This window comes from Polyodon spathula, chromosome 60 (genome assembly GCF_017654505.1).
Source record: "Polyodon spathula isolate WHYD16114869_AA chromosome 60, ASM1765450v1, whole genome shotgun sequence".
Taxonomy (NCBI): domain Eukaryota; kingdom Metazoa; phylum Chordata; class Actinopteri; order Acipenseriformes; family Polyodontidae; genus Polyodon; species Polyodon spathula.
The window spans coordinates 700,463-772,551 of NC_054593.1; the positions used below are offsets into that span (position 1 = coordinate 700,463).

At 42.0% G+C, this 72,089-nt stretch overlaps 1 protein-coding gene, 2 long non-coding RNA genes and 1 other non-coding gene across 4 annotated transcripts in view; 2 read left to right on the top strand and 2 right to left on the bottom strand.

The window, feature by feature from the left end:
• Positions 1–2,822: 2,822 nt before the first annotated feature.
• LOC121307895 (E3 ubiquitin-protein ligase TRIM39-like) lies at positions 2,823–30,900 on the top strand. Its single transcript, XM_041240223.1, has 10 exons — positions 2,823–2,934; positions 6,002–6,037; positions 6,340–6,444; positions 10,323–10,427; positions 11,802–12,017; positions 12,475–12,612; positions 14,861–14,912; positions 15,419–15,445; positions 15,530–15,556; positions 29,688–30,900. Exons 3-10 carry the CDS (start codon positions 6,439–6,441, stop codon positions 30,245–30,247), a joined length of 1,131 nt encoding a protein of 376 aa, XP_041096157.1. The 5' UTR covers positions 2,823–2,934; positions 6,002–6,037; positions 6,340–6,438; the 3' UTR covers positions 30,248–30,900.
• trnak-cuu lies at positions 21,811–21,883 on the bottom strand. The gene has a single exon. It is a non-coding gene; the product is annotated as a tRNA-Lys (tRNA).
• Positions 30,901–42,092: 11,192 nt separating the features above from the next.
• On the bottom strand, positions 42,093–48,681 carry LOC121307903. Its single transcript, XR_005948400.1, has 3 exons — positions 48,407–48,681; positions 43,832–43,897; positions 42,093–43,340 (listed from the first exon to the last, which is right to left on the bottom strand). It is a non-coding gene; the product is annotated as an uncharacterized LOC121307903 (long non-coding RNA).
• A 20,475-nt stretch (positions 48,682–69,156) lies between these two features.
• LOC121307904 overlaps positions 69,157–72,089 on the top strand; it is an 11,578-nt gene continuing 8,645 nt past the window's right edge. Inside the window, exons 1-2 of the long non-coding RNA XR_005948401.1 lie at positions 69,157–69,260; positions 70,104–70,235. This is a non-coding gene — a long non-coding RNA (uncharacterized LOC121307904). The remainder of the gene's footprint in view (positions 69,261–70,103; positions 70,236–72,089) is intronic.

Sequence of the window (72,089 nt, forward strand, 5' to 3'; positions counted from 1 at the left end):
TAGATGCTAGGAACCCACCCAGCTCAGAAGGACCGAATGACCTTGTCTCGTTTGTAAATTTCAAACAGTTGTCTAAACAAATGTTCATACCACTCATTAGCAAAACAACTTTCTTGCAAGTCCTATTCTTGTAGGTTGTTTGGCTTTGTTTTTGACTGTGACTGAAGCTCATTAACTGCCTCCACAAGGTATTAGGACATCAACTGCCATCACCAACATATTACAGTGCTGTGAAAAAGTATTTGCCCCCTGTCTTATTTTCTGCATTTTTGCACATTTTTCACATTGAATTTGGTCAGATCTTTTTGTAGGTTGTAGTAATATATAGAGGGATTCTGAGAGAAAAATGACACAAAAGTTTGGTGCTTCTTTCATTTGTTTGGTGTGCAAGGTAATCAGACGTGCAATCTTCAGGTGTGAAAAAGTTATTGCCCCACTAGTTAACTCAACCCAATTAAAGGGATAATTAGGGTAAGCTGTTTAAATACTTTGGTTAACAATTAGGCCTGATTTGGGCCAGCCCTGCACAATATAAGTCTGTCTAAGTTTGGCCCTTACCATCAGAGTGAAGTTGTCAGCACACAGGTTCTAGAGGCACATCATGCCACGATCAAAAGAAATTCCTGAAGACCTCCAGAAAAAACGTTGTTGATGCCGATCAGTCTGGAAAGGGTGACAAAGCCATTTCTAATGCTCTGGGGCTCCATGAAACTACAATCAGAGCCATACTGTCCAAATGGAGAAAGTTTGGGGCAGTAGTGAATCTTCCCAGGAGTGGCTGTCCTGCCAAAATCTCTCCAAGAGCAAGGTGTAAAATCGTCCAGGAAGTCACAAAGAACCCTAGAACAACATCCAGGGATCTACAGGCCTCTCTTGCCTCGGCAAGGTCAGTGCTCATGACTCCACCATCGGAAAGACACTGGGCAAAAGTGGGATTCATGGCAGAGTAGCAAGGCAGAAACCACTGCTCACTAAGAACAACATGAATGCTTGTCTCAAGTTTGCCAGAAAGCACCTGGATGATCCTCAAGAGTTCTGGAACAATGTTCTATGGACAGATGAGTCAAAAGTGGAAGTTTTTGGCCAACATGGGCCCATTATGTCTGGCGAAAACCAAACCCTGCATTCCACAGTAAGAACCTCCTACCAACGGTCAAGCATGGTGGTGGTAGTGTCATGATTTGGGGATGCTTTGCTGCATCAGGACCTGGATGACTTGCCATCATTGAAGGAACCATGAATTCTGCTCTGCATTAGAGAATTCTACAGGAGAATGTCAGGCCATCCGTCCGTGAGCTGAAGCTGAAACACAGCTGGGTCATGCAGCAAGACAATGATCCGAAACACACAAGTAAGTCTACATCAGAATGGTTTAAGAACAAGAAATTTAAAGTTTTGGAATGGCCTAGTCAAAGTCCAGACCTAAACCCCATTGAGATGATGTGGAAGGACCTAAAATGAGCAGTTTATGCTCAAAAACCCATGTCATTGAGTTGAAGCAGTTCTGCATCAAGGAGTGGACCAAAATTCCTCCACAGCACTGTGAGAGACTGATCAATACAGGAAGTGCTTGGTTGCAGTTATTGCTGCTAAAGGTGGCATAACCAGTCATTGAGTCTAAGGGGGCGATTATTTTTTGCATTTTTTTATGCATACCTTTCTTTAACATATAAATGAAAAGTATCAAGATTTTATGTTATTTGTTCACTCAGGGTCTACTATTAGATTTTGATTGAAGTTCTGATAAGATCCAGTGTCAAAAATATGCAAAATTGCAGATAATCAGACAGGGGGCAAATACTTTTTCACAGAACTGTAACCACTGCCTCTCACTTCACTGCAGTAAAACCTTCACACTGTAGATTCACTCTCCCTGTGCAGCAGGTATTAGGACCCCAGCTGAAAGTTTACACTCAATTCACCTACAGTAACACCTGCTGCACAGGAAGGGATTCTGCAGTGTGGAATTTGTATTGAAAACAAGCAAAACAGAAATGAATCCTTTTATCTGTAATGACAGTGTGTGTGCTGAGAGGAAGTCTTCAGGGTTTATCTGTAATGACAGTGTGTGTGCTGAGAGGAAATCTTCAGGGTTTATCTGTAATGACAGTGTGTGCACTGAGAGGAAGTCTTCAGGGTTTATCTGTAATGACAGTGTGTGCACTGAGAGGAAGTCTTCAGGGTTTATCTGTAATGACAGTGTGTGTGCTGAGAGGAAATCTTCAGGGTTTATCTGTAATGACAGTGTGTGCACTGAGAGGAAGTCTTCAGGGTTTATCTGTAATGACAGTGTGTGTGCACTGAGAGGAAGTCTTCAGGGTTTATCTGTAATGACAGTGTGTGCACTAAGAGGAAGTCTTCAGGGTTTATCTGTAATGACAGTGTGTGTGCTGAGAGGAAGTCTTCAGGGTTTATCTGTAATGACAGTGTGTGTGCTGAGAGGAAATCTTCAGGGTTTATCTGTAATGACAGTGTGTGCACTGAGAGGAAGTCTTCAGGGTTTATCTGTAATGACAGCGTGTGCACTGAGAGGAAGTCTTCAGGGTTTATCTGTAATGACAGTGTGTGCACTAAGAGGAAGTCTTCAGGGTTTATCTGTAATGACAGTGTGTGTGCACTGAGAGGAAGTCTTCAGGGTTTATCTGTTTTGATATTTATTCTGTGTTAAAAGTGAAGTGCTTCTTTACACTGTCTCCACTACCGTCACTCTCTCCCTTTCTCTATTCACTCTCTGACAGTCCCTCACTCTCTCCCTTTCTCTCTTCTCTGACAGTCCCTCACTCCCTCTCTTTATCTTTTCTCTATAAAACAAATATAAGAACAAACAGTGTTTCTCAGAGTTTTAGCAGTTTCGGCTGTGACTACGAGGGTACAACCCCTGCACGTGATGCCAAGTCCCTCAGTTGGGGTAGACCTGAGTTCAGCAACCCTAAGGTATGGTGAAACGGATCATTAGAAAATATTCTAGTTTTCTTCCGATTTCAGAAAATATATTTAAAAGTTCAGTTTAAATAAGAATGTAATCAATCAAATTCTGGTTGACTGTGACCAGATATAATTTGTATTTATTTTTATTACAAATTATATGTGGGCAGACTGCTGTTTCACAGTTGTTGTAATTGACTGACCATTATGAACGAGTCACAGTGTGTTTGTAACTGACAGACCATTATGAACGAGTCATAGTGTGTTTGTAATTGACAGACTATTATGAACGAGACACAGTGTGTTTGTAATTGACAGACCATTATGAACGAGACACAGTGTGTTTGTAATTGACAGACCATTATGAACGAGACACAGTGTGTTTGTAATTGACAGACCATTATGAACGAGACACAGTGTGTTTGGATTGACAGACCATTATGAACGAGTCACAGTGTGTTTGTAATTGACAGACCATTATGAACGAGTCACAGTGTGTTTGTAATTGACAGACCATTATGAACGAGTCACAGTGTGTTTGTAATTGACTGACCAGAGCGAGACACTGTGTGGTTGTAATTGACAGACCATTATGAACGAGTCATAGTGTGTTTGTAATTGACAGACCATTATGAACGAGACACAGTGTGTTTGTAATTGACAGACCATTATGAACGAGACAGTGTGTTTGTAATTGACAGACCATTATGAACGAGTCACAGTGTGTTTGTAATTGACAGACCATTATGAACGAGTCACAGTGTGTTTGTAATTGACAGACCATTATGAACGAGTCACAGTGTGTTTGTAATTGATTGACCAGAGCGAGACACTGTGGTTGTAATTGACAGACCATTATGAACGAGTCATAGTGTGTTTGTAATTGACAGACCATTATGAACGAGACACAGTGTGTTTGTAATTGACAGACCATTATGAACGAGACAGTGTGTTTGTAATTGACAGACCATTATGAACGAGACAGTGTGTTTGTAATTGACAGACCATTATGAACGAGTCACAGTGTGTTTGTAATTGACAGACCATTATGAACGAGTCACAGTGTGTTTGTAATTGACTGACCAGAGCGAGACACTGTGGTTGTAATTGACAGACCATTATGAACGAGTCATAGTGTGTTTGTAATTGACAGACCATTATGAACGAGACACAGTGTGTTTGTAATTGACTGACCATTATGAACGAGACACAGTGTGTTGCTACTGAATCAGTGCTCAACGATCCCGTTACTCAATTCCAAGGCAATCCGGAGTCTAATAAGGAGACAAGATCGATCCAGCTGCACTTCCACTGGTCCCAGATTCCCTGGCAAACTAAGAAAAGCCCTGCCTCCCGTGTTGCTTTTGTTGATCCTAGGAATAACCAGCAGCCCCGCATTCTGTGATCTCAAGGTGCAGTTTGGAAGATACAGGGTCAGAAACCCTTGCAAATAACTAGGTGTTAATCCATTCAGGGCTGTAAGTTAACAGCAAAATCTTAAAATCAATTCTATACTGCACAGGGAGCCAGTGTAAAGAGGCCAAAACAGGGGTAATATGTTCACTTTTCCTGGGTTTACTCAGAATTCTAGGTGATATTCTGAACAAACTGCAAGCAGGATACCTCACACCTTAAAAGGTGCATTACAAAAATCAATTGGAGATCAGTTATAGGCATGCATTAGTCTCTCGGCATCAGATACGGAAATAATTGTTCTGTTTGACTATATTTCTTAAATGGTAAAAAGATACTTTAGTAACTTCCCTAATATGAGACTTAAATGATAGATCAGGATCAAAGATGACCCCCAAACTCTTAATTTCTAGTTTTGATGAGAGACTACAAGGGTCGGGCTCATGTAATCCCACATTTCCTTCTAGTTGGTTCTGTGTTCCCACTAGCATAACCTCTGTTTTATCTGAATTCAACATTAGAACATTGTGACATCCAATGCTTGCTGTTTGTAAGGCAAGTAGCTAACACCCAGGCAGAAGAAATTCCTGGCTTTAGGGACAAATATAGCTGGGTAGCATCAGCATAGCAATGGAAGTTCACTCCGTGTTTGTGGATAACGTCACCTAACGGTAGCATATATAATGAAAACATCAAGGGACCCAGAATGGAGCCCTGTGGAACACCACAGACAACTTCCGATAATGCTGATTCTACCTCTCCAATAGAGATGTGCTGAAACCTATCAGAAAGATAAGATTTGAACCAGGATAGGACAAGGCCAGACAGTTCCACTGTGCTTTCAAGATGATTGGATGGAATGGTCTACAGTATCATAGGCAGCACTTAGATCTAGATTAATTAAAACTGATGGAAAGCCAGAGTCAGAGCTTATCAGCAGATTCTGATAAGGGCCGTCTTGGTGCTGTGTGCAGCATGATAACCAGACTGAAATTTCTTGAATATACCATTAAGAATTAGAAATATTTGTAATTTGAATTGCAACAAGTCTCTCTAGAACCTTATCTAAGAATGGTATGTTGGAGATTGGCCTATAGTTATTGAGGACTTCAGGATCCAAATTGGGTTTTTTTTAAGCATAGGCTTTACCACAGCTATCTTAAGTGCTATACTGGAGAAAATTGAACCATTTTTCATGTTTAAAATGTAGGTATCAAAGATGCCAAGAACATCTGGTAACAGTTTTGTAGGAATAGAATTAAAAGAGCATGTAGTAGCTATCATGTGTTGAACTAGCACTGTCCTCTCCTGTAAGGTAATCAAAGAAAAAGCCCTCCTAAGCCTTAATATGTCAAGAAGGTGTCTGTGGAATCGCAATGTGAAGGGTGGGACTGTTAGGGGAAGGATTATTTCATTTATCTAGGGTAAAAAAAGGAATCTAGGATTATTTTATTTGTTTCAATTACATTAGAATAATATAATGATCTGGCCAACACCAGAGCCTTCCTATATATAACCAGGTGCCCCTTCCATATGATGTAATGAAAACACAGTTTAGATTCCCGCCATCTCCGTTCTAGTTTACAGCCCTCATATTTCATCTTACGAGTTGTATCATTAAACCACGGTGAACTGTTTTAAAAAATGAACTTCTCTTTTGCAGATTCCTGGTTTGACAGAGATCAGGAGAGTTTTCAAGGTATAGAATGAGGGGGGAATTGTTAAATGACAGGTGGATGAGACAGGGGGAAAGAAAAGGGGAGTTTGTGAGTGAAAGAGAATTGGGAAAGAGAGAGAGATGAGAAGGCTGGATGTAGTTAAGTGTCATGATGTATATCATCAATTTAAGAGTTTCTTATTCAAAGGATATTAATGGTATTATTAATCCACAGTAGTTTTGTATATGAATCATTTTTAGAAAGGTGTATGTGAGCAACTACAGTAGAATAATGAAGATCTGAACCCATCCTGAAGGTTTGTAATTATTCGCTCATCCCACAGAGGTCTGATAGAAAGTCCAGACATCAAGAGGTTGGTGAATGGAGCCTGGAACAGTGTCGACACTCCATCGTGGAGCTGGCAAAGGAGCTGAACAGAGTCATGAAGGTACAGAGAGAGAGCGCAGGGGAGAATGGAGAGATGGGGGAGTGAGCGTTATTGGTTCTGGTTATTAGAGAGAGGAGATTGGAGAGAGAGGGGAGGAGGGATGGGGGAGTGAGCATTATTGGTTCTGGTTATTAGAGAGAGATGTGCAGTGGAGAGGGGATTGAAAGGAGAGTCCTGAGGTTACAGGAGAGGAGAGAGGCAGATGGGGAAGAAAGGGGCTAAAGTAGGGAGTCAGTATTTCATCTTGTCAGATATTGCAAAGAAGCTTGCAGGTACAGAGAGGGGTGAGGTGTGTGTGTGTGTGTGTGTGTGTGGGGGGGGGGGGGGGGGGGGGGGGGGGGTGGAGGATCAAAAAAGAAGTTAAGGTACAAAGTATGGAACAGAATAGAAACAGCATTGAGAGCAACAGTTGTGCATTACATGTGACTTGAGGGTTGTGAAAAGGGTTGTTGGAAGAGGCCATAGGCTATTCAATCATTTGAACCCCAGCAACACAAAAACACACAAAAACAAAGCTCCTCTTCCCACCTCAACTGAGAGAGCCTGGCATCCAATCCAAACCCACAGAGGCAATGATTCTAAATAAACAAATCTAGTGTCAATTGCATGGCAGCATAAATTAGTGTCAAGTTTTATTTAGGACAAAACTGGGTCAAAAACAGAATGTTGTGTTTTAAAGAGAGTTGTGGGGATGTTGCTGGGTTAACTTTGAAATAAGAACATCAGAACATAAGAAAGTTTACAAACGAGAGGAGGCCATTCGGTCCATCTTGCTCGTTTGGTTGTTAGTAGCTTATTGATCCCAAAATCTCATCAAGCAGCTTCTTTAGGTCGCCACATAGTCTTCTTTGTTCAAGACTGAACAGATTCAATTCTTTTAGCCTGTCTGCATATGACATGCCTTTTAACCCCAGAATAATTCTGGTCGCTCTTCTTTGCACTCATTCTAGAGCAGCAATATCTTTTTTATAGCGAGGTGACCAGAACTGAACACAATATTCAAGATGAGGTCTTACTAGTGCATTGTACAGTTTTAACATTACTTCCCTTGATTTAAATTCAACACTTTTCACAATGTATCCGAGCATCTTGTTAGCCTTTTTTATAGCTTCCCCACATTGTCTAGATGAAGACATTTCTGAGTCAACAAAAACTCCTAGGTCTTTTTCATAGATTCCTTCTCCAATTTCAGTATCTCCCATATGATATTTATAATGTACATTTTTATTTCCTGCGTGCAGTACCTTACACTTTTCTCTATTAAATGTCATTTGCCATGTGTCTGCCCAGTTCTGAATCTTGTCTAGATCATTTTGAATGACCTTTGCTACTGCAACAGTGTTTGCCACTCCTCCTACTTTTGTGTCGTCTGCAAATTTAACAAGTTTGCTTACTATACCAGAATCTAAATCATTAATGTAGATTAGGAATAGCAGAGGACCTAATACTGATCCCTGTGGTACACCGCTGGTTACCACACTCCATTCTGAGGTTTTTCCTCTAATCAGTACTTTCTGTTTTCTACATGTTAACCACTCCCTAATCCATGTACATGTGTTTCCTTGAATCCCAACTGCGTTCAGTTTGAGAATTAATCTTTTGTGCGGGACTTTGTCAAAAGCTTTCTGGAAATCTAAATAAACCATGTCATATGCTTTGCAATTATCCATTATCGATGTTGCATCCTCAAAAAAATCAAGCAAGTTAGTTAGACACGATCTCCCTTTCCTAAAACCATGTTGACTGTCTCCCAGGACCCTGTTACCATATAGGTAATTTTCCATTTTGGATCTTATTATAGTTTCCATAAGTTTGCATATAATAGAAGTCAGGCTTACTGGTCTGTAGTTACCTGGTTCAGTTTTGTTTCCCTTTTTGTGGATCGGTATTACGTTTGCAATTTTCCAGTCTGTCGGTACCACCCCTGTGTCAAGAGACTGCTGCATGATCTTGGTTAGCGGTTTGTAAATTACTTCTTTCATTTCTTTGAGTACTACTGGGAGGATCTCATCCGGCCCAGGGGATTTGTTTATTTTAAGAGCTCCTAGTCCCTTTAACACTTCTGCCTCAGTTATGCTAAAGTTATTTAAAACTGGATAGGAACTGGATGACATGTGGGGCATGTTGTCAGTATCTTCCTTTGTAAAAACTTGTGAAAAGTAATCATTTAATATATTTGCTATTTTTTTTTCTTCATCTACGATTTTGCCATTTGTATCTCTTAAGCATTTAATCTCCTCTTTGAATGTTCGCTTGCTGTTGTAATATTGGAAAAACATTTTGGAATTGGTTTTAGCTCCCTTAGCAATGTTCATTTCTATTTCTCTCTTGGCCTTTCTAACTTCCTTTTTGACTTGCGTTTGCAGTTCTGTGTACTCTTTCTGCGTACTTTCTTTTTGGTCCTTTTTTAATGCTCTGTAAAGTGCCTTTTTTCACTGAATATTTTTTTAATTGATCTATTAAACCATTTTGGCAATTTAGTTTTACATTTAGATTTGTCTACTTTAGGGATATAATTGTTTTGCGCCTCTAGTACTACATTTTTGAAGAACAACCATCCTTCTTCTGTGGGTGTTTTCTCTATTTTACTCCAATCTACTTCTGTTAGTCTCTGTTTCATACCTTCATAGTTTGCTTTTCTAAAATTGTAAACCTTAGCTTTAGTCATTACTTTTGGGGATTTAAAAAACACTTCAAATGAGACCATGTTGTGGTCTGAGTTTGCCAGTGGTTCTTTGACCTCTGTTTTAGTTATTCTGTCTTTGTTATTTGAAAAGATTAAATCAAGGCATGTCTCCCCTCTAGTCGGTGCCGTGACAAATTGTGTTAGGAAGCAGTCATTTGTCATTTCCACCATTTCTATTTCATCCTTCGTGCTCCCCACCGGGTTTTCCCATTTTATTTGGGGGAAGTTGAAATCCCCCATTAGTATGTCTTCTCCTTTGCTACACGCATTTCTAATGTCATTGTATAACAGATTATTGTGCTCACCGTCTGAATCTGGCTGTCTATAGCATGCTCCTGTTATTATGCCCTTTGAATTTTTGTCCGTTATTCTGACCCATATTGATTCGGTTTTATTTTCTTTGTCCAGGTTTAACACCTGGGCTTCAAGACTGTTTCTTATGTATAGCGCTACCCCTCCTCCTCTTCTGTCCTGCCTGTCTTTCCTATACAGTGTATACCCACAAATATTATATTCGTCCCCATAACTCTCAGACAACCACGTTTCTGTAACACCTATCACATCATAGTTACCTGTTAGTGCAGTAGCTTCAAGTTCTAGAATTTTGTTTCTGATACTTCTAGCATTTAGATAAATACATTTAATGGTTGTCTTACCTGAGTTGTTGTTCTTGTTTTGATGCGGTCTCCCTTCTGTTTTTTTGTTGATTTCTCCCCCCTTCCTTTCTAGTTTAAATGCTTCTGAAATTGGTAAAGAAGGATTGACTTGAACCACAGAACAGGTGATTTGTTTTCTTAGGCTGCTTTTCAGAAATCACTTCAATCATTATTGAGGGGGCCCTTCATGGAGTGAGCAGCTGAGGGATAATAACAATATATAATAACAGAATACAGCGTGGACTGTATTCAGAAAGCAGTCAGAGCTTCCTTCATGGAGTGGCATCTCAATACTTGAAGCCATTAGGTTTTGTTAGGTTTGTGGAGTGACAGGACTCTACTGTAGCAGGTGAGCAAGTCACTGACATATGAGATATGCTCAGCTTGTAGTATGTGATTCGAATTTACCATCTGTACCATCTCAGCCAATTAGAGAGCAGGATATCTCTCTATTGTGGCTGAATTGAGTATACTGGTTTCTGCAGTGTTTGTGGTTAAATTCCCTGTTTGAATGATATGTTACTGATTGATTTCAGAACTCTGCTATACCTGCCACTGTGTCCAGTGAGGATACGTGCAGCCTGGAAGAGTGTCGCTGCTTCATCATGAAATGGGCTGATGAGCTGGACAAGCTGATCCAGGTAAAGAGGGTGCAGTGAGAGCTGAGAATCAGGGTCACAGGCAGGGTGAAGTGAGAGCTGAGAATCAGGGTCACAGGCAGGGTGCAGTGAGAGCTGAGAATCAGGTTCACAGGCAGGGTGCAGTGAGAGCTGAGAATCAGGGTCACAGGCAGGGTGCAGTGAGAGCTGAGAATCAGGGTCACAGGCAGGGTGCAGTGAGAGCTGAGAATCAGGTTCACAGGCAGGGTGCAGTGAGAGCTGAGAATCAGGGTCACAGGCAGGGAGAGCTGAGAATCAGGGTCACAGGCAGGGTGCAGTGAGAGCTGAGAATCAGGTTCACAGACAGGGTGCAGTGAGAGCTGAAAATCAGGGTCACAGGCAGGGAGAGCTGAGAATCAGGTTCACAGGCAGTGAGAGCTGAAAATCAGGGTCACAGGCAGGGAGAGCTGAGAATCAGGGTCACAAGCAGGGTGCAGTGAGAGCTGATAATCAGGTTCACAGGCAGGGTGCAGGGAGATCTGAGAATCAGGGTCACAGGCAGGGAGAGCTAAGAATCAGGTTCACAGGCAGGGTGCAGTGAGCGCTGAGAATCAGGGTCACAGGCAGGGTGCAGTGAGAGATGAGAATCTGGTTCACAGGCAGGGAGAGCTGAGAATCAGGTTCACAGACAGGGAGAGCAGAGAATCAGGTTCACAGGCAGGGAGAGCTGAGAATCAGGTTCACAGGCAGGGTGCAGTGAGAGCTGAGAATCAGGGTCACAGGCAGGGTGCAGTGAGAGCTGAGAATCAGGTTCACAGGCAGGGTGCAGTGAGAGCTGAGAATCAGGGTCACAGGCAGGGTGCAGTGAGAGCTGAGAATCAGGTTCACAGGCAGGGTGCAGTGAGAGCCGAGAATCAGGGTCACAGGCAGGGTGCAGTGAGAGCTGAGAATCAGGGTCAGGCAGGAAGAGCTGAGAATCAGGGTCACAGGCAGGGAGAGCTGAGAATCAGGGTCACAGGCAGGGTGCAGTGATAGCTAAGAATCGGGTTCACAGGCAGTGAGAGTTGGGTGTCAGGAAGATGTGATTTTGTTTAATATATTACAGAATGCCCTTAAAATTTTACCATAGTAAATGTGCACAGTAACGTTGCAATTCCTTATGCTAATACTACTCTTATATCATTGGTAGTGTTTGCCTGTGCCTTGCCCATCTTAAATAAAGTTTGCCTACCAAATGAATCAGCTAGTGATCTACATATTGCAAGTGCAGTCTATTGTTAACGTGTAACTTCACTGTGTTTCAGTGAGAGAATGAATTGTGATCTCTCTGGGAGTCAAAACAAGAGAGCTGGACTGGCTGAGAGAAGGGGAGCTGCTGCCCTGAGAACACTGATATTCTGATTGCTCTGTTCATAGACACCAAAGCAAAGCCAGAGTGCTGGGCAGGTTGAGAGAGGAAAAGAGGCAGAGCTGAGAAACAGAGAGGATCTCCCAGGACCAGTGGGGGAGGAGCTAAGTGAGTGGGTGGGGCAAAACCAGGGGGAGGAGCTGAGCCAAGAGGAGGAGCAAAGACTGAAGGATGTTCATGACATCATCATGGAGTGGGCAAGGGAGCTGAAGACAGTGCTACAGGTAATATTTCAACAGCTGGGTCTGAACTGTCCATCGGTGCATCCCAAAAGAGGTTCCTGTATCTCCCTCATTCCTACACAGCCACACTGCTAGTGATCTGTTCTGAACAGGATATCTTTTTATTCTTTCATTCATGAGTTAATCACTGTTATAAAGTGCTTGTTTTCATTTGCTGCTACAATGTAGATAGGTTCATTTAGTAAATATAGTCTCTGATATCAGGTAGTTTTTTTTCACAACGAGGCTCCATTTAGATTGGTATGCAATGACGACAGGGAGATAGCAGAATGATGTTCTGTTTTGATTGCACATCCATGGCAGGAATGTGTGAAACTGACATGTTTGTGTGATTCATTTAAAAAGATTGCCCAAATGAAACCCTTCTCTAGAGTTCCTGACACACTGTGGTCTAGAGTGAACACCCCTTATCCCCTAATTTATATGGTCTTTAAACCAGAACTCTGTCTCAGCGGGGGAGGCTGTAGAGCAGGATCTTGCAGAGCTGGTGAAGGAGTGGAAACAAGGCAAGCTGAGAAACATCTTGCCCATCATGGAGTTCATCATGTGGGTCCTGATCAAGGAGGAAGCAGACAAGGTGAGAGCAGCAAGATAAACCCACAGCAGAACTCGGCTCTATACTTGTACATGTGCTTTGTGTCCCAGTGGAGCACACAGGGGTAGGGAGATAATCATTTCTATGCATTAGCAGACAAGCAATCATTTTATTAAAGTGCACTTAATAATACTTTGCCTGATGTTAATATCTGTGCCATTTGACACATACTGTAATACAAATATATTCTCTCTATGGAGAGAGGGTCAATAACCACCCAGCCCAGCTACTGGCTGTATTACTACTGGACACAAATATCATTCTCAAAGCCAGCGCTGCAAACACTGTTGACATCATTGTTACTGTGCCGCCCCATTAATAAAAAGGGGTTGACTTCCTAAAGTTTGGGTTCAATTAGTGCAGACCTTGCAGTTGCAGAAAACTGTAGTGATTGACAGCAGTATGGACCGCCCCTCTGGTTTGTGATGCTGGGGGGTATTTGTTCCCTGTGTTTCCTCCCTACTGGAGTTACTAAATATCTTGAATTTCTGAATTGATAATCGCCCACGCCTGCTCTTCAGATAGATGTAGATTATTTTTTTGTGCAAGTCTTCTCACAAGAGAAGTTCCCTAAATTGTATTATTTTCTTAGGATTACTAAAGACTAGTATTGGTGAATTCTCTTTGTATATACACTGCTATATAAACACACTCACTAGGGATGATGACTAGACTAGGATTGGTGAATCCTCTTTGTATATTCACTGCTATATAAAGACACTCACTAGGGATGATGACTAGACTAGGAGTGGTGAATCCTCTTTGTATATTCACTGCTATATAAACACACTCACTAGGGATGATGACTAGACTAGGATTGGTGAATCCTCTTTGTATATTCACTGCTATATAAACACACTCACTAGGGATGATGACTAGACTAGGAGTGGTGAATCCTCTTTGTATATTCACTGCTATATAAACACACTCACTAGGGATGATGACTAGACTAGGATTGGTGAATCCTCTTTGTATATTCACTGCTATATAAACACACTCACTAGGGATGATGACTAGACTAGGAGTGGTGAATCCTCTTTGTATATTCACTGCTATATAAACACACTCACTAGGGATGATGACTAGACTAGGATTGGTGAATCCTCTTTGTATATTCACTGCTATATAAACACACTCACTAGGGATGATGACTAGACTAGGATTGGTGAATCCTCTTTGTATATTCACTGCTATATAAACACACTCACTAGGGATGATGACTAGACTAGGATTGGTGAATCCTCTTTGTATATTCACTGCTATATAAACACACTCACTAGGGATGATGACTAGACTAGGATTGGTGAATCCTCTTTGTATATTCACTGCTATATAAAGACACTCACTAGGGATGATGACTAGACTAGGATTGGTGAATCCTCTTTGTATATTCACTGCTATATAAACACACTCACTAGGGATGATGACTAGACTAGGATTGGTGAATCCTCTTTGCATATTCACTGCTATATAAACACACTCACTAGGGATGATGACTAGACTAGGATTGGTGAATCCTCTTTGCATATTCACTGCTATATAAAGACACTCACTAGGGATGATGACTAGACTAGGAGTGGTGAATCCTCTTTGTATATTCACTGCTATATAAACACACTCACTAGGGATGATGACTAGACTAGGAGTGGTGAATCCTCTTTGTATATACACTGCTATATAAACACACTCACTAGGGATGATGACTAGACTAGGATTGGTGAATCCTCTTTGTATATTCACTGCTATATAAACACACTCACTAGGGATGATGACTAGACTAGGATTGGTGAATCCTCTTTGTATATTCACTGCTATATAAACACACTCACTAGGGATGATGACTAGACTAGGATTGGTGAATCCTCTTTGCATATTCACTGCTATATAAAGACACTCACTAGGGATGATGACTAGACTAGGATTGGTGAATCCTCTTTGCATATTCACTGCTATATAAAGACACTCACTAGGGATGATGACTAGACTAGGAGTGGTGAATCCTCTTTGTATATTCACTGCTATATAAACACACTCACTAGGGATGATGACTAGACTAGGAGTGGTGAATCCTCTTTGTATATACACTGCTATATAAACACACTCACTAGGGATGATGACTAGACTAGGAGTGGTGAATCCTCTGTACATGCACTGCTATATAAACACGCTCACAGACAGCTGTCAAGCATTATTTGTATTTCTCCCTTGACTCTGGATTACTGTTTCTTAGGGAATTATTACTGAGATGTGGTTTTCTAGAACGCTAAAAACATTCAATACTGGTGAGTATCACAAACCTGAACACTTCTAAAATGGATCTATGGTCATCCCAGCACAAGAACTCAGAACTATGACATTCCTGTTTGTGCAACAAAAAAGAAAATAACTGTTTTGATTTGCTTACTAAAAAATAATGAAGAAAAAAGAGTCAGTATCACATTCATAAGTTATAACAACACCTGTAAGGGGTGCTGTTTCCTATCTTCCTGTATCACTTGAAATAACTTTCAGCACTTTTTTGGCAGTATTTCTATCAGTGTGTTTATCAGTATTTCTATCAGTGTATCTATCAGTATTACTATCATTATTACTGTCCTGCAGCTTGGTGGTATTGTTTCGTTTTTGTCTTCAATCCCTGAATTAGCTCCTTAATTCTTTCCAGTCAGGCAGCACCATGATAAACTTCAATAGGAAGTATTATACTGGATCTTTAAAGAGATCCAGCTATATTTCAGACTGGAATGTCAATTCAATTCTTTGCCAACTCTGTCTTTATCTCGTCACACAGGTGCTGGGAGATGCATCACAGATTCAGGTATTTCTCATCATTGAAGTTTTGTTGATTTTCAAGTGTTACCTTCTACCGTTTATATTTTATGTATTTTTCATTTTTTTCTAGTCTGGCAGTGGATTCACAAGGCATCAGGTACTCTTTCATTTTACCATGTATTGCTAAAGTCTGATATTTCAGATTGATTTTTGGTATTACTAGTACTGACAGACAGCTCTATATTAGAACATAACAAAGTTTCAAACGAGAGGAGGCCATTCGGCCATCTTGCTCGTTTGGTTGTTAGTAGCTTATTGATCCCAGAATCTCAACCTGGAGCTTTTTGAAGGATCCCAGGGTGTCAGCTTCTACAACATTACAGGGGGTTTGGTTCCAGACTCCCACAATTCTCTGTGTAAAAAAAGTGCCTCCTATTTTCTGTTCTGAATGTCCCTTTATCTAATCTCTATATGTGACCCCTGGTCCTTGTTTCCTTTTTCAGGTCTAAAAAGTCCCTTGGGTCAGCATTGTCAGTACTTTTTAGAATTTTGATTGCTTGAATCAGGTCACCACGTAGTCTTCTTTGTTCAAGATTAAATTATTTTAGTCTGTCTGCATATGACATGCCTTTTAAACCCGGAATAATTCTGGTAGCGAGGTGACCAGAACTAAACACAATATTCAAGATGAGGTCTTACTAATGCATTGTACAGCTTTAACATTACTTCCCTTGATTTAAATTCAACACTTTTCACAATGTATCTGAGCATCTTGTTGGCCTTTTTTATAGCTTCCCCACATTGTCTAGATGAAGACATTTCTGAGTCAACAAAAACTCCTAGGTCTTTTTCATAGATTCCTTCTTCAATTTCAGTATCTCCCTTATGATATTTATAATGTACATTTGTATTTCCTTCGTGCAGTACCTTACACTTTTCTCTATTAAATGTCATTTGCCATGTGTCTGCCCAGTTCTGAATCTCGTCCAGGTCATTTTGAATGACTTTTCTGTTGCAACAGTGTTTGCCACTCCTCCTATTTTTGTGTTGCCTGCGAATTTAACAAGTTTACTTACTATACCAGAATCTAAATCATTAATGTAGATTAGGAATAGCAGAGGACCTAATACTGATCCCTATGGTACTCCACTGGTTACCTCGCTCAATTTTGAGGTTTTTCCTCTAATCAGTACTTTCTGTTTTCTACATGTTAACCACTTCATATGCATGCATTTCCTTGAATTCCTACTGCATTCAGTTTGAGAATTAATCTTTTATGCAGGATTTTGTCAAACGCTTTCTGGAAATCTAAATAAACCATGTCATATATATGCTTTGCAATTATCCACTGTCAATGTTGCATCCTCGAAAAAATCAAGCAGATTAGTTAGACACGATCTACCTTTCATAAAGCCATGCTGGCTGTCTCCCAGGATACTGTTACCATATAGGTAATTTTCCATTTTGGATCTTATTATAGTTTCCATAAGTTTGCATATAATAGAAGTCAGGTTTATTGGTCTGTAGTTACCTGGTTCGGTTTTGTCTCCCTTTTTGTGGATCGGTATTACGTTTGCAATTCTCCAGTCTGTCAGTACAACCACTGTGTCAAGAGACTGTTGCATGATCTTGGTTAGCGGTTTGTAAATAACATCTTTCATTTCTTTGAGTACTACTTGGAGGATCTCATCCAGCCCAGGGGATTTGTTTATTTTAAGAGCTCCTAGTCCCTTTAACACTTCTGCCTCTGTTATGCTAAAGTTATTTAAAACTGGATAGGAACAGGTCGACATGTGGGGCATGTCCGTATCCTCCTTTGTGAAAAGTAATCATTTAATATATTTTTTTCTCTTCATCTATGATGTTGCTATTTATATGGCTTAGACATTTTACCTACTCCTTGAATCTTCTTTTGCTGTTATAATATTGGGAAAACTTTTTGGAATTGGTTTTAGCCCCCTTAGCAATGCACATTTCTAATATTATTAGGCTTCCATTATTATTATTATTATTATTATTATTATTATTATTATTATTTTTCCGCCAACAGTTCGTCGCAGAGTCATGAAAACGCATACGTAAGTAAATGCCTATGTGTGGACAACCAGACTGGCGTCCCCGAGTGGAAAAAGTTCACAGTTTGGCCACTAGGCTAGATCTCATGAAAATATTGGACAATTTTCAAAACTCATGTCGACAAAAATGACTTAAGATGGAGATCTGACAGTGTCAGCATATAAAAAAGAAAAAAACATTGAAACAAAATCAGTTGGATGGTTGGTTTGCCTGCCGCGTTGGAGTTGCACAAAATATTCAAAGATCTTTTTGTCTGAAACCGCACTGTTGATCGGCACCAAAATTGTCATGTTTGCTCATGAGATGGTCCTTTCTAAGTTTTGTAAAATCCCCGCTTTTTCGTTAAAAAACATGGATGCACTGAGCAAAAGAACAGTTTCACGAGTGCTATATTTACATATATTAAAGTATAAATCCATACTGCAATACACTAGAGACACGAGACCGAGTAAGTTGGTAGAGGGTAATGTCAACTACTGTCGATTTCAAAATGGCATGTTTGGCGGCCATATTGATAATTGAAAAATGACTTTTATGACCCATAACAAGAAAAGTGTTGCACATATGCTCTTCAGTATTGGTACAGTTGTGCGGCCCATAATAAAGTAATAACCACTAAAATCGAATGCAGATTGGTCACATAGTTTGGTGGCCATATTGGAATTTACATTTAAATTTTATGTTTACATTTTTTCGAGAGTGGAGATCAGGTGAGAGAGAGGAGAGTTAATTTAATAATATAGCAGTTGATAGAGCATGCTAGCTGAAAACCATCCCGGTACTTGTTTGTGGGGTTCGTCCAAGTCCATTTTGCGTTTTGTCTGTCTGTGTTTGCCCAACGCGCCCTTTTATTTTCAGTGGTTTGTTTTGTTTGTTTTATCATTTAATAAATATACTGAGCGCCACGGCTCAGTTTTCACCAGCCAGTCCTTATTTTTGGAGTCTGTGTTCTTCCGGGTCTGACGCCACCATTGCAAGCCATCCTGGTTGCAGTGCTCTATGAAAAAATGTCATCACCCGCGACCTTTGACCTCTCCAAAAGGTCAAACTAAAACTGTCAGTTTTAAAATGCCGTGTTTTGGTCACATGGTTTGGCGGCTGTATTGATAATTGAAAAACGACTTTTATGACCCATAACAAGAAGAATGTTGCACGTATGCTCTTCAATGTTGGTACAGTTGTGTGGCCCATAATAAAGTAATAACCACTAAAATCTAAAGTAGATTGGTCATATGATTTGGCGGCTATATTGGAATTAACGTTTAAATTTTATCTCCTAGGGCATGCCGATGGGGTCATAGTTATAATGGAACGCGTATAGGAAGACATATGTGCTCTTTGAAAAATGTCATCACCTACGACCTTTGACCTCTCCAAAAGGTCACACTAAAAACTGGCTCCTTGCGCCTCAGGGATCACAGATAGTCATAGTTCATATGGAACACATGTAGGAAGTCATGCGTGTCATTAAAAAAATGTCATTACCCATGACCTTTGACCTCTGCTAAGGTTCAAAACCCACAAATTGGTCTGTAGCTCTTCAGCTGTAGCTAACACAGATCAGTGGACTTACACTTCAGCGTAAGATTGTGCTCTGTACACGATACAACGTAAGTAGCCCATTAACTAATTATAGGAAAGCGATTATTTGTGATGTTTGAACCATGTTTAATTGGAAGCCTTTATAGTTGCCGGCAACTCGAGTTCTTCTTCTTCTTATTATTATTTTTCTTCCAAAAGTTGCTCAAACTCATGAAATTCGTTACGCTGGTAGATATCTTTAGGCAATCGTCTGATATTCGGCAAATTTGCGTAAGTCAGGTAGTTCGGCAGCCATATTGGTTTTTGCTGAATTTCTTAATGCTTATGCATTGAAAACTACTTAATGCAGAGTTCTGAAAATTGTTATACATGTTGAGGGATGGGCCCTGATTAACTGTAATATGAAGCTGATTGGTACTGTGGTTTGGCAACCACGTTGATTAATCTTGGGTATACGTTACCTTTGTAGTGTCCTCTAAAAAGTTATTCAGGAAAAGTTCCTACATGAACAAACATGGCCGCCATGAGCCAATCAATATGGGTAACATGCCAGTTTTGCCCATTTTTCACCCAGAAATGACACATTCCTACCACTGGGGACAGCTGTTACCATGGAAAACAGCAGTCTAGGAAAAAATATTTCAAGAAGCAGCCATTGTTCGCTGGTGTCTAGAAAGAATAGTTTCACTAACTCATGCAACTTAAAACACGGTAATTACACTGGAAAGGCTGATATTATTTTACACAGTACAGTATACAAAGACACATACTGTAAACTAAGAAAACATTTTTTGAAGCCCTGTTGCAGCTGTACAGCATCCATATGGAGAAAAAAACTGCACCGTGCTTTTTAAACCAGAAGACAGTCGAAACAATAACAAGTATAATATATGAGCTTTACAAGTCACACCAGTACAGTTTGTTTACAAATCGTAATAAAATTGTTTAGAAAAAAAAAGTGATCTCGGGTTGTACAGAAATGTACTGTAAAGTGAGAAGTGTTTGTGTGTGTGTGAAACGCTATTGTATTGAAAGCTGAACCGAAGCCAGTAGAAAGAAAATGCACCATTTAAACCAAAGACAATCACAACACTTTAGTGTATAATATATGTGCTGTACAAGTCACAATCTGTACAATTCGTTTAAAAATCTGAATAAAATGATTTTATGACTGAACTGTGGTAAAACAACAATCACAAATCCAGAATATGATGCGCGTGTAACACACTTAAAAGACGCATGACGGTGGGGGTGAGGGGGGCAACTTTGCGATCGAATCTTTCATTGAACTAATTATTTTAGGTAATGAAAAGTATAGACAGAACTCTTCAGAATCGCTTGCTCTATGACATACAATTATAGCGGCGAAGTTATTCACAGCGAATATCCCCAGAAAGCGGACATTTTAGTATAATTAAAGCTGAGCAGCTTTTCTGCCGTAATCGTTATTTACTTAAAATAACCTCGTGATCATGAAGTCCTGTACAGAACGGTACACATACTGACAGTCAGCCTAGCTATCGAAACTGCAGCTGTAACACAGTTTAACACCACTACATCTCGGTGCAAATCAGTAATCATGCACTATACACAGTAGCAATTGAACAATTTCTAGCAATTGAACTTGGAAGCCAGAAAAATACTAGCTATATCATGGTAGATTAGAGGCTAATCTTGAAGGCAATCTGATTTGTTTCCGTCAATATTATTAAGCACAATTTTTATTTATTTATTTATTTATTCTTTCAAAACGTTTACCTCAATATTCCACGGGGTTTACTGTGAATCCCATGCGTGGTTAGACCCTGTTCACGTTTCGGTTCAGTATCCCAGCGGCCCAGTAAACAGCAAGTAAGAAAAAATATTCTTAATAATTTACACGCAGTGTATGTACCTTAAAAACTGTCCTGGCTTGTCAGCTGTTTATTTTTAACTAGCCTACATGTTAAACCATCAAACTATCGTTTGTTGTTGTTGTTTTGGTTAATGCATATTTCAGTGGGTGGTTGTTGTGTACACGTCAGTAGACACTAACTTACTGTATCTAGTACTACCTCTTAAAATGTATTAGCGAAAATAATATAATTTGACATCTGGTAGCCAACGTGTTGTTGCTAATCGTGCAGTCTGTTAAGTTTTCATTGTGTTCATAAAGTTCAGTGTCACCATCCATTTGTTTCATTTGTAGCACTTGTCATTAAAACCACAATAGCTCCCACTGCTGTTGATTGCAAACACTTCTAGAATTTTGTCTTGTTTCAGCACATTGACAGCGTTCATAGGATGTGTACAAAAACGGACATTTACTTTCTAAAGTTCACCACAAGGGGGCTACCTATGACCATGAAAACTGGTAGTCCCTGATAAAAATGATATTGCCTTACCCTGCCACATATACTGCTTAATACTAATAATACATCTAATAGTAAATCATATAATGGTTATATATAGTGTGCCCACTTTCTTTTTTTAAGAGTGTAACATTGATTTTTTTTCATAACATTACTGTGAACCATCACGGGTGACATAAGAACATAAGAAAGTTTACAAACGAGAGGAGGCCATTCGGCCCATCTTGCTCGTTTGGTTGTTAGTAGCTTATTGATCCCAAAATCTCATCAAGCAGCTTCTTGAAGGATCCCAGGGTGTCAGCTTCAACAACATTACTGGGGAGTTGATTCCAGACCAAAATATATTCTTGGCAGGGGTGGGATTCGAACCCACGCCTGGAAATATTTAATCTGGACTAATACAGTGCTCTGTTGCCTCTAAGAAACAGTACTCAAAAATGAACGCCCAACATGGGGCTCGAACCCACGACCCTGAGATTAAGAGTCTCATTCTCTACCGACTGAGCTGGCTGGGCTGACCTGACCTGCTCATCGTAATGCAAATAATCACTAAAACTGCTGCTGCCACCTTGTTAGCGGAGGTGAACAATATGTTATCATTGTACAATGAAGCTGTGAACAGCCTTGTCAACGCTATATTAAATAATACATCAATTATTTGTGATGTATAATTTTACAATAAAGTTAATGTTAATCAATTACATTAAACTGTTGATAATCCAGACAAATGTAAATATAACACGTTGAAAATGTGTGCTCTGCTGCAAGGTTTGGAGAAGGCATTTCTCTAAAAGCTGCGTGTGACGTCAGAAAGACAGCAGCCAAGAGCAGCCGGCGCAGCAAGCTCTGAGTACACAGTGATGTTTTGTCCAAATGTTTGCGCTGTCTGTAACACAAACACAGCTGCATATAAATTCTTCAAACTTCATAGTTTGCAGGCCTCAGGGAACTAATGCCATCAATTGAATGAAACTGATTGCTTAAATGCATTTAACTATAAAAATTAGTTAGATTATGTTTGCATCCAAATAACATTTTAATTTGCTGCTAACCAGTGCTTCCAATATATTTGCCAAAATTGACAGTCAGCTGTGTCCAAAATGATTTGTGATGATAAAGTTTGATCTATAACAACTAATGCGCTTAAATTTCACAGTAACTACTTGCAAGCCTTTATAGTTGCTAGCAACTCTAGTTATTATTATTATTATTATTATTATTATTATTATTATTATTATTTCTTATCAGATATCCTTACCCAGGGCGAATCCAAAACACAGTGTGATTTGATATCAGGACAGTTCAAGAGCAGATAACAGTGTTGATAGTTACATCAGGGTTAGACACAAGTGCAGGTGAAATACAAGGTAGTACAGATTGGTTTCAGTACAGGATTAAATACAGTGAAATAGGGAGCAGATCAAGTGCATTAAAGGCAGAGTGCTGTATTGTCGAGAAGGGGAGAGTTGAGTTGTAAAGGTGTTGTCTTAAGAGGTGTGTCTTGAGGAGGCGCCAGAAGGTGGTCAGGGACTGCATTTACGAGGCAACTCCTTTTGAGCTGCACATTTCAAACAAACATTTCTTACACACTCTAAAACAGGAATTTATGTTCTATTCCTAGAACAGTTTCCAGTTAACTTGATAGCATTTGCTTCAGTTACTTTCTCTAGTCATGAAGTATTTAATATTAGACATGCTGAATACTTATCGATTTCCATGTACAGAAGTCAATCTGTGTCGATGAATACTGCAGCTCTCCGGACCCGCAGTTCCAGTGTAGACGGCACTTTGCTGTACGCATTGTTGCATAGGCTCGAGTTCTTTTCAAATGGAGATCAGCTTGTTGATCTCCAAAGCTTGCAGCATTAGTTGTTGTTGGCAGTTTTCCCACTGGGAATAGTTCCGTTGATGAAATGTAACTCAGTTCAGCTAATGTGCTGCAATTGAAAAGTTACTTAGTTTGTTTAAGTGATCTTATGGCAATTCTCTCGGAATCTTCCAAAAACTTAACTGACGGCTTCGCTTCAGTTCGTTTCGTGCAGATACATGGAAACAAAGACCCGCTTTCTGATTACTGCAGTATTCAGTTTACTGATCCAGTCTCTCGTAGGACAGGGCCCTTCCTCAGAAGATGATTTTAGCCATTATTCAGAACATTGGTTCTTCCTTGCCTTCTGTGATTTCAAGCATGTGTGCTCCCATGACTCTACAACTTACTCCAGAGCAGCACACTGGAAACTTCAGCTTGCAGCAGAAGCTTGCAGCTCACAGCAGAAGCTCGCTCACACTTTGAAAGTCATCGGATATCGTGATTCTCTCTTTAACCCTGTGATTGGTTAGTCTGGTTATTTTGGGCAGTGCCTGAGTCCACGTCAAGTGTCTTTCATTGGTTGTTCTCGTACCGACGTGGCCCCTTCTTCTCCATTTGTCTGCTATTTCGCCCCCTGTCGGCTGGATTTACGACAAGGACTGGTTCTCGTCTTAGTGTCAAGGTACTCAGAATTGTCTGGAAGTTGCCCTCAGCAAAATACTACTGGTGCCGATATGGCTCATTCAATGATAGGTAAAGATAAAACACTTGTCTTTCTAAAAATATTCTTTTTCAGTGGGGGAGTTTGTAACCAGACCAAGAAGACACAGAGAATGGTTTAAGATCCTCTTTAGATCCGAGGAGTTGTGTGGAGTAGTTGGTGAGTAAGGGTCGGATTCTTTGTATGTTGCTCACGAAGAAATAGAGGTTAGTGCTAGAGTGGAGATGTGCTGGGATTAGGAGAGGCAGGGGTCCAGGGTTACTTGGTTGAGGAGGAGGGAGAGAGCATGGTAGATTCCAGAGGAATGGAGATAAAGAGATCAGAGGAGTGGGGAGATGAGGAGATGAAGAAAGGGAGGTCAGATTGAGAGAGGTTTGAGGTGATGCGAGTGTATCCAGGAGGAGATAGCAGACAGATGGGTAGAGATACGGGAGGGGATGGTGGGATCAGAGGGGGGAAGGAGAGGAAGATCTGAGCATCATCAGCATAGAAATAGTATGAGAAACCATAGGATGAGATGAGGGGGCCCAGGGAGCGGACGTAGAGAGAGAACAGGAGAGGACTCAAGACTGATCCTTGGGGGACTCCTGTTGAGAGAGGATGAGGTATGGAGTTCAAAACGTGCCAGGTTACCTTGTACGCAACGGTCGGAGAGGTAGGAGGAGATCCAGGCCAGAACAGTGGCGGAGAGTCCCAGGTCAGCGAGAGAGGATAGGGTAGGAGGGGATGGAGAGAGAGAGGTTGAAGGAGTGAAGGAGAGGAAGGAATGGGTGGGTGGGGTTGGAGAGATATTGAAATTACCTAACAGGACATTTGGGGTAGACAGAGAGGGGTTGGAGGAGATGAGATAGTCCAGTTCGCCGAGAAAGTGAGTGAAAGTTCCAGGGAGACAGTACAGTACAATTAGCAGGAGTTGACAGGGAGAGGGTAGTTGGACAGCATGAAATTCAAAGGTGTTAACAGAGAGGTGTTAAGAGTAAGGAGGAAGAGAGAAGACCAGTCCCACCTCCCCGTCCAGTGAGACACGGAGTATGGGACAGGATGTAAAGAGAGGACAGGGCAGCAGGAGTTAAGGTTATCAGGAGAGAGCCAGGTTTCAGTGAGATCACTGAAATCGGTGGAATGCAAAGGCAGAGATGAAATCAGCTGTGTTAGCAGAGGAGTGACAGTTCCAGGGAGCACCAGAGAGAGAGTGCAGGAGGGGAGAGAGTGGGAGGGGGGGCAGAGGGATGAGGTTGGAGGGGTTAGGGGAGCAGTGGCGGACAGAGAAGAGAGGATGGGAGGGAGGCTGTCTTGCCTGCGTTGTTGCCTTTGTTTTTATGTAGTCTCCCTTCTGTTTTTTTATTGTTGATTTCTCCCCCTTCCTTTTTAGTTTAAATGCTACTGAACTTGCTCAAGGATCTTTTCTCCGAGTAGATTGGTTCCCTTTTTATTTAAGTGCAGTTTGTCCCACTTATATAGATGGTCCTTGTTGTAGAATGTGATCCAATGTTCAAGATAGGTGAAGCCTTCCTGTGTGCACCACGTCTTCAGCCATGCGTTTTGATTAATTATTTCCAGCTGTCCATATGGTCCTTTGCAAGGTGTCGGTAGTATACCAGAAAATACCACAGTTTTGGTTTTCTCTTTTAATTTCCTTCCTAGCTTTCTGAATTTGTTTTGCAGGGATTTTGGTCTGTCTCTTCCAATGTTGTTTGTACCGATGTGGACGACTACTACCGGGTCATCTCCTGTTCATTTTAGGAGCCTGACCGCGTTCTCAGTGATGTGCGTGACAGAAGCTCCTGGAAGGCAACACGTTGTTGTAGTAAGGGGGTCCAGACTGCTCACTGAACTTGCTGTGTTTCTCAATATGGAGTCTCCAGCAATCATGACCTCCCTTCTTTTTGCTGCCTGGCCAGCATTGTTTATGGGGTCCTGGAGGTTGTTCCTTTTGTTCTCTTGGTGTTGGTTTTTCCCCTGTCTTTGCCTACCTGGACCCAGCTCTTCTATCTCCCTGGTGGCTTCTGTTAGGAGTGCAAACTACTCAGATGGGCCAGCTCCTCAAAATCCTGCTTCTGTCATTTCCTGCAGCTCCATTTCTAGCATACTCGTGAGTCCTGGATCTTGCAGCACTTTACACACACTTGGTTTAGCTCTGCTGGGTTTTCTTGGATTTCCCACATCGTGCCAGTGTCACAGATTGCTGGCTTGAAGGCCATGTTAATTATTAAATTTTTTATAAGATTAAGTTTAGTTTCTGCAGCTGCCAGCCTGCTTTGAAACTGCTTCTAAACTGCTCTGTACTTTTGCATGACTATACCTCTCCCATGCTTTCGCTGTATGAACTGCATTTGTATGTATCTGTTCGTGGAAGCGACAGCGAGTGGGAGAAGTACAGGCGTGGAAAAGTACATAGCAGTTTAGAAGCAGTAAGGAGAAATTGCATCTTGAATTGCTTTAATCAGAAAAAACAGGACATTGGGGAAACACAGCAGCAGCTCAAAGTCAAACAGCCGCGTGTGTTTTTCTGATAACAAACAAGCTGAAACTCGGAGCAGCTGATTCAAATTCAGCGCCGTTCTGAGACACGGGCGAGGGGAGGAGCCAACAGCACAGCAGAACAACGCAGTTAAACGAGGCAGTCTTCCTAGCGACAGCGAGTGGAAGCGACAGCGAGTGGGAGAAGTACAGCCGTGGAAAAGTACAGAGCAGTTTAGAAGCAGTTTGAAAGCAGGCTGACAGCTGCAGAAGAAACTAAACTTCAAAAAAAAAAACCCTCAACATGGTCTTCAAGCCAGTAATCTGTGACACCTGCTTGATGTGGGAAATCCGAGAAAACCCAGCGGAGCTAAACCAAGTGTGCGTAAAGTGCAGCGCAATCCAGGATTTGCATAAACTAGTAAGTATGCTAGAAATGGAGATGGAAGAAGTAAGACAGCAACAGGATCTTGAGGAACTGGCACACCCACAATTCGTGGAAGTCTGCATCACCCCTAAAAGACTGAAAGCCACCAGGGAGATAGAAGGTCAGAACAGCTGGGTTCAGGTAGGCAGAAGCAGGGAAAAAAAGAAACTTCGTCAAACACAACCACCAGAAATGAAAACAACCAACAGATTTGAGTCACTTCAGAATTTTGATGAGCAGAACCAACAACAAGAGAATGAAAGGAACAACATCCAGGACCCTATTAACAGTGGTGACCAGACAGCAAAAAGAAGGGAGGTCATGATTGTTGGGGACTCCATATTGAGAAACACAGCAAGTTCAATTCGCAGTTTGGACCCCCTTACTACAACAGTGTGCTGCCTTCCGGGAGCCTCGGTCAAGCACATCACTGAGAACGTGGACAGGCTCCTAGAACGAACAGGAGATGACCCGGTAGTAGTCGTCCACATCGGTACAAACAACATTGGAAGAGACAGACCAAAATCCCTGCAAAACAAATTCAGAGAGCTAGGAAGGAAATTAAAAGAGAAAACCAAAACTGTGGTATTTTCTGGTATACTACCGACACCTTGCAAAGGACCATATGGACAGCTGGAAATAATTAATCAAAACGCATGGCTGAAGACGTGGTGCACACGGGAAGGCTTCACCTATCTTGATCATTGGACCACATTCTACAACGAGGACTATCTGTATAGACGGGATGGACTGCACTTAAATAACAAGGGAACCAGTCTACTTGGAGAAAAGATCCTCGAGCAGGTTCAGAAGCATTTAAACTAGAAAGGAAGGGGGGAGAAATCAACAAAAAAACAGAAGGGAGACCGCATCAAAACAAGAACAACAACTCAGGTAAGACAACCATTAAATGTATTTATCTAAATGCTAGAAGTATCAGAAACAAAATTCTAGAACTTGAAGCTACTGCACTAACAAGTAACTATGATGTGATAGGTGTTACTGAAACTTGGTTGTCTGAGAGTGATGGGGACGAATATAATATTTGTGGGTATACACTGTATAGGAAAGACAGGCAGGACAGAAGAGGAGGAGGGGTAGTGCTATACATAAGAAACAGTCTTGAAGCCCAGGTGTTAAACCTGGACAAAGAAAATAAAACCGAATCAATATGGGTCAGAATAACGGACAAAAATTCAAAGGGCATAATAATAGGAGCATGCTATAGACCGCCAGATTCAGACGGTGAGCAAAATAATCTGTTATACAATGACATTAGAAATGCGTGTAGCAAAGGAGAAGCCATACTAATGGGGGATTTCAACTTCCCCCATATAAAATGGGAAAACCCGGTGGGTAGCGCGAAGGATGAAATTGAAATGGTGGAAATGACAAATGACTGCTTCCTAACACAATTTGTCAAGGCACCGACTAGAGGGGAGGCATGCCTTGATTTAGTCTTTTCAAATAACGAAGATAGAATAACTAAAACAGAGGTCAGAGAACCACTGGCAAACTCAGACCACAACATGGTCTCATTTGAAGTGTTTTTTTAAAACCCCAAAAGTAAAGACTAAATAGGAGGCACTTTTTTACACAGAGAATTGTGAGGGTCTGGAATCATCTCCCCAGTAATGTTGTTGAAGCTGACACCCTGGGATCCTTCAAGAAGTTGCTTGATGAGATTCTGGGATCAATAAGCTACTACCAACCAAACGAGCAAGATGGGCCGAATGGCCTCCTCTCGTTTGTAAACTTTCTTATGTTCTTATGTCTCCCCTCTGCTCTACAATTTATTTCAACCCTTGCTCTCTCAAGTTCATGCTCTCCCCTCTCCCCCTCTAACACCTTTCCCCTTTTCTCTACTGCCTTCTCCCTCCCTTTACCTCTCTTCCTCTATTTCACTGCCCTATCTCTCTCCCTCTCTTCCCCTGCCTCTTCACCTCCCCTCTCTCTAAAAGATGCTCACATAGTTCATTAGAAGTAGTTTGAAGTTCAAGCCCCAAGTCTTTTGTTTGTACTCTTGCCGTTTCTCTAAAACACATCAACATTGTCTTTTAAAAATATGGGTTAGTCTGGGGCTTGGCTTAACAATAGTTCAGATTCTGAAAATCCTTTTTTATTCTCCCTTTTCCCTTAACTTGGGTGCTTCTCCCAGGTGGCAGTAGACATAGAACAGCTGATGCAATTGTGCTGAAACTTGGTATGGGCATTCTTTAGCACTCATTACTATCATACTATCAGTATCATAACTATACTATCATTATCATAACTGGGAGCATGTATGTCTCCCCCACCACCTACCCTTCTCTCTATGTCTTATGTCCTTTTCTCCTTTCTTGTGTCTCCCTCTTCCCCTTCTCTCATCCCTTTTTATCCCCCCTTTGCCTGCCACCCTTGTTTCTCCTCTCCTGTTCTCAACAGGAATTTATATCCCAGGTGACAGGTATATTCTATAGGTTACACTCTTACCCATGTAGAGAACCTGTTTTCCGATTATGATGAAATTTGGTACACACTTTTTTTAAACACATAATTAGGAGTTCTCTCCCTCTTCCACTATAACTCTGGATCCTGATACAGCGTGACCCCGACTTGCTCCTCTCTCCCTCTTCCACTGTGACTCTATATCCTGATACAGCACAACCCTGACTCGCTCCTGTCTCCCTCTACCACTGACTCTGGATACTGATACAGCACGACCCCGACTTGCTCCTCTCTCCCTCTTCCACTGTGACCCTGACTCGCTCCTCTCTCCCTCTTCCACTGTGACTTTGGATCCTGATACAGCATGACCCTGACTCGCTCCTCTCTCCCGCTTCTCCTTTCTCATTCCACTCCACTCTGTCTTATTTTATAATACAATAATATTAAAAATAAATTCTCCTCTCTGGCCTACAGTTGTTGTAAATCTGGACCCTGATACAGTACACTGCCAGCTCACCATGACTGAGGATGGGAAACGAGTTAGATGGAAAGAGACACGGCAGCCTCTTCCTGACAATCCAAAGAGATTTGATTTCAGGCCCTGTGTGCTGGGCAGGGAAGGCTTCACCTCAGGGAGACGCTACTGGCAAGTGGAGGTGGGGGAGAATACATGGTGGAGATTAGGAGTCAGCAGAGATTGTGCTGAGAGAAAGAAGGACTTCCTCATTACCCCCCAGCAGGGTTACTGGACTGTGAGGTGGAGGAGTGGATATGGAAATGAGTTTAGTGCTCTCACTGACCCCCAGACTCGGCTCCCCAGGAACCCGAAGCCCCAGAAGCTGGGGGTGTATCTGGATTATGAGGAAGGGCAGCTCTCCTTTTACAATGTGGAGACCAGATCTCACATCTACACTTTCACTGACATGGAGTTCAATCCCAATGATAAACTCTATCCATTCTTCTGTACTTGGGACAGTAATACAGATCTTGTGCTAGAGTCCCCTGACCCTGACCCTGTCAGTGCTGCAGATTAAACTCACATTGCTGACTGAACCAGGAAACTATTCGGACAAGAAGATAATTGGGACAGAACACAGAATGAAATGCTGGGACCTGCTTTAAAACCACAAACAATATGAAAAGCACGGCTTTGCTTTGTCATTTATAGGAACCAGTACTGTGGATCTTGAATCGGGTGGAAAAACTGGTCAGTGAAGGATTGGATCAGTTCCTTGATTTATTTTAGGTGAAATTCTAGTTACTCTGATCATCTACAGTTCAGTTACAATGTGTCATGTATGATGTTGATATTATTAGCACTTGTAATGTGGGTATCTATGTACTGTATGAACCCAAGACCCATCTGGACTTCAAGTTATGAAGAAAACGATTTTCTCTTGCATGTAAACAAAGTGATTTATTTGACCTAACGAAGTACCAAGTAGTATGTTTTTAAATGAAAATGCATTTCTGCTGTAACATGATTTTATTTCAAAGCTGCACATACAGTGAAGTGCAGGATGTGTACAATTTATAGAATCAATAAGTTAGCTTCAAGCACATTATATTGCATTAACATTGCAATGCATTAAAAGATGAATGCTTGTGAACGTGCGTCAATCGACTATTCTTCTAGCAGACTTGATCTATTTGTTTACATTGTATTGTAAAAGCAGATCAATAAAACTGTTTGCAATTGTTTTTTTTAGTGAAGTGTTATTTTCACATTTACAAAATACTTTTCTAACTCAGTAGATGGCTAAATTTAAAGAACACTAAAAACATAAATAATAAACTTAAGTAATAAATATTCTGCTGACAATACTTTTTGGGGAGAATTAATGCTTCATTTGTACCACCCACTGGTGTATATACTGTAGAGATGTGTTTTCATTTTCTAGACCTGATAGTTCTTAATTGCTTTTCCATCTTCTCTTACATTATACCAGTCCTTACAACAGCTCAGGAGAGTCCTCCGATCCCCAAGCCAATCTCCTCTTTACACCCAGGAGCTAAACATACTGAAGTGCTACTGCCCCCTGGAGGACAGAGGCCATTCCTGGAGGTGTTTGATTTAGCTCACCAGGTGCCTGACCAGTGGAGGGCACTGTAGTGCGGAGAGGTGTCTCAGTCACTGCTGATGTCTTGTATAAGTGGCAGTGTTGTGTGTTACAGATTGTGAACCCTGCAGATATGATCAGGCTGAAAGCTCTAGAAGTGCTAAGGAGCCTGTGCTTTGTGCCGTGGTTAATACATGGCTGCCCCTTCACACCAAGCCTCCACTTTGTTAAATTGGCAGAGTGCAAGAGGCAAGACAGGCTGGCGAATAAGCCTGCTGTCTGCGCCTCCAAGCCACTCCATTTAAAACAACATTTGTTTGAATATTCATATCAGCACTAAACAAAAACACAACCCCAGTCAGCTTAAGTAAACACTTTTTATTGTCATTTCGTACAGTCGGGGTGGGTGGGGTTGGGGGTGTTCGAAGTCCTGATGGCCATGGTCTTACATCTTTAGCCAATCCAGGCTCTGTCTCTCTGGGTCACATGGGTGCTTCGGAACCTTTGGCAGGGTCCCATTATCCCTCACTAGAACTGGCAATGGAAACGATTCGGCTGACGTGTTTTCAAACCCTTAATGGTTGTTAATCCAATCTAACAGGGCAGGGTCCGTTTTCTTTTGTATTGTATTCTGAAAGGAGTGCTATCCAAGGCTTCAACATCACTTCCCTTCTTCTTACTAGCTTGAGTGAAATGATTTCTGCTCCCTCGTTTAATATCCCAGGAAACCTTGAGTTCTTGACTGGGGTTTTATTTCTGTGGCTGCATTATAAATGTTGCATGATTTCAATGGAATTAAGAACTGCTGTTCAGTCCCAGCACTTAGGATTCTGCAGACAAGCTCAACGCCACGTAAAGAAAGATTTTAAAGTACTCAAAATGATAAGAACTCAATATTGGAGGAGAAACAGAACCCAGGACCATTTAGAAAGATTGCAAACACTGAAATAGTAAGGGAAGCGCAAAAGGCAATGTAAATTACAATTAAACTTACTAGACAAAGAGAAGGAGAAGTGATACCTTTTACTGGACTAACTAAATAATAATTATTCACAAGCTTTCAATACCTCAAAGGTCTCTTCTTCAGGTGAAAGTAGGAAAGAGATGTTTACATTTAAAAGTGTTGGTGCCATGTTTCATGAGCTGAAATAAAAGATCCCAGAAATTTTCCATACACACAAAAAGCTTATTTTTCTCAAATTTTGTGCACAAATTTGTTTACATCCCTGTTAGTGAGCATTTCTCCTTTGCCAAGATAATCCATCCACCTGACAGGTGTAGCATATCAAGAAGCTGATTAAACAGCATGATCATTACACAGGTGCACCTTGTGCTGGGGACAATAAAAGGCCACTCTAAAATGTGCAGTTTTGTCACACAACACAATGCCACAGATGTCTCAAGTTTTGAGGGAGCGTGCAATTTGCAGGCTGACTGCAGGAATGTCCACCAGAGCTGTTGCCAGAGAATTGAATGTTCATTTCTCTACCATAATCCGCCTCCAACATCGTTTTAGAGAATTTGGCAGTACGTCCATCCAGCCTTACAACCGTAGACCACGTGTAACCACACCAGCCCAGGACCTCCACATCCAGCTTCTTCTCCTGCGGGATCGTTTGAGACCAGCCACTCGGACAGCCGATGAAATTGTGGGTTTGCACAACCGAAGAATTTCTTTACAAACTGTCAGAAACCGTCTCAGGGAAGCTCATCTGCGTGCTCGTCATCCTCACTAGGGTCTTGGCCTGACTGCAGTTCGGTGTCGTAACCGACTTCAGTGGGCGAATGCTCACCTTTGATGGCCACTTGCACGCTAGAAAAGTGTGTTCTTCACAGATGAAAATGTCCCAGTTCTTCCATGGCCTGCATGCTCACCAGACATGTCACCCATTGAGCATGTTTGGGATGCTCTGGATCGACGTGTACGACAGCATGTTCCAGTTCCCGCCAATATCCAGCAACTTCGCACAGCCATTGAAGAGGAGTGGGACAACATTCCACAGGCCACAATCAACAGCCTGATCAACTCTATGCGTAGGAGATGTGTCATGCTGCATGAGGGAAATGGTGGTCACATCACTTCCTCCCATAACACACCACAACATTGCTAAGGGGGCTAAAACCAATTCCAAAATGTTTTTCCAATATTACAACAGCAAGAGATCATCCAAATTGGTGTTTAAAATGTCTAACATATACAAATGGCAAAATCATAGACGAAGGAAAAAAAAAAGCAAGTATATTAAATGATTACTTTTCACAAGTTTTTACAAAGGAGGATATGGACAACATGCCCCACATGTCATCCAGTTCCTATCCAGTTTTAAATAACTTTAGCATAACTGAGGCAGAAGTGTTAAAGAGACTAGGAGCTCTTAAAATAAACAAATCCACTGGGCCGGATGAGATCCTCCAAATAGTACTCAAAGAAATGAAAGAAGTTATTCACAAACCACTAACCAATTTCATGCAACAGTCTCTTGACACAGGGGTTGTACCAACAGACTGGAAAATTGCAAAAGTAATACCGATCCACAAAAAGGGAAACAAAACTGAACCAGGTAACTACAGACCAATAAGCCTGACTTCTATTATGCAAACTTACAGAAATTATAATAAGATCCAAAATGGAAAATTACCTATATGGTAACAGTATCCTGGGAGACAGTCAACATGGTTTTAGGAAAGGGAGATCGTGTCTAACTAACTTGCTTGATTTTTTTGAGGATGCAACATCGACAATGGATAATTGCAAAGCATATGACATGGTTTATTTAGATTTCCAGAAAGCTTTTGACAAAGTCCCACATAAAAGATTAATTCTCAAACTGAACGCAGTTGGGATTCAAGGAAACACATGTACATGGATTAGGGAGTGGTTAACATGTAGAAAACAGAAACTGATTAGAGGAGAAACCTCAGAATGGAGTGAGGTAACCAGTGGAGTACCACAGGGATCAGTATTAGGTCATCTGCTATTCCTAATCTACATTAATGATTTAGATTCTGGTATAGTAAGCAAACTTGTTAAATTTGCAGATGACACAAAAATAGGAGGAGTGGCAAAATCTACTGCAGCAGCAAAGGTCATTCAAAATGATCTAGACAAGATTCAGAACTGGGCAGACACATGGCAAATGACATTTAATAGAGAAAAGTGTAAGGTACTGCATGCAGGTAATACAAATGTGCATTATAAATATCATATGGGAGATACTGAAATTGGAGAAGGAATCTATGAAAAAGACCTAGGAGTTTTTGTTGACTCAGAAATGTCTTCATCTAGACAATGTGGGGAAGCTATAAAAAGGCCAACAAGATGCTCGGATATATTGTGAAAAGTGTTGAATTTAAATCAAGGGAAGTAATGTTAAAACTGTACAATGCATTAGTAAGACATAATTTTGAATCAAGCATTCAAAATTCTAAAAGGTATTGACAATGTCGACCCAAGGGACTTTTTCAACCTGAAAAAAGAAACAAGGATCAGGGGTCACAAATGGAGATTAGACAAAGGGGCATTTAGAACGTTAAATAGGAGGCACTTTTTTACACAGAGAATTGTGAGGGTCTGGAATCAACTCCCCAGTAATGTGGTTGAAGCTGACACCCTGGGATCCTTCAAGAAGCTGCTTGATGAGATTTTGGGATCAATAAGCTACTAACAACCAAACGAGCAAGATGGGCCAAATGGCCTCCTCTCGTTTGTAAACTTTCTTATGTTCTTATGAGATGCACAGGACACAGTGACAATCACACATTCAATATGAGATGCACAGGACACAGTGACAATCACACATTCAATATGAGATGCACAGGACACAGTGACAATCACACATTCAATATGAGATGCACAGGACACAGTGACAATCACACATTCTCCACTCTGCCATCCTAACCTTTGCAGCCTCCTGACTAGAGCTGCCCAAGCCTGCTGCCCTAAATCAGCACTGTGCATATGGAGAGCAAAAATATAGGGAAGAAAAAAGACATTTACTAAATGCTGTGGCACAACCATATTAATCACAAGTTAATAGTCAAATAAAATGCCAAACTCAAGCACTCTGTGTAATGTGTTTAGTGTATCCTCTACCATTAAAGGTCATTTAATGTGAGAGCAGTATTATAAAACACACCCATACACAAAGTTCACAATTCTACAAACAAACTGTATTATACAAGTACATTGTGTCCAAATATGCATATTGTGAGAAAGCAGGGAGGATGTGTGAGATAGCAGGGAGGGGGTTAAAATCCTTCCCTGCTAAAAACATATGAGAATGCACACTTGGGTGTTATGGGGTTTAATTGATTAATTGTTTTATTGTTTAGTAATCCCTGCACCTGGTGGTAATTGTAAATTAGAGCCAGGCGCAGGGTATTTAAGAGAGGCAGCCAGTTTGCTCAAGGCTGCTGAGTAAAGAGCCCGACTGTGTGTGTGAGCAGTCGATTGAAGAGAGTGTTGAGTGATGCCCGTGTGAGTTTGTGTTTTGGTGTTTATATCAGGTAAACGGCTTAGCCGTCCTGAGTGTTAGTTAAGTTCCCAGTGGTGTTTAGTCAGAGCTCTAAAGGAGAGCTAGGTGTTTATTTCTGTTTTGTTTGTTTAGTGTGTGTTTATTAAAAGTGCACGTCAGTGCTGAAAAAAATCAATTTCTGTGTCCTGGATCTACTGTTAAAAGGGGCAAAGAACCGTGAGAGTTGCAAGGATCTTTCACATATGGTGGCAACGTGTGTGGACACCCCTATGACCCAGTAGAATGTCGAGCCTAAAGGAATTAATTGCTCTAATAAGAACACTGCTGCTCTAAAAGAGCAGAATAGAAAGTGGAGGCAGGAATTTGGACTGCCAGAGCCGACAGAGCTGGTTCTACTGCTCCAAAAATGGGAGCAGGCAAGAAAATCCCCGCTCCCAGAGCCCAGAGAGGTGGAGAAACAGGTGTTTTGTTTGTTTAATGTGTGTTTATTAAAAGTGTGCGTCAGCGCTGAAAAAAATCCATTTATGTGTCCTGGGTCTACTGTTAAAAGGGGCAACGAACCGTAGGAGTTGCAAGGATCTTTCACAAATATATATATATATATATATATATATATATATATATATATATATATATATATATATATATATATATATGTACACACACATACACACAGTGCACTCCATTTATAAGAACCACATACAGTGATTAAAACCATTGGGACAGAATCATTCCTATACCAACCAATGTAAAATAATCCACTTGTAAGAATCAAGCAGTCTGACTCATTCCAGTGCAAACAGACTACATGTAATATGATACTTGATCAAGTGCAATGACGTGTGCAGCATGTTTTTGAATTTGATCACATCTCTCGTGATGAGGTCCGTACGCAGCATGGATAGTGCAGTGATGCAGGAAACACTGCAGTGTTTGTAATCAGACGTGACAGCGCCACTGCATTGTGCAGTATGGAGTTTTTGTTTTCTGTTTGTGAGAATATGTTTCAATAAAGTGAATACACAATCATTGAATCCATACTGAGTACAGCAGTGTTACTGTGTGATATGCATGTAGAAGGAGGGGGGGTGCATCTCGGCTTAATGAAAAACTGAGATTTGCAACAGCATCCACTTTTAACAATCAACCGCTTATAAGAATCAAATCATCCGGGACAGGTGTGATTCTTATAAACCGACTGCACTGTAATTGTATGTGTATATATATATATATATATATATATATATATATATATATATATATATATATATATATATATATATATATATAAAACTGTGTATATATATATATGTTTTAGCCCAACGTTTCAATATGTTGTATTACATTCTCAAGGGAGCCTGTTTTTGAATCAAAACATTGGAGGTATTTATAGGTGTTTGATGGCATGACAATTACTTGTTATTGTGTATATTCAAATCCATGATTTATTCTTACATGATGTAATGGTGTTCTATAGATTGTGACATCATTTTTACTTATATCTTTAATTCTATATTAATTCTAATTAACATTATTTTATATAAACTTATATTTATATTATCATGCAATGCTGGCTCTGAGGATTAGCCTTGATTTGGCCTCCCCAGCGCATCAGCATGCACAACTTTTAAATGAATTTTGTTTATTTATTTATTTAACTTTTATATATTTATTGGAGTTAATTAGTTAATTATTTACCAATTTTTGTACCAGCGCAAATATTTGTAGAGCTTATTCTGTCAATTATTCTTTAAGTTTAGAGTACGTCATTACTAACGGGACTCTTCTGACCCTTTTTTCTCTATTTTTATAATCTAGAAGATCATCTCTTTTTAGTTTATCCACTTTCTTAACTCTGTCTCTATAATTATCTTTGTATCCTCTTTTTTTAAGATTTGTTTTTAATACATGTCTTTGTTTTACACAGTCATTTTCTCTTGAGCATGTTCTTTGTATTCTTATTCCTAGCCCCTTTGGGATTGCCCATTTAGTGTGGATTGGATGTGCAGAGGACATATGTAAATACTGGTGCATGTCAGTAGCTTTATAGAAGAGGTCAGTCTCAATTGAACCTTCTTCAAGTTTTACTACGGTATCTAAAAATTATATTTATTTTCTTGTCCATCGAAGGTCCACCTTAAAGTTACTGTGTATTTCATTTGCCATTTTATGAAACTAGAAAAAAGATTCTTCTCCATGTGTACAAACCCCCAAAATATCATCTACAAACCGAATGTATTCTGAAGGTTCTCTTTCTGATTTTCTAAGTAATTGTTCTTCACATTTCCCCTATCAACAAATGTAAAATAAGTGTTTTCTAAAACTACGTTGATCCTGTTCAGCACCTCTGCTGTTGGTATTGATTTATCTAGTCTATTATCTGGTGCTTTTGGACAAGCTTCTAAAGTTTCTTTACGAGGGACCCTTGGATACAAGGATTTCACATCCATGCAAAATAAAATTGTATTCTCTGGAAGGTTGTGCTTTAGCGATTCAAGTCTTTTTAAAAATGGTGTTGTATTCTTAACACAGCTTGATAATTTCTCAACGTGTGACCCAAGTTGTTTGTCTGCTATTTCAGCTATTATGTGTGTTGGATTATCAATCGTGCTGACTATCATTCGCATAGGGTGACTTTCTTTGAGCATTTTAGGATTTCCTCTTGCTAGCCCTGTTCTTGCATGATGTGCCCTGCATGTATTTTTTGTTTTATTCTTTTGATATAATGCCTTTATTGTATAGTCTCTCCGCAATTTCCTTAACCTCTTTTACCGATTTATTGATCATATTGCTTTTAACTTCTTCATCTGTATCCGTATTCTTTAATTCACATTGTACGGATTTCATAGAATCCCCTGTAATCATTATCACTATTCCTGAACCTTTATCTGCTGCTCTTATTCTTATATCCTCATCATTCAACACTGAGTCACAGCTTGTTCTTCAGTATGGGTTCAATGAAGTTTACCTTTTTTCTTCAGTCCTGCTATAATCTCTTGTTTAACTGCTTCAATATACATATCTAATCATTTATCTCCTCCATCCGTTGATACCACAAGCTGGCAAGGGCAGTCATTGTGTTAAATACCAGAAACACATCATTGACAACGCGGAATTCAAAGACAAATACTTCTGAACAGAAAAACCGTGTGCATTTACCTGCTTCAAACAGCATAACAGGGAGTAGAGATGGCATAGATTTTGTTTTAAATATTTTGGTTAGTTTGAAAGAATATATTATATATCAAAACATATCATTCATGGATAAAGAAACTAAAGAGATGAAGCTCTAATTCTGGTTTCTTGGCTGCACTGAAAAACAATCTGGAAGATGAGTTTCTAAAGTGTATAGAAATGAAACTGCTGAAGATGAGAATTCATTGAACAATGAAATGAGGAGGGATCAGATTGGAGGAAAAATCCCACAAACAATAATATGAGAAAACAAGTAGAACACATCTAATACAGAATAGACAAAACTTGTGTATGAGATTAGAAACAGCGATTAATACATATACAATTGAAAAAATGTAATAGAAAAAGAAATAAATTCAATGGTAAAAACTGTGTTAAAGTAACATTAAGGTTTGGTTGCAAAAGTCCAAAAGGTTTGGAAATTGCAAGACAGCCGAGGCACCCTTATGTATGTGTTTCCCGTCACACCTGACATCACACATAACATCATCAATGACATCACTAAGCACATTCTCCCTGAAGACTGGCCATAGGGACACAACACTGGAAATCATAGTCCTTGTGATATCCGCTAATCTGTAAATAAAGATAAAGTTAAAGAATATATATATATATATATATATATATATATATATATATATATATATATATATATATATATATATATATATATATATATATATATTATGAACCACAGAATACAGCCCCCCTTAATGAATAATAATGACTACAACAGAATAAAATAGAATACAATGCAAAGAGGTGCAACTCGATAGAGCAGGGTTACTAATCCCCAAATATAATAACTAAAAACACACACAAGCCACACTGAATTACAATTAATAGTGACGTACCATGTTGTTAGCTCTAAAATATATATTTTATGAAACTGTCTGTTTAATATACACATCTCAATTACAATGCACGTATATTGATATATATAAATAAATAAATACCCAGGGAACAGAAGCTCTGTGAACTTACCTCTCAAGAGTAAATCACTGCAATGAAGATTCTGCTGAAAATTCACTGCAACAGACATTATGACATCACTTTCCTTTATGATGTCACCTTCATGTCATTGGGTGGTTTAGGTAACTGAGCTGCTCAGAGGGAGCAGGACTGAGTGTGCCGGTGAGTGGTGTCATTCACTGAGCTGCTCAGAGCAGGATTGAGTGTGTCGCTGAGTGGGTTCATTCACTGAGCTGCTCAGAACAAGGTTGGGTGTGTCGTTGAGTGGGTTCATTCACTGAGCTGCTCAGAGCAGGATTGAGTGTATCGTTGAGTGGGTTCATTCACTGAGCTGCTCAGAGCAGGATTGAGTGTGTCGTTGAGTGGGTTCATTCACTGAGCTGCTCAGAGCAGGATTGAGTGTGCCGTTGAGTGGGTTCATTCACTGAGCTGCTCAGAGCAGGATTGAGTGTGCCGTTGAGTGGGTTCATTCACTGAGCTGCTCAGAGCAGGATTGAGCGTGTCGTTGAGTGGGTTCATTCACTGAGCTGCTCAGAGCAGGATTGAGTGTGTCGTTGAGTGGGTTCATTCACTGAACTGATAAGAGCAGGACTGTGTGTGTGTGTGTGTGTGTGTGTGTGTGTGTGTAATCTCCATGCATGCAATGGTAATGACTAGAGTTAAATCACCTCCTCACCCAGTTCATTCCTCTGTGTGCGTGTGCGTGTGTGTGTAATCTCCATGCATGCAATGGTAATGACTAGAGTTAAATCACCTCCTCACCCAGTTCATTCCTCTGTGTGCGTGTGTGCGTGTGTGCATGTGCGTGTGCGTGTGTGCGTGTGTGTGTGTGTGTGTGTGTGTGTGTGTGTGTGTGTGTGTGTGTGTGTGTGTGTGTGTGTGCGTGTGAGTGATCTCCATGCATGCAATGGTAATGACTAGAGTTAAATCACCTCCTCACCCAGTTCATTCCTCTGTGTTCGTGTGTGCGTGCGTGTGTGCGTGTGTGTGTGCGTGCGTGCATGCGTGCGTGCATGCGTGTGTGCGTGCGTGCGTGCGTGTGTGAGTGTGTGTGTGCCTGGTCGCAGAGGGGGCACCCAGGCGATGGCTTGTTATATCGCCGTGGATGTCTGGCCAATAGACGACACTCCTCCTCCCTGGCCTTCAGCTCTTCATCCTCCTTCCATCCCACTTTATTTATTTATTTTGTTGTAATCCAAAAACACTTCTTTTTTTCTTTCCCATACACAAAAAAACAGCAGTCCTTTTTTTCCCCCCAAAAAAACCTGTGGTTGACACCAGGTGTAACAAAGATAGTGGTATTGGCTGGGTGACGTCAGACCGACAAATAAACAACAGAGAGGTGGAGTTTGGTGAAGGTGAGTGATTGTTCTCGCTCAGCATTTAATAAATGAACAGACAGAAAATAAAAGGTTGAAAGACAAACAAAACACAGGACATGACCCTTTAGCCAAAACAAGAGACAAACAAAACCGACTGCAGACACAAACATGGTGAGCTGAAACTTTTATATCTATTACTATTACCTCTGTCTCCAATCCCGTTCTCCACTCACCGAACACACAGCCCCGAGTGAGTGAAAACATGCTGCTTTTATGCAGCTGTACCGAGACTCGATTGCTAATTAATCATTCAATTGGAGTCTCGGTACAACTGCACGTGAATTAATAAAGTCCAATTCCCCGTGCTCACATATTATTACATTTTACTTGCACGTGAAGTGCTGTGCAATCCTCGTGCCTAAATACAAATATACATTTTAAACACTCATGTTACACAGACCAGTTTATATCCTGTGTACCAATGACTATACACCAACATTAACACACAACATGCAACATACAACATAGAAATACACACAGGGTTGTGGCAACATTGCCACAAGGCCCTACACCATATTGACAGTGCTTTGGCAGGTGTTTATATTGTTTTGTACAAAGTAAAAACTTTTCAGTAAACAGATTCAATTAAAATTCAAAATAAATGACTCATACAATGAAGTGTCAGTCATTTGTGTTTAATGTGATTTGTCCTGATTTGTTTACAGCTAATATACAGTTTCATAGTTTCATTTATTGTAGATTTATTATATCATCTATTCACTATTTATAACACATTAGTAAATCCTGTTATGTATTACTGGTTCTATAATGCATTATAAAACATTGTAACTCATCATTTAAGCATCTATAACATGTTAATAAACAATTTAAAAATAACACCATCATATAAAGGGTTACCATAAACTTCAGCATCAAGTTCAAACACTATTCAGCTAACAGGATTCTACTGTATACAGGAATCTGCTAGAAACTATATTGACATGCCTTTGACATGGCAAGTATTGTGAGCTGCTATTTACCAAACCTGACATTGATAGGGATTGCAGCTAACAAAATAATCCCATGAATTTCAGTCGCTGTGCACTTCCATTCATTATATAGGTTTCAAATGTGCAGTGTTGAAAGAAACACCTGCTACAGTAAACATGCACTCTGAGAACAAGCCATAGAAACTGAGAACTTTCTTTAGCCTAAAGTAGCACTAGATCTCATGCTTTTCAAACCTGCACATCTGAGACCTATGTAGCCAATGGAAGAGAAATATAGGCACACATTGTGGAATTATTTAGTGAGCTACAATCACCTTAAGAGATACTTATCAGCACTTGCTGTGGAAATTTTAGCACTGTGCAGAGATGCCAACTAAGTCTGCCACTTGATGCTGTTTATGTGTTTGTAATCAATAAATACTCAGGACATATTGAACATATTATAATGAAACAGCTGAACAGTTGTGAGTGTTTAGAATTACAAAAACACTCACCTGACAGATTAAACAATAAAATTCCCTTCATTCGGGTAGTTTAATAGAAAGGTTTTCTTAAAGCACAAAATAGTCTAGTTCAGCTGGCAGATTGTTAAAGTGGAATTGTAATAAGGAAGCCAAAACCCAGGATAGAGCGGCTCAGTGAATGCGGTTTGGAATCTATTGGAATCAGTAGGGTCATTTTGTCAGAGAAACCATAAAATGACAGAGTGCCAGCATTAAAGTCCAGATACACTCCTATTCTGGGAGAGTGGGGGGCAGTTATTGCAGTTTGATTGCTATTGTGCCAGGCAGTGTATCTGGATCCAGAGCAGTCCAAGCTCCAGGACCTGTCATTGAATCCAAAGATACAGGAATGATGAGGCCCTTTCTTGAGGATTCCTTTATATGTGACTCCTATAGAAACCTCTTTCCCACTGCACTCAATCTCCCATTAACAGCGATTCCCAGACAAACCACTTCGGCCCGTCAGTCAAATCTCTCTCGGTGATCAGGATATGACCGGGTCGCTCTCCTCACTGCCACTTTTCTGTTCCCTTCAGACAGATAAAGCACTGTATGCGCTGTGTTGGAGTCCAGTGTGAGCTGACAGGAATCTGATTGAAGAGAAGAGGATGGGTAGAGGAGAGAAGGTTAGAAAAGTCAAATCACTGAGAAAATCTCCACTGAATGGTACAGAACCAACACAAAGACAGACTGATCAATACATATTACAGCAGGGTCTTTTTATAAAGGCTGTTTCTGACATAAGGCTACAACTTGGAAACGGAAGAGGCGTTCAGGTCCAAAAGTACAGAAGGGAGTAATAGGATTATTTGTATTATTTTAAGTGCATTTGTGTTAATTGTTTTTACAAATGGCAATCAATGCATAAAGTAATGATGCTAATCATTGTAAAATATTATACTCTCGCCTCCAGCAAGTATTGGGACAGGTGAATACATGCATATCCACTGGGGTGGGGTATTTGTTGTCATTTTACCAACTCAGACCTTTCTCTCCCTAAATATCTTGGTATCCCTGTTAACTCTTCTCACAATGGAGTGACACATCTTTCAATCAAATGTTTCAGTGAAAACAGACTTACATTTTAAAAACTCAGCTCTGTTCCCTGGCTCTGGATCTTGCAGACTGTAAACTGCAACTTCATTCACTGGGTAGAAAAAATGAGAGAAAGATAGAATTGAAACATGTGGATTAATACAGAACTGTGGCAAAGTGGTTTGTAGTGCTCCGGTGTATAGGTGAGTTGAGGTGCTCCAACAAAGGACAAACACAAAGTCTACTGGTCAGGTTTCTTTTAATGCCCTTTTTAAACCGGGTTTCAAATAATAAAGTTGGCTCTACCCAGCAATGGGTATTGCCAGTGAAAACTGGACCCAAAATAATAAAGCTGGTTCTACCCAGCAATGGGTATTACCAGCTACAAAACAAAGGGGTTGCAGTCCTGAAATAATAAACACAAAAACACGTCTCCAAACTGGGTGCTCTGGTGCAGGTGCGGTGCTCTGAGAGCTGGTGCTCGTGCGCGTTCAGGTCCCGGCTTCTCGCTGCAGCTCCATCTTCGTATCAGCCGTCTGGCAAAACAAACACAACACTCCTCAATGAACCCACACTTCATTCAAGATTCCGTCCTTGTCTCCTCCCATTAACCACAACAAAGGAGCCGATTACGGCGTCACGTCCCCCTAAAGTACCCTAAGCTCCGCCCCCTCCGATAGCTAGTTCAATCACGTCTCCTCCAATTCATGACTGAAACTTCGCTCACCGTACTAGGGCGATGACTCCAGGTACCGTAACGCCGCCCTCTTCCTGAATGGCCGGCTCCCGACTGTCCCTGGGATGAACTGCCCAACCATTCAGTAGGAAGCCCGCAGCTCCTGTTGTACAGTGCCCTCACTGGTCGAGAGGGAGATTTTTGATTCGGATTCATTCGCTCTCCGTCACAAGAACACACACAAGACTAAAAAACAACCTGAAAAGAAAGCCAGCTTCCTCTTCTACCCCCAGGAACTCGAAAGCGGATATCAGGGCGATACTGGCCACTGGAGAACAAAGGCCAGCCCTGCAGGTGTCTGCAAAGCAATGAGGAAAAACAGTCCTTGCTGGTTTTGCCTCCCTGTGACAGATGGCTTTGTGGTGATGTCAGATGCGGAAGCACAGAATCTCGCCTTTTGTTAAATGTGCTCAGTGTTTTAGATCCTACTATGCCATCTGGTAGGCTATTTCATTCATAACTCTGGTTAAATAAAGGCTTTCTACTAATGACTGGGACTGAAGCCTCAGCTGATTCGACCCCACATGAACCAATTGAAGGAGACAGTGTAACGAAGCAAAGCTTCATGTGGTTCGTTTGAACCACTAGGTCATGTGACCCATGAATGGTGTTTAGCAGTAGCCAACAGGAAGGAAACAATGTTTTCTTTACCCAGTATGTACCTTTTGTCAGCAGTGCTCACAATGTGGTGTTTCAGTCAAGCTGAAAGGAACATTATTATATTTTTTTTAATTCAAGATGCTGCTTTTTGATTTATTTCATAAACATTTCCATATTTTTTCAGATTAACAATAAACAAAAAAGCATTAAATATGTACAAACAGAGCTCTTTACGAACATTATTGGAAAAAAAATCCTCTGATCTATTATAAGTGTATAAAGAGATACAGAGTACACAATTTCTTTAAAGATAGAAATGGCAGGGATTCAAACCTGCTATTTTCCACCAATCTACTTTATAGCTAGAGCTATACTACATGCACCACTGAAGAATCTGCTAAACATCAATCAAAATATCTTACTTATCACACCATCTTACACACTACGCTTTGCCCAATTACAGAGATGGTCCAAATCCCTTTGAATTAGAGTCCACTACTCTCCCAAGCTTGGTATCATCTGCAAATGTTACAATCTTGTAATGTGTATCTTAGTTAAAGTCTTTTATATAAATGAGGGAAAGTCAGGGTCCAAGTACAGACCCTTGATGTACCTCACTAAGTAGATCTACCAATCTGATTTTACACCTCTCAGCAATTATTCTGCTTTTTGCTTTTTAACCAGTTCTGTATTCAAGCACATGCCCTCCCCTGTATTCATTTGAATGCACTTCTTAGTCTTTCATGTGAGACTTTGTCAAGGCTTTTTGTGCAGGGTGCACCCTATAGCCTGGAGGTCGCTGGTTCGAGTCCAGACTATTCTATTGTCAATTGTGGACGAGAGCTCCCAGGGGGTGGCGCACAATTGGCTGAGTGTGGCCAGGGGCGTGGCTTAGGCCGGGCGGGGTGTCCTCCGCTCACCGCACACCAACGACCCCTGTAGTCAGGCTCGGGCGCCTGCGGGCTTGCCTGTAAGCTGCCCAGAGCTGTGTTGTCCTCCAACGCTGGGTGATTTTAAATAAAAGATCACAAATGAAAGTTGAAGGGCCTGCATTGCACATGTAAAGTTACCCATCATTTTGCCATGTTCTCTTGGTCTGAAACATGAGTTTATTTTTGCCGCACAGAAAATCTCACGCATAATATACTTGCGTATCTGTAGAGGGCCTTTTCCAAGCTGCTGCTCCAATTAAAGCACCGATTAGAACATACAAATACTAAACATTTTGGAAAGAAGAATTAGATTCTTAGTCATGGCTCCTCTAATGAAAGTCTTACAGGTGGTGCAGAGAGACAGACAGAGAGACAGGGGACTAATTCACTAGCCACTCATTCCTGCCTTTTGTGTTCAGAGTTTTGACTGTTTGAATTATTTCATAAACACGTGGTGTATGTGTGACCTAACAACACAAAGCTCAACTGAAGTGGAAATTTTCCAGGTTTTGTTTAGGTTTCTCTCGGGGACTACAATACAGGACAATTTGTTATTCAATCTTTATGCCAGCAATTTCTTCCCCGTTCTCTGTGGTTGAAAGAAAAAAAAAGAGAGAGAAAATGGTTTTGTTCTAATTTATATTTGTGTGTGATTGAAACTTAACAAATGCTTACTTTTTTCTTTAAAAAATGCCATTCCTATCATACTGTAACTGTATACTGCTAGTCCCCAACCCAGCACACATGAGCGTTATGCACAACAGGACTAACTTTATGCTACAATATTGTACAAAAATGGAAAGGTAGTTGTCAGTACCACACAGAAGGTTATGTACTCGAATATAATGTACAGCTATAGCCAAAAGTTTAGCATCACCTAGAATGCAATCAAATAAACTACAATTTCCTATGACATGGCGGGGAAATGTGGCACTGCCGACCTACAGCTGGGAAGAGAGCTTCACTCCCCCCAAGGGGAAACAGACTTGGAAAACAGAAAGAAAAGGTACCCCCCGGCATTCAGGGAATGACTCTTGTAACGCCTGGTTACTACAGCTAAATCACACTTCAGGAACAATCTAACGTAGGGGAATTAATTCCCATTATTGTCTGAACTGACATGCACAGAAGAGTCGAATGCCCACTTTACAGTGCAGTTACTTGGCTTCGCTTTACTTCTTCATTTTTCTGTAATTAAAGATGAAAATAAAGATAAATGACTTCAAAAGCACCATCAAAAAGTCAAGTAGGTTAGTTAATTATGTCCCTCTTCTGCTGGCTATATCCTCTATAATATTGTTGCTGTATCAATTGCTGTATAAATAGTCTCTTGCTAGCTATTTCCTATAAGTAGTAACAATCGTTTCTTATGCAAAGCATGTAGTCTTGATTTTCCTTCCTAGTCGACACCTATTGCCAGTGAGCTTATACACCTATACCCCCTGTGAGCTTTCTCTAGTAAAACCACTTGCAGCGTTAACATTCTGCTGGCCCAGAGCACGAGATCCTGGGCGAAAAACAGTGTAATCATTCCAAACTCTATCAACGTTACCAATTCCTGAAGCAAGACTATGACCTGCTGACAATACCAGGGGAAACATATGCTAAGCCGGTACCTACTGAACAAAGTTTCAAGATTTGTAATTTTTATCAAACAAATCTATATGAAATGTATATAAAAGTTAACATGTCAAAATTAAATTTAGGTGTATGTCTTAAATAATCCCACTTTATATAAAAAAAATGTGTGTGTGTGTATATATATATATATATATATATATATATATATATATATATAAATGTAATGTACAAAATTGAAGGTATATGAAAGAAAAGGTTTTTAAAAAATGTACACAAAAATTTAAGGACGTTTCAGCCAAACGCACTTGCATTAACACCACTCCATTTCCAGTAGCCCATCACTTCAACAGTGATGATCACACTGCTGAAGACATCACAGTCTGTGCGATCAATCAGTGCTGTGGAACAAATGTTGCTTGGAAACAAGAGGAACAAGAGTTTATCTTCAAACTGGGAACTTTGGAACCTCTGGGAATTAACATTCTATTCTAATAATCATGACACCATCCACAGAATTATTGAATAATTACAATTCTTGAACAACAACAATTTTACTGCACTGTGTTTACTTTTCTTTTTAAACAGCTGAAGAAGGACTTTTGCCTGTAATGTCCTGAAAATAAAATATTTTTTAATCTTTTAAACTTTTTGTGTACATTTAAAAACTTTTCTTTCATATATATATATATATATATATATATATATATATAGAGAGAGAGAGAGAGAGAGAGAGAGAGAGAGAGAGATTGTATAAATAAACATTGAGACTCACTATTGTCACTCATTGTCGTTGCTGTAGCTGTTCTCTTGTTAGCTCTCCAGGTCTGTATGAAGCAGAGTAAGGGCAGCTGTAATATTTATAGGCTGACCCATCTAATTACAGAAAAATGCAAGAGGTAAAGAGAAGCCAAGTCATTATTACTGTGCACGAATGTAGTTGCGTTATTGCTGTGCCCTTTCAAAGAAATTGTGTATTCTGTATCTCTTTATACACTTATAATAGATCAGAGGATTTTTTTTTTCCAATAATGTTCGTAAAGAGCTCTGTTTGTACATATTTAATGCTTTTTTGTTCATTGTTAATCTGAAAAAATATGGAAATGTTTATGGAATATAAATCAAAAAACAGCATCTTGAATTAAAAAAAAAAGAATGTTCCTTTCAACTTGACTGAAACACCACACTGTGAGCACTGTACGTACTGGGTAAAGAAAACATTGTTTCCTTCCTGTTGGCTACTGCTAAACACCATTCATGGGTCACATGACCTAGTGGTTCAAATGAACCACATGAAGCTTTGCTTCATAACACTGTCTCCTTCAATTGGTTCATGTGGGGTCGAATCAGCTGAGGCTTCAGTCCCGGTCACTAGTAGAAAGCCCTTTTTTAACCAGAGTGTTATGCATGGAATAGCCTACCAGGTGGCATAGTAGGATCTAAAACACTGAGCACATTTAACAAAAGGCGAGATTCTGGGCTTTTAAGTGAGTTTTCCCAGTAGGGTGTGCTCACAAGGGATGAGCCTGTGTGTGTTCTGCTTCTTCCGGGTCTGACATCACCACAAAGCCATCTGTCACAGGGAGGCAAAACCGGCAAGGACTATTTTTCCTCATTGCTTTGCAGACACCTGCAGGGCTGGCCTTTGTTCTCCAGTGGCCAGTATCGCCCTGATATCCGCTTTCGAGTTCCTGGGTGTAGAAGAGGAAGCTGGCTTTCTTTTCAGATTGCTTTTTAGTCTTGTGTGTGTTGTGTATTAATTCACATGTTTTAATTCTAATTTTCTCTCTTTTTTCTACCCAGTGAATGAAGTTGCTGTATTAATAGAGGGGATCGTATCTTACAGGATCAGATATGACAGGGTCTGTATTAATAAAGGAGATTGTATTGTATTTTTTTTTAATTACTATAACATTATTTATACAAAGCCACCAACAACTTACATTTTCAATAGGGCAATCATAAGAACAATTCATAAAAAGAGGGGAGAGTGAGACTGTGATGTAGAGGAACGAACACAAGACTCCAGTGCAGTGGCAGGCGTGTTCACAGTGACTGGCTGCTGCACCGATACGGAAGGAATACATATTCATTGTAATCGTGAACATCTTGAAGTACGGATTTTTACAGCCTGAAATGCTGTGAATAAGCCTTGTTTCTTTTCAGATTGCTGTTTGGAGTCTTGTGTGTGTTCTGTATTAATCCACATGTTTCAATTGTATCTTTCTCTCATTTTTTCTACCCAGTGAATGAAGTTGCAGTTTACAGTCTGCAAGCTCCAGAGCCAGGGAACAGAGCTGAGTTTTTAAAATGTAAGTCTGTTTTCACTGAAACATTTGATTGAAAGATGTGTCACTCCATTGTGAGAAGAGTTAACACTATTCAGGGATACCAAGATATTTAGGGAGAGAAAGGTCTGAGTTGGTAAAATGACAACAAATACCCCACCCCAGTGGATATGCATGTATTCACCTGTCCCAATACTTGCTGGAGGGGAGAGTATAATATTTTACAATGATTAGCATCATTACTTTATGCATTGATTGCCATCTGTAAAAACAATTCACACAAATGCACCTAAAATAATACAAATAATCCTATTACTCCCTTCTGTACTTTTGGACCTGAACGCCTCTTCCATTTCCAAGTTGTAGCCTTATGTCAGAAACAGCCTTTATAAAAAGAACCTGCTGTAATATTCTATAGGAGTCACATATAAAGGAATCCTCAGGAAAGGGCCTCATCATTCCTGTATCCTTGGATTCAATGACAGGTCCTGTAGTTTGGACTGCTCTGGATCCAGATACACTGCCTGGCACAATAGCAATCAAACTGCAATAACTGCCCCCCACTCTCCCAGAATAGGAGTGTATCTGGACTTTAATGCTGGCACTCTGTCATTTTATGGTTTCTCTGACACAATGACCCTCCTGCACAGATTCCAAACCGCATTCACTGAGCCGCTCTATCCTGGGTTTTGGCTTCCTTATTACAATTCCACTTTAACAATCTGCCAGCTGAACTAGACTATTTTGTGCTTTAAGAAAACCTTTCTATTAAACTACCCGAATGAAGGGAATTTTATCGTTTAATCTGTCAGGTGAGTGTTTTTGTAATTGTAAATACCCACAACTGGACAGCTGTTTCAGCATAAAATGTTCAATATGTCCTGAGTATTTATTGATTACAAACACATACACAGCACCAATTGGCAGACTTAGTTGGCATCTCTGCACAGTGCTAAAACTCCCACAGCAAGTGCTGATAAGTATCTCTTAAGGTGATTGTAGCTCACTAAATAATTCCACAATATGTGCCTATATGCGCCAATGATAGCAGGGTAATGCTATTGCGAAGCTGCTCAAAGAACACTACAGGTACAGTCCTGAATCCTTCCAGAAGCTGAGGAGGTGAAGTATAGAAGAACTGAAATGTCCGCTCTGGATAGACAAATACCAAAAAAAATTGTTTTTCCAGCACTGAGGAATCCCCCTGCATTGCTGTTCAGCTCAGTAACGATCCTGATAGCTCTAATGTTACCAGTCGTACACACCATGATAATAAGGACCTGTGTATCCTAACCATTTCAAATATAATATATAACACATGATGTGTGAGAGGAGGGGGCTGCGTGGATGTGTTGGATTTCAATCAGACTTTTATACTAAATCTTTGCCATGTATATTGGATTTATTTCAAAATGAACAGAAATACATACAATCAAAGAAAATATATCATCATCTTATTGAATTCAAATAAGACATGACATTTTATAGAATTTCACTCAACACAAGTGATGCTGCTTAACGTTAAATAATCTGAGACATTGGTAATAATTAAGAGCCGCACTCAGAACTGCAAACTGGTTTCTTCTCCTTTTTAAAACATTCTGACGTCCGTCAGCGAGGCTTTCATCAGAGAGCAATGCCTGCAGACAAACCCATTCTCATAAGACTTGCCATACTCAAAGCTTTATAACTCATTGGGAACTCCTTTCAATTTCTGCCGAGAAATGGCGCCTGACGAGAGTTAGCTTCAGAAACAAAACGAGGGTTTGCCGTGCGAGACCATCACGCAGCTGTGGGACACTTGGGCACTCTGTCCTGGCGCGCACGTTGATTGCAAACCTCCAAGAGGCACCAATGAGAACAAAGATACACAGAGACAATGACGTACAGAGCCCTCGCCGCCAATCACCGCACAGCGCGGATTATATGTATATATTCAGGACTTGTGTTTTTCGTGTTTTATTAATTACATATTTTGGTGCTTATTTTGAGCTATTTTCGAGTTTCATGTAAAGCTTTTTTTTCGCGGGTTTCGCTTTTTATATACGGTATGAATGTATTGTTTTCGGTTGCTTTCCAAATTGCTTGGGCGGTTTTGTCTCTAACAATAGCAGTAACTGGACAGTACTTGCACACCGAAATTGTACCTTCTTTCCTTCGCTGGCTTCCATAACGAAATCCTTCTGGTCATGGGCACGTCCTTCAGGGGGTTTGTGTGTCTAGTCATTTTTTTACATTTCGTCACAATTTGCAATTCAGTTTTAAATCCTCCTGTGACAGGCTGGCGAGTGGATAGAGGCCCAGAGACAGACTGCAGTTCAAAAAAATAACTATTTTATTATAAATAAACACAAAAATGAAAGGGCACAAGGGCCAAAACAAAGCAATTTAAACACAAAGAAAGACAAAAAGCAAAACTTACAAAAAATAACAATTTCCAGGCTGGGCAATGCCTTCACTGGATTCAAACTTTCCAAACACCCAAAAAAAACCCAACCTGCTTCCTCAGCTCCCTCTCCCCCCGAATGAGAGGCAGAGGCCTCCTTTTATATCAGGTGGCTGGGCGCTGATTGATCGTTAATCAACCTACTCAACTAATCAACCCCAGCCACCTGAACATAATAAACCCAGGCAGGTAGGGGAAGTTAACCCCATCCCTGCCAATTTCTAAAGAGCAGAGCTTTGCTCTGCCACACCTCCGTATCATAACTGTAATACAGTTTCAAATCCCACAGGCATGCCTCCATTCCGGTCATAAAGGGGCGTTGCGCAGCTGCACTGGGAAAAGTAGTTTGTGTTTGTTTTTTATGGGTTAGTTTTTGTTTTTTAAGTGGGAAAGTGGTGATGAAGTCTTAGCGTGAATTGAGTAACTGTTTCCAGTGTTTTATTGGTTCAAACCGAAAATCAGAAACGCTAATTGTATTATTACAGTCATTTATATTGTATGTATTATTGTGTATGTGTATAAATGTGTGTATTATGAAAGCATATATTAAAAATAACATTAAACTCTAAACCTGTATGCTTGGGGCACGCAGACAGTTGATAGGTCTGGAAAGGGTCACATGACCATCAATAGTTTGGGAGCTCCTGCTCTGGAGTATATTGATAGGGCTGCTTGAATCCCTACACCTTTTCTACACTCCACAATATTGAAGAACAAATCTGAATCAAACTACAGCCTGATTTCAATAAGTCTGCCAGCTAATGCAAGTGAAGAGGATCTGGTGGCAGCTGTGTGTCTTTTGAGAAGTGAAACCCCAAAGCTGAAGCATCAGTCCATTCCAGATATATCTGCAGGTGTGATGAAGGAGCAAAGAGCTTCACAGCTTATCATTTCAAAGCCTTTCATCACTCATGAAGAACACATGACATGTCCCTGCAGATATACAAAGAGTCCTCGATTTCTCTCCAGTAGAAAGATCTCTTCTAACTCACTCCAGGATTTCTCATGCAAACCCATCACGTGTCCTGTATATAGGACTGGGTTCTTGGAAGGAGGTGTGATTATTTGTGTAGCCTGTGTCCCGCCCTCTGATACGCCGACGATAACATCTGATCATGAAAGTCAAAGAAGAAAGTGAGAGACTGTGCATGAACATCAAGAAGACAAAGATCATGACAACAGCAAAAAATGTAAACGTTAATATCATGATCAACAATAAAGAAATTGAAGTGGTAGAAGATTTCATCTTTCTTGGTTCCAAAATTGATCGCAATGGCGACTGCAACCCTGACATCAAGAGACGGCTGGCACTTGGAAGAAATGCCATGGTCAGTATGAACAACATTTGGAAGAGCAAAGACATCAGCCTGGCAACCAAATGCAGATTGGTCAGTGCGATAGTTTTCCCAATAGTAACATATGGCTGCGAAACCTGGACGCTGAAAAAGGCAGACAGGCGAAAGATCGATGCATTTGAACTGTAGTGCTGGAGACGTCTGCTACGCATTCCGTGGACAACCAGAATAACGAACCAAGCAGTTCTGGAACAGATCAAACCGAAAATCTCACTGGAGGCCAAGATAACAAAGCACAAGCTCTCCTACTTTGGTCACATCATGCGAGGCAAGTCGCTTGAGAAGGGCGTCATGCTTGCAATGATCGGTGGCAAAAGAGGAAGAGGCTGCCCAAGAACTCGCTGGCTAGATACCATCAAGAAAGATACTGGACTGAACATAGCAGAATTGAAAGAAGCCGTGAGGGATCAGAAGACATGGAGAACATTGATCCATAGAGTGGTCGAGAGTCGTACTCGACTGAGCAGCTTCTAAGAGAGATATCTTCAACCAAAATCTAATATTAGATAAAAGAGACCCTGAGTGAACAAATATCACAACGTTTTGATACTTATTTCATTTATTTATAAAGTTATGCAAGTGGAGAGAAAGTGGAGGAATTCTGTCCCACTCCATGCAGAACTGCTTCAACTCAGTGACATTTGTGGGTTTTCGAGCATAAACTGCTCGTTTCAGGTCCTACCACAACATCTCAATGGGGTTTAGGTCTGGACTTTGACTAGGTCATTCCAACTGTACATTTCTGGTTCTTCAACCATTCTGATGTAGACTTCCTTATTTGTTTCGGATCATTGTCCTTCTGCATGACCCAGCTGCACTTCAGCTCACAGACGGATGGCCTGACATTCTCCTGTAGAATTCTCTGATACAGAGCTGAATTCATGGTTCCTTCAATGATGGCAAGTCGGCCAGGTCGTGATGCAGCAAAGCATCCCCAAATCATGACACTACCACCACCATGCTTGACCGTTAGTAGGAGGTTCTTACTGTGGAATGCAGTGCTTAGTTTTCGCCAGACATAACGGGCCCATGTTGGCCAATAAGTTCCACTTTGACTCATCTGTCCATAGAACATTGTTCCAGAACTCTTGAGGATCGTCCAAGTGCTTTTTGGCAAACTTGAGACAAGCATTCATGTTCTTCTTAGAGAGCAGTGGTTTCTGCCTTGCTACTCTGCCATAAATCCCATTTTTGCCCAGTGTCTTTCCGATGGTGGAGTCATGAGCACTAACCTTAGCCGAGGCAACAGAGGCCTGTAGATCCCTGGATGTTGTTCTAGGGTTCTTTGTGACTTCCTGGATGATTTTACACTTTGCTCTTGGAGAGATTTTGGCAGGGTGGTCACTCAAGGGAAGATTCTCTACTGTCCAAAACTTTCTCCATTTGGACAGTATGGCTCTGATTGTAGTTTAGTGGAGCCCCAGAGCATTAGAAATGGCTTTGTCACCCTTTCCAGACTGATCGGCATCAACAACGTTTTTTCCGGAGGTCTTCAGGAATTTCTTTTGATCGTGGCATGATGTGCCTCTAGAACCTGTGTGCTGACAACTTCACTCTGATGGTAAGGGCCAAACTTAGACAGACTTATATTGTGCAGGGCTGGCCCAAATCAGGCCTAATTGTTAACCAAAGTATTTAAACAGCTTACCCTAATTATCCCTTTAATTGGGTTGAGTTAACTTTTTCACACCCGAAGATTGCATGTTTGATTACCTTGCACACCAAATAAATGAAAGAAGCACCAAACCTTGGTGTCATATTTTTTGTCAGACTCCCTCTATATATTACTACAACCCACAAAAAGATCTGACCAAATTCAATGTGAAAAATGTGCAAAAATGCAGAAAATCAGACAGGGGGCAAATACTTTTTCATGGCACTGTAAATGAATTGAAAAGGATGAAAGAAATCTAAAGGGTTGATTTCTTAAGAGAAATGTTTTTGATTGTAAAAAGTCTCTCTTTTCATTGTAATATCATAAAAAGATATCACTAGAAAAAAATCTTGTTCAACCTGTTACTACATTAAAGCAGTGAAGCAGCACGGTAGATCTGCACGCTGGGTAGAAGGGCATCACTGGTATGCAGAGCAGAGAAAGAGCAGCAAAACAGGACAAGCTTGCATTGTAGATATTTGAAATGAATAATTATTCATTGTATTGAAGAGACTGGCCGCTCCCCCTGCCCGGAGCCGTCATTTTGATGCAGTTATCTGTTTAGAAGCTCAGCACCATGGCAACAGACAAGTGCTGTTCATGTTCAGCACTGACATCAAGGTGACATCATAAAGGAAAGTGATATATACACTGAGGATATAAAACATTAGGAACACCTGCTCTTTCCATGAATAGACTGACAAGGTGAATCCAGGTGAAAGCTATGATCCCTTATTGATGTAACCTGTTAAATCCACTTCAATCACTGTAGATGAAGGGGAGACAGGTTAAAGAAGGCTTTTTAAGCATTGACACAATTGAGACATGGATTGTGTATGTGTGCCATGCAGAGGGTAAATGGGCAAGACAAAAGATTTAAGTGCCTTTGAACGGGGTATGGTAGTAGGTGCCAGGTGCGCCAGTTTGAGTGTGTCAAGAACTGCAACGCTGCTGGGTTTTTCACGCTCAACAGTTTCCCATGTGTATCAAGGATGGTCCACCACCCAAAGGACATCCAGCCAATGGCAGGCAAGTGGTCGAAAATGGCTAATTGATGAAAAAGGCCAAAGGAGGCTGACACGAATTGTGCAGTGCAACAGTTGGACTACCGTTAGTCAACTGACAGTCCAGTACAAACACTTGTGCCGAAAGGCCCATAAAAGAATGCACAACTCGTCGCACCTTGACACAAATGGGGTATGTCAGCCGACAACCTAACAGAGTTCCACTTCTTTCACCAAAACACAAGAAACTGCGATTGCAGTGGACTAAGGAACGAAAACACTGGACACTGGAGGATTGGAAAAACATTGCCTGGTCTGATGAATCTTGGTTCCTGATGTTTCATGCTGATGGGAGTCCATGCCCCAATGAATTGAGGCTGTTCTGAGGTCAAAAGGGGATGCAACTCAATGTTCCTAATGTTTTGTAACTAATAATATGGTAAGTCACTTTTAATTGTAATTCAATGTGGTTTGTATGTTTTTAGTTATCATATTTGAGGATTACTATCCCTACTCTATCGAGTTGCACCCCTCTTTGCATTGTATTCTGTTGTATTCTATTGTATTCATTATTATTCATTAAAGGGGGGGGGGGGGGGGGAGCATTGGAGTCAACATGGGCCAGCATCCCTGTGGAACACTTTTGACACCTTGTAGAGTCCATGCCCCGATGAATAAACTGTGTTTATTTACAGATTACCGGATAGTAAAACATTCCTACTGCAGTTACTGAACATGATACCAATCACAAGGACTATGATTTCTAGTGTTGTGTCTGTATGGCCAGTCTTTAGGGAGAATGTCTCATGTGCTTAGTGATGTCATTGATGATGTCATGTGTGATGTCAGATGTGATGGGAAACACATTGAAGGGTGCAGAGTGAAGGTTGCGTGGCTATCTTGCAATTTCCAAACCTTTTGGACTTTTGCAACCAAACCTTAACGTTACTTTAACACAGTTTTTACCATTGAATTTATTTCTAAAACAATTAGGTTTTGTCTTTTTCTATTACATTTTTTCAATTGTATATGTATTAATCACTGTTTCTTTCTAATCTCATACACATGGATTGTCTTTATTCTGTATTAGAACAGAACATGGGCATTCCATAATACAGAGCTGCTGCGCTGTGGATATTGTCAAATCAGGAATTGTACAGAGGAATAGCAGATAGGTTCAATGCCAGTAAACCTGTAATCTGTTCCCATGTGCATGAGGTGTGTTTGATCATTACAATGCACCTCTCCCAGAAGAGTCATGCCATTCATGAAGCTGAACAGTGTTTCCAGAGGGCCGGTTTCCTTGTAACACTCTGTGTAGTCGATGGGTGTAATATACCCACAGTGAAAGCACAACATGTTCCAAACCCTGACATGTACTACAACAGGAAGCACTTTCATTCTATCAACCTCACCACTGTGTATGACAGTAGTGCACGCTTCACCCGTGTCAATGTTGGCATCCTGGAAGCTGGCATGACGCACGTGTTCACAGAATGGCAAAAGTGTACAACATTCTCCAAGACAATCCACAGTCCCTTCTTCCTGGTAAGCTGCACATTGTTGGAGATGCTGTGTACCCTCTGTCCCAACACCTGATGAGCCCATTCCATGACAATGGCCACTTAACAAAATGACAACCGTGGCACTGTCAAAAGAAATTGTATTTGTGAATGATTTTAATTTGCTCAGTACAAGATCTTCTTTGCTTTGTGTATTTTCCTATGCTCGTCATCCTGATTTCATAGAGATCCCAATACAGTTTGACACTGGCCTCCATATGTGTTTACCTTGCTTTTCCATTTTATTGGGTGGATTTTGTTTAAAAAGGAAAACAATAAATAAAGAAACACCTTGTTGGTCAGAACCTGTTTCAAGGATTCTGTAAAGGGTTTATATTCCATTGTCCAGCCTTCTAACTTTTTTCATGCTGTGGCAGAGCAAAGCTCTGCCCTTGTTAAATTGGCAGGGATGGGGTTAATTTCCCCTACCTGCCTGGGTTTATTATGTTCAGGTGGCTGGGGTTGATTAGTTGATTAAATGATTAACTTAATTAACGATTAATCAGCGCCCAGCCACCTCACATAAAAGGAGGCCTCTGCTTCTCATTTGGGAAGAGGGAGCTGAGGAAGCAGGTTGGTGTTTTGTGGGTTTTTTGTATTTGTGAATCCAGTGAAGGCATTGCCCAGCCTGGAAACCTTAATTTTGCAAGTTTTGTTTTTGTATTGCTTTATTTGTTTTTAAATCCCTTTATTTTCCCCTTGTGCACGTTTATTTTGTGTTTATTTATAATAAAAGTATATTTGTTTGAACTGCAGTCTGTCTCTGGGCCTCTATCCACTCATCAACCTGCCACACATGCAATTTGGTTGTCATGGGTAATTACGTAAATACAGACGTATCCTATACTCAGACTAATGAAGGTGCACAAACAATGTAAACATACAGAAACGAATTTCAAATTAAATATTGATTTATATACAATATATTAAGGTCTGTTTTCCAACAGTGAGATGATGTGGTTCTGTTTCTGGGATATCTCAAGAAGTGTAGAAGAGATGTCCTTTAAACAGGCCAGCATTTCCTCTCCTCTCCTGATTCCGAAACCTTTGTTCTCCAGCATTTGTCCGTTTGGTGACAAGCCTCTCAAGTACTTTAATGCGCATCAGTGCATGTTGCTCATAACTGTGCAGAAATGACTGTGGAGGATCTGATTTCAGGCGTGGAAAAGTACAGAGCAGTTTCGAAGCAGTTTGAAAGCAGGTTGACAGTTGCAGAAGAAACTAAACTTAAAAAAAAAAAAACCTCAACATGGTCTTCAAGCCTGTAATCTGTGATACCTGCTTGATGTGGGAAATCCGAGAAAACCCAACGGAGCTAAACCAAGTGTGCGTAAAGTGCCGCGCGATCCAGGATTTGCATAAACTAGTAAGTATGCTAGAAATGGAGCTGGAGGAAGTGAGACAGCAACAGGATCTTGAGGAACTGGCACACCCACAATTCATGGAAGTCTGCATCACCCCTAACAGACTGAAAGCCACCAGGGAGATAGAAGGTCAGAACAGCTGGGTTCAGGTAGGCAGAAGCAGGGAAAAAAAGAAACTTTGTCAAACACAACCACCAGAAATCAAAACAACCAACAGATTTGAGTCACTTCAGAATTGTGATGAGCAGAACCAACAACAAGAGAATGAAAGGAACAACATCCAGGACCCCATTGACAGTGGTGACCAGACAGCAAAAAGAAGGGAGGTCATGATTGTTGGGGACTCCATATTGAGAAACACAGCAAGTTCAGTTCGCAGTTTGGACCCCCTTACTACAACAGTGTGCTGCCTTCCGGGAGCCTCGGTCAAGCACATCACTGAGAACGTGGACAGGCTCCTGGAACGAACAGGAGACGACCCGGTAGTAGTCGTCCACATCGGTACAAACAACATTGGAAGAGACAGACCAAAATCCCTGCAAAACAAATTCAGAGAGCTAGGAAGGAAATTAAAAGAGAAAACCAAAACTGTGGTATTTTCTGGTATACTACCCGCACCTTGCAAAGGACCATATGGACAGCTGGAAATAATTAATCAAAACGCATGGCTGAAGACGTGGTGCACACGGGAAGGCTTCACCTATCTTGATCATTGGACCACATTCTACAACAAGGACTATCTGTATAGACGGGATGGACTGCATTTAAATAACAAGGGAACTAGTCTACTCGGAGAAAAGATCCTCGAGCAGGTTCGGAAGCATTTAAACTAGAAAGGAAGGGGGGAGAAATCAACAAAAAAACAGAAGGGAGACCGCATCAAAACAAGAACAACAACTCAGGTAAGACAACCATTAAATGTATTTATCTAAATGCTAGAAGTATCAGAAACAAAATTCTAGAACTTGAAGCTACTGCACTAACAAGTAACTATGATGTGATAGGTGTTACAGAAACGTGGTTATCTGAGAGTGATGGGGACGAATATAATATTTGTGGGTATACACTGTATAGGAAAGACAGGCAGGACAGAAGAGGAGGAGGGGTAGCGCTATACATAAGAAACAGTCTTGAAGCCCAGGTGTTAAACCTGGACAAAGAAAATAAAACCGAATCAATATGGGTCAGAATAACAGACAAAAATTCAAAAGGCATAATAATAGGAGCATGCTATAGACCGCCAGATTCAGACGGTGAGCACAATAATCTGTTATACAATGACATTAGAAATGTGTGTAGCAAAGGAGAAGCCATACTAATGGGGGATTTCAACTTCCCCCAAATAAAATGGGAAAACCCGGTGGGTAGCGCGAAGGATGAAATAGAAATGGTGGAAATGACAAATGACTGCTTCCTAACACAATTTGTGAAGGCACCCACTAGAGGGGAGGCATGCCTTGATTTAGTCTTTTCAAATAACGAAGATAGAATAACTAAAACAGAGGTCAGAGAACCACTGGCAAACTCAGACCATAACATGGTCTCATTTGAAGTGTTTTTTAAATCCCCAAAAGTAAAGACTAAAGCTAAGGTTTACAATTTTAGAAAAGCAAACTATGAAGGCATGAAACAGAGACTAACAGAAGTAGATTGGAGTAAAATAGAGAAAACACCCACAGAAGAAGGATGGTTGTTCTTCAAAAATGTAGTACTAGAGGCGCAAAACAATTACATCCCTAAAGTAGACAAATCTAAATGTAAAACTAAATTGCCAAAATGGTTTAATAGATCAATTAAAAAAAATATTCAGCGAAAAAAGGCACTTTACAGAGCATTAAAAAAGGACCAAAAAGAAAGTACGCAGAAAGAGTACACGGAACTGCAAACGCAAGTCAAAAAGGAAGTTAGAAAGGCCAAGAGAGAAATAGAAATGAACATTGCTAAGGGAGCTAAAACCAATTCCAAAATGTTTTTCCAATATTACAACAGCAAGAGAACATTCAAAGAGGAGATTAAATGTTTAAGAGATACAAATGGCAAAATCGTAGAGGAAGAAAAAAAAATAGCAAATATGTTAAATGATTACTTTTCACAAGTTTTTACAAAGGAAGATACTGACAACATGCCCCACATGTCATCCAGTTCCTATCCAGTTTTAAATAACTTTAGCATAACTGAGGCAGAAGTGTTAAAGGGACTAGGAGCTCTTAAAATAAACAAATCCCCTGGGCCGGACGAGATCCTCCCAGTAGTACTCAAAGAAATGAAAGAAGTAATTTACAAACCGCTAACCAAGATCATGCAGCAGTCTCTTGACACAGGGGTGGTACCGACAGACTGGAAAATTGCAAACGTAATACCGATCCACAAAAAGGGAAACAAAACTGAACCAGGTAACTACAGACCAGTAAGCCTGACTTCTATTATATGCAAACTTATGGAAACTATAATAAGATCCAAAATGGAAAATTACCTATATGGTAACAGGGTCCTGGGAGACAGTCAACATGGTTTTAGGAAAGGGAGATCGTGCCTAACTAACTTGCTTGATTTTTTTGAGGATGCAACATCGATAATGGATAATTGCAAAGCATATGACATGGTTTATTTAGATTTCCAGAAAGCTTTTGACAAAGTCCCGCACAAAAGATTAATTCTCAAACTGAACGCAGTTGGGATTCAAGGAAACACATGTACATGGATTAGGGAGTGGTTAACATGTAGAAAACAGAAAGTACTGATTAGAGGAAAAACCTCAGAATGGAGTGTGGTAACCAGCGGTGTACCACAGGGATCAGTATTAGGTCCTCTGCTATTCCTAATCTACATTAATGATTTAGATTCTGGTATAGTAAGCAAACTTGTTAAATTTGCAGACGACACAAAAGTAGGAGGAGTGGCAAACACTGTTGCAGCAGCAAAGGTCATTCAAAATGATCTAGACAAGATTCAGAACTGGGCAGACACATGGCAAATGACATTTAATAGAGAAAAGTGTAAGGTACTGCATGCAGGAAATAAAAATGTACATTATAAATATCATATGGGAGATACTGAAATTGGAGAAGGAATCTATGAAAAAGACCTAGGAGTTTTTGTTGACTCAGAAATGTCTTCATCTAGGCAATGTGGGGAAGCTATAAAAAAGTCTAACAAGATGCTCGGATACATTGTGAAAAGTGTTGAATTTAAATCAAGGGAAGTAATGTTAAAACTGTACAATGCACTTGTAAGACCTCATCTTGAATATTGTGTGCAGTTCTGGTCACCTCGCTCTAAAAAAGATATTGCTGCTCTAGAAAGAGTGCAAAGAAGAGCGACCAGAATTATTCCGGGCTTAAAAGGCATGTCATATGCAGACAGGCTAAAAGAATTGAATCTGTTCAGTCTTGAACAAAGAAGACTACGTGGCGACCTAATTCAAGCATTCAAAATTCTAAAAGGTATTGACAGTGTCGACCCAAGGGACTTTTTCAGCCTGAAAAAAGAAACAAGGACCAGGGGTCACAAATGGAGTTTAGAAAAAGGGGCATTCAGAACAGAAAATAGGAGACACTTTTTTACACAGAGAATTGTGAGGGTCTGGAATCAACTCCCCAGTAATGTTGTTGAAGCTGACACCCTGGGATCCTTCAAGAAGCTGCTTGATGAGATTTTGGGATCAATAAGCTACTAACAACCAAACGAGCAAGATGGGCCGAATGGCCTCCTCTCGTTTGTAAACTTTCTTATGTTCTTATGTTCATTCCCAGGTCTTTTGAGTCAGCTCAAGTTTTTTTTTTGGAATCAAACTCTATGTGAATGAAACATGCTGAAGATTAAACATGCACACATAACTGGACAATATGAAGTAAAGCAGAAATTAGATTAGGGCCACTCAACTCTGGTGGCCCACAAGATCCAGTCGTGTTGTCATTTTAAACACAGCGCAGGTTCTAAACTAGTGCACTGAACCTGTTCAGAGGCAATAGACCCATTTACAGCATATTGGAATGAAGTCCAGGAATGGAATGGATCAAGGGCCAGAGCTGAGTGTTTCTGTTTATCCCTGTGGCAGAGCAAAGCTCTGCCCTTTAAATTGGCAGGGATGGGGTTAACTTCCCCTGCCTGCCTGGGTTTATTATGTTCAGGTGGCTGGGGTTGATTAGTTGATTAGGTTGATTAACGATCAATCAGCGCCCAGCCACCTGATATAAAAGGAGGCCTCTGCTTCTCATTTGGGGAGAGGGAGCTGAGGAAGCAGGTTGTTTTTTTTTGGTTGTTTGGAAAACTTGAATCCAGTGAAGGCATTGCCCAGCCTGGAAACTGTTATTTTTGTAAATTTTGTTTTTTGTCTTTCTTTGTGTTTAAATTGTTTTGTTTTGGCCCTTGTGCCCTTTCATTTTGTGTTTATTTATAATAAAAGTATATTTGTTTGAACTGCAGTCTGTCTCTGGGCCTCTATCCACTCGCCAGCCTGCCACATTTGGTGTCAGAAGTGGGATAGCGCCACCTAGAGGCTCAGAGCAGTATTTTTGTTTTGTTTTGTGGCATTTTTGGGATAATTTTTTTTTTTTTTTTTTTTTTTTTTGAAAAAAAAAAAAAAAAAATGGGAAAGAAGAGCAGACAGCGGCAAAGGCAGGAAAAGCAGCAGCAGCTGAAGAAATGTAAGCTGCTGCAGCCACCGCTGGAGGACCCGGCCAGCCTCTTCCCCTGGTGTTCCTGGTGTGGGAAGGAGGACCATCGTTGGCGGTCCTGCCCAGACGTGCCACCGGCAAACTGGTGTGGCCGGTGTGAGGAGGACGGCCACAACTGGGCAGGATGCCCCTACAACCAGGCCCAGGAAGAGGTGCCGTGTTCACCCCGGGCATCAGGGGCCACCCCACTACCTCCAGCACCACCACCTTCACCACCGTCCCAGGAGATCTGGGACTGGTTGATGCACCCTGAGGCAGACCTCGTCCACGATCTCCCCATAGTTATCAACACGCTGTGGCGTCGAGATGGGGAGAGGTGGGAACAGTGGGAGGAACAGCACCACCCGGCCTCCTTCCCAGAGGTTGCCCTCATGGTGGTTAATTACCTGGCTGTAGACATGGGAGATGCCCCGGTCACTCCAATAAAGAGGGGTGAGCCGCCTTCCCGAGAGCCAGAGAGGGGTGAGCCGCCTTCCCGAGAGCCAGAGAGGGGTGAGGAGCTGCCGTCGCCCCCAGAGCCAGAGAGGGGTGAGGAGCTGCCGTCGCCCCCAGAGCCAGAGAGGGGTGAGGAGCTGCCGTCGCTCCCAGAGCCAGAGAGGGGTGAGGAGCTGCCGTCGCTCCCAGAGCCAGAGAGGGGAGGAGGATCTGCCGTCGCTCCCAGAGCCAGAGAGGGGTGAGGATCTGCCGTCGCTCCCAGAGCAAGAGAGGGGTGAGGAGCCTCCGTCGTCCCCAGAGCCAGAGAGGGAGGAGGAGCTGCCGTCGCTCCCAGAGCCAGAGAGGGAGGAGGATCTGCCGTCGCTCCCAGAGCCAGAGAGGGAGGAGGATCTGCCGTCGCTCCCAGAGCCAGAGAGGGAGGATCTGCCGTCGCTCCCAGAGCCAGAGAGGGGAGGAGGAGCTGCCGTCGCTCCCAGAGCCAGAGAGGGAGGAGGATCTGCCGTCGCTCCCAGAGCCAGAGAGGGAGGAGGAGCTGCCGTCGCTCCCAGAGCCAGAGAGGGAGGAGGAGCTGCCGTCGCTCCCAGAGCCAGAGAGGGAGGAGGATCTGCCGTCGCTCCCAGAGCCAGAGAGGGGAGGAGGATCTGCCGTCGCTCTCAGAGCCCCAGAGCCGCCGCCGCTCAGAGCCCGAGAGGGAGGAGCCACCGCCGCCGCTCTCAGAGCCCGAGAGGGAGGAGGGGTGAGGAGCTGCCGCCGCTCTCAGAGCCCGAGAGGGAGGAGCCACCGCCGCCGCTCTCAGAGCCCGAGAGGGAGGAGCCACCGCCGCCGCTCTCAGAGCCCGAGAGGGAGGAGCCGCCGTCGCCGCCACCAGAGCCCGAGAGGGAGCCGCCGCCGCCGCTCTCGCCACCAGAGGGAGCCGGGCCGCCGTCGCCGCCTCCGCCACCAGAGGGAGCCGGGCCGCCATCGCCGCCTCCGCCACCAGAGGGAGCCGGGCCGCCGCCGCCGCCTCCGCCACCAGAGGGAGCCGGGCCGCCGTCTCCGCCAGCCCCTCACCAGAGGCGGCAACGGCCCGGCCGCCGTCTCCTCCTCCGCCACCGCGGGGAGCCGCGTCCGCCGCGCCTCCAGCCGCCGAGGAGCCGGGCCTCCTCCGCCCGCCACGGAGAGGCGGCTCCGCCTCCGCCGCCAGAGGGAGCGTGCCTCCGCCGCCGCCCCGGAGGGAGCCGTGCCTCCGCCTCCGCCGCCCAAGCATAGCGGCGGCCTCCGCCTCCGCCGCCGAGGGTAGGCGTGCCTCCGCCGGCAGCGGTCTCCGTGCCTCGGCACGCCGCCGGCAGGCGGCGGGTCTCCCTCGGCCACGGAGGCGGAGGCCGGTCTCCCCGCACGGCGGCTGCGCCCTCCTCCCGCTCGCCGCCACGCGAGTGGTCTCCCGCCGCCGCCTCCGCCCGTGCGCTCCGCCGCCAGAGGGAGCTCGGCCACGGAGCCGCCGCGTCTCCCTCGCCCGCCAGAGGGAGCCGGCCCGGTCGGCGGCCGGAGCGGCGCTCGGTCTCCAGCCGTGCCTCCGCCGCCTCGGCGCCGCCCGCAGCCGCCGCGGCGGCGGCCTCTCCGCCTTGGCACGGAGGAGCCCGCCGGCCGTCCGCCGGCCGCCGCCGCCTCCGCCACCAGATGGAGCCGCCGCCGCCGCCTCCGCCACCAGAGGGAGCCGGGCCGCCGCCGCCGCCAGAGGGAGCCGCCGCCGCCTCCGCCACCAGAGGGAGCCGGGCCGCAGTCGCCGCCTCCGCCACCAGAGGGAGCCGGGCCGCCGTCGCCGCCTCCGCCACCAGAGGGAGCCGGGCCGCCGTCGCCGCCTCCGCCACCAGAGGGAGCCGTCGCCCGGCCGCGGCCGTCTCCCGCGGCCCGGCGGCGGTCAACGGCCCGCCGGCGGCCGGTCTCCCTCGGCCCGGCGCGGCAACAGCGCTCGCCGTCGCCGGCGACCCGGTGGCTCCCGGGCCCTCCGCCACCAGGGGGAGCCCGGCCGTCGCCGCCTCCGCCACCAGAGGGAGCCGGGCCGCCGCCGCCTCCGCCACCAGAGGGAGCCGGCAGCCGTTGCCGCCTCCGCCACCAGAGGGAGCCGGGCCGCCGCCGCCGCCGCCTCCGCCTCCAGAGGCAGCCGGGCCGCCGCCGCCGCCGCCTCCGCCACCAGAGGGAGCCGGGCCGCCGCCGCCGCCTCCGCCACCGCCTCCGCCACCAGAGGGAGCCGGGCCGCCGCCGCCGCCTCCGCCACCAGAGGGAGCCGGGCCGCCGTCGCCGCCTCCGCCACCAGAGGGAGCCGGGCCGCCGTCGCCGCCTCCGCCACCAGAGGGAGCCGGGCCGCCGTCGCCGCCTCCGCCACCAGAGGGATCCGGGCCGCCGTCGCCGCCTCCGCCACCAGAGGGAGCCGGGCCGCCGTCGCCGCCTCCGCCACCAGAGGGAGCCGGGCCGCCGTCGCCGCCTCCGCCACCAGAGGGAGCCGGGCCGCCGTCGCCGTGCTACCTTGGAGATTCGGGGCCCCCTCAACCAAAGAAGGCTTGGGGGCTCCGACATCAACCCCGCCCACCACCACCCACCATAACAGCCCACCCAAGGGACATAATTGGACTCTTGGGGGGAGGGGGGTGGGGAGGGTGGGGGGAAGGGGGGAGTTGGCCGATTGCGGCCGGTGTACGTTGTACATGGGGGGAGGTGTGTGGCAGAGCAAAGCTCTGCCCTTTAAATTGGCAGGGATGGGGTTAACTTCCCCTGCCTGCCTGGGTTTATTATGTTCAGGTGGCTGGGGTTGATTAGTTGATTAGGTTGATTAACGATCAATCAGCGCCCAGCCACCTGATATAAAAGGAGGCCTCTGCTTCTCATTTGGGGAGAGGGAGCTGAGGAAGCAGGTTGTTTTTTTTTGGTTGTTTGGAAAACTTGAATCCAGTGAAGGCATTGCCCAGCCTGGAAACTGTTATTTTTGAAAATTTTGTTTTTTGTCTTTCTTTGTGTTTTAAATTGTTTTGTTTTGGCCCTTGTGCCCTTTCATTTTGTGTTTATTTATAATAAGTATATTTGTTTGAACTGAAGTCTGTCTCTGGGCCTCTATCCACTCGCCAGCGTGCCACATTCCCCTTCTAAGAACGTGTCATTTCTGCACATGTAATTCAAATGGCAGTACCTTCCAATGGGGGAGCAGTGTTCAGAACCTGGGTACTGCATGAGGGTCATTTGCTAAAGCAGAAGGAAACACACCACATTTACTCCCATGGCATGAATAGAATGTTACCCCTCTTTAGGTATACCTGATAGACTTTCTTGTCTAGAGCAATGCATGTCCTCATAGTATAACACTGAAGCATGGCAGGATGTTTTATTACCAGATACACCACAGAAGTCTGTTGGAGATGCTCCATCCACTATTATGTCAGCAACATGCTTTCAACATTTCCAGGCATTTAGGTTATGAAAGGGGGTTACGAACAAACACAACTACAATGCAGTTTAGAAATATGCACACACACATAACTCACCTTTCAGTTGCGCTGTGCTCTGGCTCTTCAGTACATCATCGAAAAGCCTCCTGGCATATTCAAGACGTGCATGAAACAGGTTGAGCAAAGATTAGTTTTGCCATCATTGAGTTTAATATCCACCTTTTCCATTCTGGATGCTCACCACGGTAATGGCTGCCACTGCCATAGCTTTTACAGACACAAATACCCACAGGTGGGTTGAATGGATCAACAAGGCGGCATTGGCCCACTTTAACCATTCAGGTGTGTTTTAAGTACATGTGGGTTACTTGTTAGTATATTATTAAATGTGATAACTATGGATAACTACTTTCACAGGAGAAAGCTCATGTACTTTCATATCTGTTCTGAAAGTGACATTTAGCTTACAACATTAGCATATATGTGTAAATTAGACCAAATGCAAATGCGGTGTTAATTCTCAATACAGGTTTACTTGAAAAGAAAAGAAACAGGGGGTTCCTGTTGGGCAGCAACAACAAACAGCGGCAGGACAAAATAAGACAGACAAGACAAAGGAACTGGACACACAACAAATCCTGCATTGCTGCAGGTGTCCGGATCGCTATTATTGCTTTATTATAGGTATGTTGAAGCAATGTAAGTTATACTGATCGGTTTAACTAGTTACCTTCCAGAATTAAATACAAACGCATACTATCTTCACATTTATGTCGTTTACAGTAATAAGCTGTAATTTCTACAAGCTGTTTCCCCGTGTATTCCACACCCCCATGCTAGGTGCCGGTATCGCGTTCACTAATCCTGCACGTTGCTCTCAAAGCCCCTCTCTCACGGCTGCTCTTCTATTGTTTACAGTGCGGCTCTGCTCCAGCGCAGCCCCTTGATCAATCTGCAGCGGATGCGCAGTCTCCCCGCCCAGAGCATGCGGGACCTCTGTTGTCAGGTCCAGTTGCGTTCAAGCAGTTTGCCATACTGGGGCAGGTTTTGCGCGCAGACTCACGTCATTTGACGCGAGGTCGACGTAGGCTCCCAAAAGTCTGCGCGACATGAACGCAGCCGCTGCATGCGACACAGGACCGGTTGATAAAGGACTACACCAACTCTAACATGGGGGAGGGGGGTAACCTGAAATCAAGTTGCATTCACTGGGAAAAGTATAGAGCTACAAACAGTTCTTTTACGCTGTTACAATTGGAAGTGTTGTTTAATTTGAAATAAAAGGTTTCCGTTATCACAATTCCCTTTGCGGTTCGTATTAGATGAATTGCCAGACCGCGCTGCGCGGTTTGTGTTTTGCGGTTGGTATATCCCTGGCTGTTCTGTGGGAGGCAGAGCCGCTCAGACACTGAGGGAGAGCAGAGAGGAGGTAAGCGAGGCTTTATTGAGTTTACAACGTGTTTTCAAACTACAGAAAGCTGTTATCTGGTGTTATTTTGGAAGGGCCGGGTTGGTGTGGGTAGGAGCGCTTTGTTTTGTGTGTGTTGTGTTTGTGAAGCGGCGGGCCCAGTGCTGACAGATTGGCGGGTTTCCAGACAGATTGTTCTTGGGTTGAGAAACTCTCGCGAGTAAATATTGTCTTTGGCGGTCTGGTTATTTTTGTCCTGCAGGGAATTCAGAGACTAGCAATCGGGGATTTTTAAACGAAATCAAATGTATTTTCCGTAACAAACAATATTTCACTGCCTCGAGGGCGTTGAAGTGTACCGTAATGATGGTAATATGAGCGCTTCCAAAACGTGAATACTGTGCAGATCCCATCGTTTCACACTTACTGAACACGCAGGGGAAACCGGCTTTCTGTCCATTTAATGAGTTTGAAGTCATTTAAAACATACTTTAAATTTAGTGTATCTGTGTTTTCTTTACTAGTTTTGTTCTGCTGGTATCATTTAAAACACTGAGGGAGACCTCGATTCCAAACTCGTGTTGTGGAGCCTCACACAGTGTTTTTAATATTGCTGTGTGAAAGAAACACGTTTTAATTTTGCTACAGGATATCTGGTGCTACACGAGGCTAAAATAAATACCAGTTTACAAGCCTTTCTTTCAGACAGTGTTGCACTTTCTTGATCACCTGGGGAGTGAAATTGTCCCCTCCCCTTGAACGTCTTCTTTCACAGTAATTTAAACTGTATTCTTGTAATCTCATAGTGCTGTAAAGCAAATAATATATGAAGTATAAAGTAAATCTCTGTTCTCCTTGAACTAGACTAACACATTTTGAGATGTGGAGTGGCTGCTAACGGCTCTCATCTGAAGAGAAGAAAGGACACGTTCACTGACGAGACGGTCAGAGCGAGTGACTAGAGCCGGGCTGCACACCCCACTGACAATACCTGAAGTGAGCTTCTCTTTCTTTATTCATTCCACTTTTAAATCAGTTTCGTACTCGGCTTGTTGTCTAATTGTAGCTGAGTGTGTCAGAACAGTTAATGTGTTGCTTGGCAGGATTGGGACTGTGTGCAGTGCTTTCTTTATTGTTGTGACATTTTTGCTTAATATTACAGAAACGTATCTGAAATGCTACGAGTTTAGTCTCTGTTGTTGTCACAGATTAAAAAGGGATGTTCACTTGCTTTTAGATTCATTTCTCAGATCTTTTCCACGACTCATTTGTGACTTTCTTAAATCAGCAATCTTATGCAAGTTATTGCTTTGCACACAGAGGTGCCTCAAATCTATACTGGCAGTAACATTCTAAACATTTAGTCTTGTTTGTAATAAGTAAAAACATTAGAAGGGCTATTCCATGAAAAAGCAACATTTTTAGAAGTCCGTCTTCCATACGCTTCAGGTATCAATGGTAGATGAATGTTTTAGTCACACATCCTGTAAATGCGTCACGTTTTGACTCTTTGGGTTTGTGATACCAAGTTCCTGATAATACATTGTCTTGCGATAAAGGAAAATATTTTAGTGATTCAAAATAATGGTGTTTAAATAAAACCAAATGTCACAGCCCTAACATTTCCTTGGTAAAGTTTCTATAGAAGTTGCATACTATATTACATTTTGTTCAAACTTTGTTTGCAAAGCTAACTTTGAAATATATGTTATAGTATAAAAACGTTGACCCTTTCTTAATAGTAAGTGCCCAGATTAATGTTCTGGACGTGGCTGTTCTGGTCTTGACTGGTAGTAAACTTGATGATATTGCAAAGTAATCCCATGTCTTCTCATGCACAAGCTCAATATTAATTGTAATCACTGAAGGGCACCATAGCACTTTGTCATGAGACCATATGAACAGATCACAAGACCAAACAATCCTGTCGCTCATTTTAATGGGGATTAAAGTGTTTTTCTTTCATGTTGACGCTCCTCCTTAGTAAAATGTCCAGCACTGTGCAGTGGCGCTAGTTACAATGACACAGTTCGTGGCAATGTGCTGAAAGCACGCGTACGCTCAAATACACGTACCTTTAAACTGAAGTGACATCATGTTAGTTCAGTCACTTCATTCAAAGCACTTGGATTGCACTTTGCATTCTGCATCTCGTTATTATAACAATTCAGGACGCACTTCAAGAAGTTTTATTTATTTCTGTGCAGCTTACATGTTTTTATTTAATATGGGTGCACTGATAACACTATGTAACACAATTTTTGTTCCTGGGTAGTAAGTGTTATTTCCTAATTGCTTATGCCTCAAAAGTATAGAAAATGGCTATTCCCCACAAACTTTGCTTTTGTGACCAGGACAGTGATATTTCAAAATATCACTATTTCCAATGGGAAAACGGGCAAATGTGTGTCTTTTCGTTCACATAAAGTCAGAAAAAACAACATATGAATCCAAATTCACATGTATTTATACTAAAGTAATACAAAAATGACTACAAAAGATTTAGAAGTGAGTAGTTTTTCGAGATTTACGATTATACTGTATTTACTGTAAAACTACTCACTTCTAAATCATTTGTAGCCATTTTTGTATTACTTTAAATACGTGTTAATTTGGATTCATATGTTGTTTTTTTCTGACTTTATGTGAACGAAAAGACACACATTTGCCCGTTTTCCCATTGGAAATAGTGATATTTTGAAATATCACCGTCCTGGTCACAAACTACGCAGGAACAAAAAAAAAAAAAATTGTTACATGGTGCAATCAGTAGTCTATCGGCATGGCGCTGATATAAGGGAAAAAAAAACACCGATATTCGTGCTTGATTCTTTTCCAGTGGAGAATTAC

Coding starts and splice junctions, on each gene's coding strand:
- LOC121307895 (XM_041240223.1), top strand. Junction 12,018..12,474: donor AGCTGAAGACAGTGCTACAG/GTAATATTTCAA, acceptor TCTTTAAACCAG/AACTCTGTCTCAGCGGGGGA. Junction 15,446..15,529: donor GAGATGCATCACAGATTCAG/GTATTTCTCATC, acceptor ATTTTTTTCTAG/TCTGGCAGTGGATTCACAAG.